At 38.8% G+C, this 72,089-nt stretch overlaps 1 protein-coding gene across 5 annotated transcripts; it reads left to right on the top strand.

Annotated features, from left to right (window-relative positions):
* The first annotated feature begins 38,294 nt into the window (after positions 1 to 38,294).
* LOC114269236 (protein GIGANTEA) lies at positions 38,295 to 64,214 on the top strand. 5 transcript variants are annotated; one of them, XM_082921460.1, is made up of 16 exons: positions 38,358 to 38,584; positions 39,267 to 39,586; positions 46,570 to 46,858; positions 49,221 to 49,292; positions 49,551 to 49,605; positions 49,721 to 49,863; positions 49,993 to 50,246; positions 52,225 to 52,280; positions 52,634 to 52,871; positions 52,952 to 53,102; positions 57,192 to 57,401; positions 57,562 to 59,091; positions 60,093 to 60,161; positions 62,781 to 62,999; positions 63,224 to 63,316; positions 63,552 to 64,214. In XM_082921460.1, exons 3-16 carry the CDS (start codon positions 46,847 to 46,849, stop codon positions 63,849 to 63,851), a joined length of 3,402 nt encoding a protein of 1,133 aa, XP_082777586.1. In that variant the 5' UTR covers positions 38,358 to 38,584; positions 39,267 to 39,586; positions 46,570 to 46,846; the 3' UTR covers positions 63,852 to 64,214. The 5 variants fall into 5 exon arrangements, with proteins under 5 accessions (XP_082777584.1, XP_082777587.1, XP_082777586.1 ...); XM_082921458.1 differs by lacking the exon at positions 46,570 to 46,858 and having other exon boundaries at positions 38,295 to 38,584; XM_082921459.1 differs by lacking the exon at positions 46,570 to 46,858 and having other exon boundaries at positions 39,278 to 39,586.
* The last annotated feature ends 7,875 nt before the right edge of the window (positions 64,215 to 72,089 follow it).

The following is a 72,089-nucleotide window of genomic DNA, read 5'->3' as shown; positions in this document are numbered from 1 at the left end:
AGGCTTCCGGCTGCGCGCCTTGTCCCTCGGACTTTTGTCTTTCATCCTTTTTGGTTTGTTTTTGGCACAAACCCTATTTTCCTTGCTTGGAGGGTGGAATAAGGGTGGGAGACCAGTTTCTCTCCCTGAAAACCACTTTTCTTCCCGCCAGCCAGTTTTCTGGTCGACCAACTGGTCTGCTTGGTCTTTGGACTATCAAAAATGGTCGGCCACCAAACCATTGGCTTGCTTTCATTGTGCAGACCACCTCCCCCCACCTGCCGACCACTTTCTTTCCTGGCAGACCACTTGTGGTGGTTGGCCGACCACTACAAGTAGCTGGGCGACCACTTTATGTGGTCGGCAGCTTTCCAGCACCTTTCTGAAGATCTTTTGGTGCCAGCTGTAACAGCTAGAGGGCACAAAAACCATCCTCCATACACGCTTGAAGACCTAAGCTTGTTCAACAAGCTTAAACTTTGGTTCTCTATAAAAGAGAACCTCCCTCCTCTTGCCTTCGGTTCAGAATTTTGTGCTTGAGCTATAGATACACACCTATCTCTATATTTGCTCATTCTCTCTTGTTTTGTGCTTAAAAGTGCATTTTCATCATATTATTGCACACAAACACACACTCAAACACCATACTCTTGTTGCTGAGGCGCTTTGAAGCTAGTTTTGGTGTTTTTGGACTGATTTTGATCCAAGAAAGCTGCTAGAGTTGTTGCTCTAAAGTGGTTCTACAAGGGTGAGCTTCTAACTTCTTAAACCCTTGTTTTTTATTAAGCTTTTGGACTTATTTGCATGCTTATTTTGGCTTGACTTTCTACTACAAAAAGTTCTGATTTTTCATGCTTGTAATGTTTGTTTAAGGTCTCTGTGGGAGCCGAATAATTGGAATAATCAGAAGCATACTCTAGAAGACATATATTACACGGCTCTGCTCTGCACGATAAGGATGCCGAATATAATAGATGGGCCGAACAGATACTGAACCATGGAGCCGAGTAAATAAGAGGACGATGAGCGACAAGTGGGCCTGGCCATGAGGCCCAGGAAACAGGTATAAATAAAGGAACAACAGACTAAGAAAGATATGTGAGAATTGTAGTGCTTAACTTAGAATATAAGTATTCCTGAGTGTGGTTACTTGTCCGTCGGAGTGCTAATTCCGACACCCTCGCCGGAGTATTTTATTCATTTTCAGGTGACCGGAAGAGGATCACGAGCATTCCCCAGGATCAGAAGAGTATTTCCAAACCACTTCTCCACAACTGGCACTGTCTGTGGGAATACACAAGCACATCCATGGAGAGCGTGACGGAAGATCCTCCGACAGTCACTGTCGACCCTATACCGCAAGAGGAAACCACTCCAACAAACTTGCTTGGAACAGAGACTATCGCCGCAAGACGTGCCTTGAATTTCGCCTCACCCTCGACTTGGGAGCACGAGACAATGCAGGCGATCATGGAACAAACAAAGCAAAATGAACAGAGGTTAGAAAACATGATCGTTGAGAACGAACATCTTCGTGAAGATTTGGCCTTGGAAATGGCGAAGTCCAAGCAAGCTGAGCACCCAACTCCAAAACAACCTCCGAAGGCAGGTGGTCGACAATCTCGAGCACAACAAGACACTGATAGTGACTCCGACTCATTATCCCCAGAGCCCAGGAAGAAGGGATGACACGAAACCACCAGTTCTTCCGAAGAAAGTCCCCGTGCAATGCACAAGCGAAGAAGGAACGGTTTGGACGAAGACCAACACAATCCCTTCGTACGACGGATTGCAAAGGCTGTGCTACCCAAGAAATTCAAAGCACCGTCGTTCACCTTGTGCGACGGCAAATCAGACCCCACCGACCACATCCACCACTACAAGTAGGCCATGACATTGCATGCAGACGACGAGGCCCTCATGTGCCGAATATTTCCCAGCAGTTTGGGACCATTGGCGGTCAGGTGGTATTATAAACTGGAGCCGGCTTCGATCAAAACCTTCCACCAACTACAAAAATCCTTCAGGGTCAGATTCATCACCAACAAAATCCAGCCGAAGCAAGCCGACTCTCTCTGGGCAATGCAAATCTTGCCAGGAGAAACACTAAGAGCATATTCGGCGCGATATTGGGATTGCTTTAATCTTGTTGACGATGCTTGTAACGACTCCATGGCCATCACCACCTTCAAAATGGGATTACACCCAGATAGCGCCATCCGCAGTTCCTTGACTAGAAGACCTCCCAAAACAGTCTGGGGGTTGATGAAGAAAGTAGAGGAATACTGCAAAATGAAAGATGACGCCTTGCAGGTTAAAGCCGGACATGTGGCCAACAAAACGGCCCCTCCCGAAATTGGTCAGCCAATGAGTTCCGCACCACCTCGGAGCCCTGAACCACGACAGCGGGCTAAATGAGACAGGAGACGGGACTCTCGCTGATCCAGCGATCAATGCTCGCACCAGGCAAATAAGCAACTGCAGGTCGATAGCAGGCACACAAAGCGCGCTGACAAGAAATATACGGAGTTGTCAGAGCCAATCAGCTCGATTATGATCAAAATCCAACATCTTCCGTTCTTTAAATGGCCATCCAAGATGGTGGGACCTCCTGATACGAGAAGACAGGACAGGCGTTGTGAATATCACAAAGATCATGGTCATGATACGGACAGTTGCTATGCCTTGAAAGACCACCTCGAGGAATTGGTGCAAGATGGTTGGCTCCAGCAACACGTCCGGAAGAGCACAATCAAAACTGTTACCCTTCGGCAGGAGTCACCTCCCCTCCGCCTTATACATATGATATACAGCCTTCCAACGCCATGTACCATACACTCAATTCATTCAGCCCCCCAGAAGGAACGCACACAAGCGAAACAGCCCCACGAAGCTCTGAGTATCATCTTCGACGATTCCGATCTTATCGACATAACACTCCCCCATATTGATCCATTGGTCATTGAACTACACGTGAATCGATTTACCGTTGAACGCGTCCTCATAGACCAGGGAAGCAATTCGGAGGTCATGTACTACAAGACCTTCCTCAAACTCGGCTTCAACGAATCAAACTTGTCTCCGGCTCCTCATCCATTATTCAGCTTCAACGCAAATCCAGAGTACCCGTTGGAAAAAATCACGTTACCCGTTCGGGCGGGCTCCCAAACAGTGGATGTGGAATTCATAGTCGTCAAGCTCCCTTCGCTGTATAACCTTATCATGGGGCAAACTTGGCTGCATACTATTTGGGTCGTGCGAAGCACCTATCATCAGCTGCTACGCTTCCCAACCGAACACGGCGTTGAGCAAATCCGTGGTTCCCGACAATCCGCACAAGCATGCTATCTCCTTTCTGGAAAGACACCAACGGTGACACAGGTCAACTCTACTGAAATGTTGAATCGAGACAATCTCGCTGATGTCGGACGGCTCCCTGACGATAAGCCACGGAAGCTTTAGGCGATACCAGATGATGGGGGGCCAGTTGATGGAAAGTTAGGCCCGCGGCTTTGCTCCTAACGCATTTGCGCAAATCCTATCATTAAACCCGACCTGTGGGGAATGATATTGGTTCTGAATTGCTCACCATGTACACTTTTCACTTTTGTAAGTAATGTAAAGATTCGTGTTTACTCACCGTGAAATCCAGCTCAAAAGTATTCCAAATAAAGTCTCTAGATTCGGAGCACCCTTCGTAGATATCACGATTGGCCGACAAAGCCTTCGGATTCGCAGCACCCTTCGTGGATGTCACGATTGGCCTAATAAAGTCTCCAGATTTGAAGCGCCCTTCATGGATATCATGATTGGCCCAATAAAGTCTCCGGATTCGAAGCGCCCTTCATGGATATCACAATTGGCCAATTAAAGTCTCCGGATTCGGAGCCCCATCGGCGCATGACATCTTTGGGCCAAATAAAGTCTCCGAATTCGGAGCGCCCTTCGTGGATATCACGATTGGCCGACAAAGCCTCCAGATTCAAAGCACCCTTCGTGGATATCATGATTGGCTGACAAAGCCTCCGGATTCGGAGCGCCCTTCGTGGATGTCACGATTGGCCCAATAAAGTCTCCGGATTCGAAGCGCCCTTCGTGGATATCACGATTGGCCGACAAAGCCTCTAGATTCGGTGTGCCCTTCGTGGATGTCACAATTGGCCCAATAAAGTCTCCGGATTCGGAGCGCCCATCGTGGATATCATGATTGGCCGATTAAAGTCTCCAGATTCGGAGCCCCATCACCGCATGACGTCTTTGGGCTAAATAAAGTCTCCGGATTCGGAGCGCCCTTCGTGGATATCACGATTGGCCGACATAGCCTCCAGATTCGGAGCGCCCTTCGTGGATATCACTATTGGCCGACAAAACCTCCGAATTCGGAGCGCCCGTCGTGGATGTCATGATTGGCCCAATAAAGTCTCCGGACTCGGAGCACCCTTCGTGGATATTGCAATCGGCCGACAAAGCCTCCGAATTCGGAGCCCCCTTCATGGATGTCACGATTGGCCTAATAAAGCCTCCGAATTCGGAGCGCCCTTCATGGATATCACGATTGGCCAATTAAAGCCTCCGGATTCGGTGCCCCATCGGCGCATGACGTCTTTGGGCCGACAAAGCCTCCGGATTCGGAGCGCCCATCGTGGAAGTCACGATTGACCAGTCTCCGAATTTGGAGCCCCATCGGCGCACGACGTCTTTTGGCCAATAAAGCCTCCAAATTCGGTTAACCAGTGTCATCGAGCGGCGCTCAAGGGCCGAGTAATATTTTGAATTTGGAGCACCCTCCAGAATGAAAACATTTACACATCGAAGCAGGGATATGTAGGTTGAACCAGCACAACCACGTGAACAAGACAAAACGTTCCAGCATTCAAAATAAGATGCTTAATTAAGCATACAAAAATTCAGAATGAGATAAACTTCTATAATGAAACATTTTATTCGATTAAACAGTAATTACAAAAAACGCAATCCGCGTTCGAAGCATTACAATATCTATTCTCATACGGCGTCGCGTTGGGACGAGCGGCAGCGCTGAATCAACGCCTGCTGATCAGAGAGCACCCGCAACTTGAAATGCCTTGATTTGGCCGCACTAGAATCCACGATTCACACCAACGAGATAATCACCCTTGAGGCTGGGACCTTTGACACCATAGACAACGTCAAGGCCAAGATCCAAGACAAGGAAGGAATTCCCCACGAAAACAATAATACCCAACGGTCGCGGCGCTACGTCAGCCTCATTTCTCTTTCGCGATTGCGAAGAACTTCGCCATTGTTGTTTGTCCCTTCGAGGTGATCTGCTTTGACGACTTAGCAGCTGACGTTTTTCTCATCTTTTGAACGCCCTACCTCCCGCGCGAGTGGGTTCTCTATTGCGATTCATTACAATGTCAAGCTCAGCCAGAGTCTGAGCTTCTCCTCTGCTGCTAAAGAAAAACTTCATTCGACGTTCACACTTATCTAACCCCACGTAAAAAAATCTTTTTAAATCAAGGCTGAGCACGTAAGCGAAGCCTCTAGAGCGAAATATCCGAGGCGATTTATTTCGAAACACCTTGCGGCGGCCCCGAGGCGATTTCATTAACATTGAACTCCAAAAGACGGACGCCGAGCGATATTAGCCATAGCCACTCCATGCGCCGACTGTCTCTAGATTCGGAGCCCCTGGCACATGCCGCCTTTGGGCCGGTTGAGCCTCCGAATTTGGAGCCTCATCGGCGCGATTAACCACGCGTAACATGCAAAATATATATTTAATGAAGAGTGCTCATGACAAGTCGGCATATAACCGTTCAGAATTAAAATGACTAGCTGACTCGGGCTGGTCAATGTTTATGAATGAATCACATGCAAACACGTGTGTGCCGAATGCAAATTACAATGAAACTTTAAAATAGGACATTTTATTCAATCAGGCAATAATTACATAGTTATGAATGCGATCCGCATTCGAACATTACATTGAGTGTTTTTACACAATGTCTCCCTCATCTTCACTCTACTCGTCTTCAAAGGCGGCAAACGGAAGATGGTTACGTTGGTACAGTGGCAATGCCGAGTCGACGCCCATTGCTCGGAGAGCTTCTTTGGCCTGAAGCGCCTTGATCCAACCGTGCTTAAATCCACGATTTTCGCATCGGCAAACTTCCTCGGTGAGTTTTCCTTGGTCTTCTGTATCCTGACTTTCCGGCCATCGTGGAAGCCTTTTTCATAGGCCCTCCCCTTCGCGGATTCCATCGCGAACATGCTCGCCGTATCTCGATCGGCAAGCGCGATACTGATAAGCCGTTGGGTGACCCTTTCTTCCATGATTGGGTTTGCCTGTCTGACGGGTTGTCCGTGAATGACCTTGACCTTCCGTAGCTCACGTTCAGCCTCTTCCGCTCAAGCCTCCAAGTTTCGGATGCGTTCATCCCTCTTCTCTATTTCTCGGCGAGCAGCGCGGAGACGCATACCGATTTCGTAGGCGGTGTAGAGCCCCTTCACCGCACCATGAATGCCTTCAAGAAACACTTCGAAGTCCTGCCGACCTACCATCGATTGCTGGACCTCGGGAGGAAAAATCTATCGAGCAAATTTGACTGCCACACTTGAATCTCGAACGATCGAGTCTGCATCTATCATGGGTCTATTCCCCATGAAGACTGCGAAGCTCAATGGGCGTGGGTTCGCACCAGGCTCCCTTCCAGAACGAGGTTGCGGGGATTTGCCCTGTGGCTCCTTGTCCCCCCTAGGCAACCTACTTCGACGACGAGGAGATCCACGTCTCTCCCGATCCCTCAAAGTCCTACCTCCTGCCCGCGAAGGTTCGCCACTTCGATCCATGTTTCCTCCCAGCTCCACTAGCGTCCTTGCTTCCCCTTTGCTATTAAAAAAGAGTCTATTCGACATTCGCGCTCATTTATTCTTCATCAAAGACCTGGAACTGATTTGCTCACTGCGCACGTAAATAGGACCTTCATTCATTTGTTCCCTACGAGGGCAGCGCCACCGAGGCAATCTCATTAATATCGAAACCTTAACAGCCCGACGCCGACCCAGTCGTGCCCCCATCACACACTGTTATTCGACATTTAATGTTTACGAACCAGCTGGGGCAAGGGCAGATTCATCAATCTATCCGGCTTGAATGCCGCAGCCGCTTCACGAATTGACTAATCAATATTGTATGATTCGGCGTTTAATGTTCGCGAACCAGCTGGGGCAAGGGCAGATTCATCAATCTATCCGGCTTGAGTGCCGCAGCTACTTCACGAATCGACTAATCAATATTGTATGATTCGGCATTTAATGTTTGCGAACTAGCTGGGACAAGGGCAGATTCATCAATCTATCTGGCTTGAGTGCCGCAGTTGTTTCACGAATCGACTAATCAATATTGTATGATTCGGCGTTTAATGTTCGTGAACCAGCTGGGGCAAGGGTAGATTCATCAATCTATCCGGCTTGAGTGCCGCAACCGCTTCACGAATCGACTAATCAATATTGTATGATTCAACGTTTCATGTTCGCGAACCAGCTGGGGCAAGGGCAGATTCATCAATCTATCCAGCTTGAATGCCGCAGCCGCAGCTGCTTCATGAATCGACTAATCAATATTATATGATTCGGCATTTAATGTTCGCGAACCAGCTGGAGCAAGGGCAGATTCATCAATCTATCCGGCTTGAGTGCCGCAGCCGCTTCACGAATCGACTAATCAATATTGTATGATTCGGTGTTTAATGTTCGCGAACTAGCTGGGGCAAGGGCAGATTCATCAATCTATCCGGCTTGAGTGCCGCAGCCGCTTCACGAATCAACTAATCAATATTGTATGATTCGGCGTTTAATGTTCGCGAACCAGCTGGGACAAGGGCAGATTCATCAATCTATCCGGCTTGAGTGCCGCAGCCGCTTCACGAATCGACTAATCAATATTGTATGATTCGGCGTTTCATGTTCGCGAACCAGCTCGGGCAAGGGCAGATTCATCAATCTATCCGGCTTGAATGCCGCAGCCACTTCACGAATCGACTAATCAATATTGTATGATTCGGCGTTTAATGTTCGCGAACCAGCTGGGGCAAGGGCAGATTCATCAATCTATCCAGCTTGAGTGCCGCAGCTACTTCATGAATCGACTAATCAATATTGTATGATTCGGCGTTTCATGTTTGCGAACTAGCTGTGGCAAGGGCAGATTCATCAATCTATCTGGCTCGAGTGCCGCAACCGCTTCACGAATCGATTTACTAGTCCTATTCGGCACCAAGAGTCCTTTTACTTGTTCGGATAAATTAAAGTTTAACTAATATAATTGCCAAGATTACACTGATTCCAATCGCTGGTTAGAAGGCACAACAGACAGTAATCATTTTCTCCAAAGTAGTGGAAGGCAAAACTCTTCATTAATATCAGAAACTTCGTACAAATAATAGTGAAATGGGAAGGAAATTTTCATTAATAAATTGAGCATAGATAGTAACTAATTTATACATGAAAACTACTTTGAACTAACAAGGATCCACTAAACAAAAACGTACATCGAAATTAAAGATACCTAATAAAACTAGAATGTCTCCCAGATCAATCCTCGGGATCAGACTCAAGTGGCTCAACGTCCACTTGCTCATATGGAATTGGCAAGGCCAATGTAACTCCAGTGGAAGCAAAGGCTTTGAGCCACCCATGTTTGAATCCTCGATTCTCGAATTTGAGGACCTTATCTACGTATTCCTTCAAGGCGGCGCTCTTCCCAGCTTCTAGCGCCGTAGAAGCTTCAGATTCATTTTTTCCTTGGCTGCCTTCAATTCTTCTAACTCGGCCTCTGCCTTGGAAAGCGCCTCCTGGGTTAACTTGAGCGACTCCTCGCTCGCGTTCGCGCTATCCTCGGCTTCGGATCTAAGCTGGTCAGCAGTCCGAGCCCTCTCCTTTTCAGCTTCAGCTCGAGCACTTTCCATTGCGGCTCTCATCACCTCGAACTCGGCCCTATTTCTTTCACCCTCAACTTCAACCTTTACGCGGCCAATTCTTTCAATGGCATCATGCTGCCGACGGCCTAGTTCGGCTATCTTTCCAACTGTCTGCAAAACAAGTTTGGATCGCCACATCAAGCAACGTCGTACGCAAACCAAACCAAACGAGCAAAAAGCAAAGTATCGTATACATACCAGAAGGGCCGACTGGGCAGCGAACGCTATAGCTACCAAATCCGGCTATTCTCGAAAGGTGGCCTTGTCAGCCGGTAGTGAAACTGAGGTGGCCAAGCTCAACGCCACGGCTGGATCCTTAATGGCAGATGCGTCAGCGGAGATTGGCGTGTCTTTGATCTTTGGTTGAACAACGAAGGGGATAACCACGTCGTACACTTCTAAGCAAGGCCGTTTGTCAGCAGGGCTATCCTTTAAGCCGGCCTCTCCCTCGGCGGAACATTTTTCGCCCCGCTTTTTTTAAACCAGTCGTTCTTCCGTAACCTGCCGTTCAGCTCCCTCCGTCTCGGCCACAACAACTTGAGTTGTTTCTTCTCCAGTAACCGATTGTATAGATTCAACCGGGACAGGCTCAGAACGAGCGGCCTCGGCTTTCTTTCGGGCGGCCATTCTCTCGGCATTTCTCTTTCTCGCCATCTGCATGAGATTTTCCCTAGCCATGCCTTCAAAAAAAGCGCCAGGTAGATCTCCCAAGTTTGCAAAAATGTATCCGAAGGAAAACTCCGCCCGACCCACAGTGGACAAAGAGTTAGGCTCGTTAAGATCGGCTGCTGCAAACGCTGATTTGAGGGCTTCGTCGACTTCTTCGGCCTCCGTAGCGAACACCTTCGTTGATTCGGCAACTACTTCGACCACCAGCTTTAAGTCTTGCTCCGAATCAGAAGCTTCAAGACCAATTTGCCTGAGGGTCTTGAAGCTGGGGAAGACAAGAGCCGTAAGGTGCTGTTCACCGGTTGGGATCGGAATATCGTCCGCGGTCGAGAATGTGGTATAAGTAGGCTCGTACCGTAGGGGAATATGGGCTGCTCTCCCTTGCTTCTGTTCGTTCGAACGGCCAAAGTACTTTAGTGCTGTCTTAATTTCCGCAAGGATTGCGTCGTCAGCTGAGGTCAAAATCCTCTTCAACTTATTGTCTGCAAGAATAAAGGGTAAGGCTTGGAGAAAACGCCGTATGAAAGAAAGATCAACAAACAAGGAGTTATACGGCAACCTGGTTCACCCCTCCGTCTGGGAATAGGGTCCAGGCGATCTTCGCCCTTGCCGAATTCCCAGTTACCTCAGATATTGACCATTACAACGTCAACTCGTTTGCCAGAGCTGGCAAGCATCGTCACCAAGTGATGGTCGGTGTCCTTGGCCCTGAGAAAGTAGCGCCCGAGCCGACCGGAGGATTTGGCTAAAGCATAGCAGTGCCGAATCGCCAGAATGCCGAGGTTGATCCTGAGACGCCGGTTCAACTCTACGATTCCCATTATGATTCGAAAAAAGTTTACATTGGGTTGCGAAGGAAACAAACTCCAATAGAGGAGGATGGCCCTAAAAAATGGGTGTAGAGAAAAGTGAACTCAGCCCTCCGCAATAGATAGGAGAGAGAAAATGATTGTATTTTGGTTGTCCCTCTCCATATCAAGGGTATTATCTATTACCAGAGCAAGATGGACATCCTCAGGAATAGAAAAATGTTTTCAAAATCCAGAAATTCGACCCTCGGAAAGGAGGTCTTTCAAATGCTAAGCCATTCTAGTAAGGACTCAAGGATATCCTAAATCAAAAATAAATACGAAAAATAGGATTGCAAGGAGAAGAGAAGAAAACTTACGAAAGGCAAAAGAGACAAGGAGAGAACGGATAAGAGTTACAGAAAACGCATCGGAGAAGAGATACCGACTAGCAGTCCAGGAAGTTCAAATATTCGAAAAAGCATGTTTTCGGAGGGACTTAAGTTTCAAATCGTAATAAATGCGAGAGAAGCACGAATGGGGCGGGAAAGCGTTACAATGACCAAAAAGCACGCACGCGTTCTGACACGCATTGGAAAAAGGATTAACCACCAAATTTTTTGACTTCAAGCCAAATACACCGACTAACTGATGCTAGCGAGGTGTTTGGGGTGCAATTATGGGAGCTGAATAATTGGAATAATCAGAAGCATACTCTAGAAGACATATATTACACGGCTCTACTCTGCACGATAAGAATGCCGAATATAATAGATGGGCCGAATAGATACTGAACCATGGAGCCGAGTAAAAAAGAGGACGATGAGCAGCAAGTGGGCCTGGCCATGAGGTCCAGGAAACAAGTATAAATAAAGGAACAACAGACTAAGAAAGATATGTGAGAATTGTAGTGCTTAACTTAGAATATAAGTATTCCTGAGTGTGGTTACTGACTTGTCCGTCGGAATGCTAATTCCGGCACCCCCGCCGGAGTATTTTATTCTTTTTTAGGTGACTGGAAGAGGATCACGAGCGTTCCCGAGGATCAGAAGAGTATTTTCAAACCACTTCTCCATAGTCTCTCTTGTGTTAGGGGTGGTCTACTCCCTCTTGTACCTTGTTTGGCTTTGTTTTACACCATCACTTTAGGCCCTTGAGATCACTTTCTCTTGGCCTTTTAACCACTGAAATCCAGTGGATTTTCAGTTATAAAACTTGTGTTTTGAGGTCTTAAATAGGGGAGGGTCATCCCCTCTCCTTATATCTTAGATGCTTGCTTCATTTGCCTCATGTTTGAGCATGTTTGTTAAGCTTATGTTGACTCCATCTTAGCATGTATTTGGGGTTATTTTGACATGGTGTACCACTATTTTGACTTGGTTTGGTCACCCCTTGCATGCTTTATACACTTGTAGTGTAAATTTTGCAAATTAGCTTTGTGTGCCTTATGAAGTAGCATGTCTTTCTAGCATGTTTTGGCTCCATCTCAGCTTGTTTTTGGTGTTGTTTTAGCATGCCATAACTCTATTTTGGGTTGGTTTGATAGCCCCTTGCATGCTCCATGCACTTGTAGTGCAATTCCATTCATTGGCCTAACATACATCATGCTTTTGACTATCATTCTAGCATGATTTTGGCTTAAATTTAGCAAGCTTTTGGTCATGTTTTAGCATGCTCTAGGTCTGATTTATGTTGTTTTGGTCATGCATGCCTTGCCTTGTATAACTATAATGCATTTTAGCTCATTAGCTTTGAGTTTCCAAGCCACTAGCATGCATTACTTGGGCTATTTGCATGATTTGGCATCATTTTTTTATGTGATTTCAGAGCATGTTTCATTGCCATGCATTCACATCTTTCACTCTTTCAATGCGTTGGAGAGTTGGTCCTTTATGCCTTAAACATGAGTCATTGTGTATGCCTTCATGCCTAAGCTTGCGAGCTATCATTTCAGTGTGTTTTTGGGGTTATTTTGCCATGATATAACTCTGATTTTTGTTGGCGAAGCCATCTCATGCTTGGTCTTAGTAGGTGTAGTGTAGTCCTCCCTTTTGGTCTTGCATATTTCATGTTTCATGCTCACCATGCTAGCTTATTTTGGCTTCCTTCCATACATGTTTTAGCATCATTTTGACATGCTCTAGGATTGTTTTAGGTTGTATTTGCCATATGCTTCATGTATTGCATAGCTGTAGTGCAATTGGCCTTGCTAGTCTTGAGATTTGAGCACCATAGCGTGCTTCATTTGTGACATGTACATGATTTGGCATCATTTAACATGTTTTTTCAGAGCATATAGTATTGCCATGTTTCCATTTTTTTCACCCTTTGAGTGCCTCTAAGGGTTGTGCACTGTTGTCTTGCTTATGGCCTAGTGTGCATGCATGCAGGCTTAGACCTTTGAGCCCCCCATCTCAGCATGTTTTGGTCTTTGCTTAGACCTATTTGAACTCTGTCCATGCTTGGTTCATGCATTTGTGCCATGTATTGCATGTCTCTAGAGTAGTTCTCCTTGGTAGCTTTGTTTCTTAGGGACTCTTGCATACCTTGCTTGTGTTGATTGAATGATTTGGCATCATTTCATACCTAATTTCAGTGCTTATAGTGTTGTTACACTTCCACATTTGTCACTCCTTGAGTACTTTTGAGAGTTGTGTTCTTATGCCTAATTGGTGAGCCAATACATATGCATGCATTTCTCTTGCTTTCATGCCTTTACTTCAGCATTATGGCCACTATTTTGGCATGACTGAGGTCCGTCCATATTCGGTTTAAGTCCATTGTGCATGTTGTTTGCATGCTTATGTTGCATTGCATTGTGTATGCATGTCATTAGCATTGATAGGTTGCTCATGTTGCATTGCATTGTGTATGCATGAATTACATTGTGTTGAGTATGCTTGAGTTGCATTGCATGTGTTTGGATTGGGGTGTTAGTCCAAACATGAGAAACGAGGGACATTTCATACTTAAAGTGATGAAACGTGCCTCATTTCTCAGTTGCCGACCCTCTTGATCAAGCATGATAGAGGTTAAGGCTTTATGTGTTATGTGTGCATTCATTTACATTGATTCGTGCAATCTTGCCTCTTTGGCCATCATGCATCGAGATGCACGATTGGTGGCCCACGAGTCAAGAACTGCACTCCCTTGAGATCATGAAATGATAGGGAGGGTAGTTGTGCACACATATCTTGCAAATACATTGTCATGCCCCTTCTTGTTCTCTGTTGCAGCAAACTGGAGAAGTGCAGCAAAAAGTGGTCAGCAGACCAGTAAAAGTGGCTGGCTGACCACTTTTTCTGGTCTGCAGCAAACATAGGTGGTCGGCAAGTGGTTGGCAACACCAACAAGTGGTCGGCAGCCTTCCTACAGGTTCCCATGGTGCAGTAAAAGTTATCTAGAGCTTTGTACAGTGTTCTGAGAACAATTGCAAACGGAGGCAAATTGGGGCATCGCGATGGATTTCCGAACGAGGCGATCGAGCATGCATGCGCTTCTCGCTCCGAGGCCCCTTTTATTTGCTTTACTTATCTTCTTTACTTAGCTAGCTAATGTATTGGTTTTGTACTTAAGTAGTTAATGCGCTTAACTATTCATTTGTGTTTGTAATAACTAGTTAGTTGACTTGATAGTTAATTAGCTTCATTTTGTAATATTTAATTAGCTAGAATTAGTTAATTAGTTTCGTTTTGTAATAATTAGTTTAATTAGCTTAGATTAGCTAGTTAGCTTATTATTCGAACCCTCCGTCGAGAGGGCGAATGTTGTAATAAGGGTGCATATGTGCGATGCATGTCTTCCAACCCCCATTTCTTTCTCCTTTTTACTTAACCGCTTTCGATGGTTAGTTTTAAGGCATATTTCAATTAGCATCCTTATGCTTGCATGCGTGTATCATTCATCTGTCTTGCATGCACCGGGCTCGACGCATCATACTAACTGCATTGTATTTCAACACCAATTTGAATACATGTTATCAAGTGGCATTCACATGACATCTTCGAATAGCCAAGCCTATCTTAGTTGCATTTTTGCATGTGTTGCATTAGCCATCTTAACATGAACTAGGATCATGCATGATTTCTAACTAGTTCTCCGTTTTGGCTCGGAGTACACTGTGAGTGTTTACGCTTTAGCATACTGCATGAGATGTGTATGTTGCCATGTATAGCATGCTTGCCATGAGGCTAACTGCTTAATTGCTCTAACTGCATGAATGCCCGTAGATGAAGGTTGGATTGCTTGAATTGGAACAATTCATCGAAATGCGAGTTTTAAGCCCACTTCGCGGAGTGGCAAAATCGTGTTGTTTTCTAAGCCCACTTGAGGGTGGCAAATCCGCAACTTATCCTACTTATGAGTAGCATTTTCAAACTATTTTCAAACAAACAAACATGAAATGTTTTGTTCTAACTTAGGCGATCTAGTCTATACTTGTATGCTATGCGCATCACATAGTAAGCTAGCTAATAAACCGGAATAAGAACACATGTGTTTTCAAAAACAACATATCATGCTTAGTAAAGGCTGATCTTTGATCGACCAAGCGAGGGTGCTCATTGCATGACCTTCCCCTTTCGTACCCAAGTTCCCGAGCTGAGGCAACTTTAGTGATGATGGACACGTGGCCTGAGGCACGAGTCAGGGTTTCCTAAATTTTCCAAAATAAAAGATTTAGGTGGCGACTCTGTATCTGGAAAAGCAGTCCATGTTTGACACTTCTTTATTAAAATCGATTTTCCAAAACGATTTGCCGGATTTGGACTCTTTGGTGATTTATCAATCTCGCATTGCACTTTGTGAGATTAGATTCAGAACCATGACACGAGTCCAAACTGTAGTAGCTAAGAACAAAACAATTCGCGCCCTTGCGCGCGAAGAGCGGAGTTCCGGGGCGGTCTACAGTTTCTGGTGACTCTGCTAGAGATTTAGAGAACTTGACTCGAACTCATGATATCTTGTTTTGACTACACTTATGTGTTTTTTTGCATTGCATTTGTATTGGTGCGCTTAGGACACTGTGTTTGCCGTATGCTATTCCTGAATAGTTTGCCGGAGGCTTGCTTTGAGAAGCATGCCATAAGGCTGACCGGTTGCAGGCTCTGCCATGACAGGAACACAAACCTCAGTTTTTACCGGGGCACCCTTTATGACCATTCGACCTGGTGCATATCAGAATCCATAGTGACTATTTCAAGCTAGGACAGGTTGCTTACCCAATTGTAGGTTGTTTGAAACCGCTGTGTGCGTAGTGAAACCCTAGCTCCTGACAAGATAGGACAGGGAAGCCCTATCCCTCCATAGGGGTGTTTTGGCTCTCACTTGCTTGCTATGTGCTTTTAGAGCATGCCTCTACAGGAATACATGTATCAGTTTGCAAGTCTGGGTACCAGGCCTGAGGGCGTCAGTATTTTTGGGAGAATCAGTTTTACTTGAGGGTATCAGTTTACAGGCAAAATTTTGGGCAGAATTCAGTAGAGAGCATAGTCATTCAGCTTTACTCATATCTGTTTTGGTGAAATCAGGCTAAGGTGCTGTCTGTTTTCTCTTTTGCTAGGTAATCTTGGAACCATAGCTTCAGAAGGCTCCGATATCCCCCAGGTTTATTGGACTTGTGCTGATAGACTTTGTTAGGTCAGAGATTCAGTTCAAGGGCAATCAGTGTTCCTTCGCCAGAGGCAGGGTAAAAAGGCCAGTTAGGCACAGATCACCAGTTCAATAGTCTCCAGATCAGCGGTCATTATCCACCTCACCTATACGCAGTTAGGTTGCAATATCTGCTTCCACCTCAGAGAGAAAATACACACCTGTTCAATCAGATCCGCAGTTTTCAGTTAATGTGGAGGACATGATGCGTCAGCCCCAAGAAACCATGCAGGCTATGCAGCGAGATGCTGCCCGCCAGGCAGAAGCTGCTGCACGTCAGGCAAAAGTGGTAGCTCAATAGGCAGAGTTGATTGCTAGGCTTCAGCAGCAGCATCCACCACAACAAGCCGAAGCATCTGCTTCGCATCTACCCCCGCCTCCACCCAGGGTTCCGACACTCGGGGATACTGCTCACGTCTAGGAAAATATAGACATCCCAACGGAGCCAGTTCCGCCCCCAATCCTACCTCAGCTGTACAAAGCACCGGCTAATCCAGTAGACACGCCATCTGACTTTGAGGTGGATCCAACAGCGCTGAAAGTGAGTAAGCTAGAAAAGCTGTTCAAAAGAGCTCAAGGCTTTAATTCCATTTCGGACATAGAGGATGGATACACCGACTCAGTTGTGACACTGTCGGACCGGTTCAAGATGCCACATATCGACCGCTTCGATGGCTCTAGAGACCTAATGGTGCACCTCTACCTGTTTTATGATATCCTAAGGCCAATGGATTTGACCACAGCCCAGAAGTTGTCACTATTCAGCCGAACCATGTCTGGGGTAGCCGCAATTGGGTATGCGAAGTTGGAGAACTCTGTGAAACAGAACTGGAAAGTGATGGCTGAGGCCTTCGTTGCTCAATACTCCTACAACACACAGATCGAGGTCACAACTCGTGATCTTGAAGTCACCCGCCAAGAGCCAAATGAGGGTTTTTCAGAGTTTATGATGAAATTGAGAGCAAAGTCCTTGATGGTGACTATAAGGCCTTCCGACAAAGACCAGATAAGGATGATCATGCGGAACCTGCATCCTAAGCTCATGCAAAAGATGATCATCTTACCCCTCCCTACCTTTGCGGACCTACACGAGATTGGGGTACAAATTGAAGACACAATGAAACAAGGTCTGATTGACCACAAAAGGGAGTCACCCAAGAAGGGTTATATACGCAGTTCGAATGCAACCACCAGTGGTGATGCAACTGCAAGATCTTCAGACGTGGGCATGGTCACCACCACCACACCAAAAACAACCACCCCATTCACCGGTGCGTCTGGAACCAGCTCACAAACAGCCAAATATCCACCCTGAAGCAAGAGGGTTTTTACCCCACTTTATATGCCTTTGTCAAAAGCTCTAGGGGTCCTACTCAGGAAAGGACATTTGATACCGTTGGAACAACGGCCTCTACCCGATCCTCTCCCTCCAAAGCATGACTCGGCTAAGTACTGTGTTTACCATCAACAAACCAATCATGACACTGACAGTTGCTTTCGTCTGCGCTATAATGTACAAGATCTGTTTGACAACAGGGTCATCGCCGTACCAGTCTTGCAAAGTCTATCGGCACTTGATCAGTGAACTTGTGGGGGATAATGTGACCATGTGATCGGGGGATGAACCACCTGTGGATGGCACTTAATTTACTCCAGATGTGATGGATGGTACGCACTGTTTTGAACATTTGCGAATGCTGTTCACTTTATTTTCTGACTTGGGTATTGGGTCAGTCTTGTTGTTTTGTATTGAGTCAGTCTTTTTGTACTGAGTCAGTTGAGTCTGTCTTGTTATATCGAGTCAATCCTGTTTTGTTAGAGTCGAGTGATTCCGGGGGTGTTACCTCAGACATCATTATCTTGTTTTGTGTTTGTCTTTTTGCTTTCTTTTGAGTCTGTTTCTTCCATGGGGCCAGTTGCACCAGAAGATTTAAATGAAACAGCAGTGATTTTCACACTCTTGTGTTTGCTTCTGCCTTGTGCCAGTTGTGCCAGAAGTTCTGAATAAGATGGCAGTATTTGACTATAAACTGTGTCTTTTCTGTGCCTTGAAATCATTGCATTGACCTAAGTTTTTTAAAACTTTTTCGAACATTGTGGTGAAAACAAAGAGGAAGGAATTCCTCAAGATTTGCAAAAATTTGGTCAATTGATGAGAAAGAGAGGCATGCTAAGCCCTTAATGAATGAGATCATGTGTGTTAATATGAGTACTGAGAAGGATCCTGGCTTGATCCAAATTGGTTCTACATTGTCTTCAGCACGAGCGACTAGTCGCTTTCTTAAAAGATTTCAAAAAATGTTTTGCGTAGTCCTGCGAAGACCTGTGTAGAATCGCTCTTGAGATTGTGCAGCATAGGATCGCTCTCAGCCTTGAGACTCAACCCCTTTTGCTTTCAAACCTTGAACTTGGATTTAGAATGTTCAACGGTCAACTACAATGTGAGGCTTGTATGGCCAGATTTGAAGTAACCCATGAACTAGGAGCAAGAAAGTCAGATCAAGAAGATTAGATTGATCAAAGGAAGCTTGCAAAGCTGGATGAGAAGTAGCCCTTGAACTAGGGGCAGAGAAAAAAAAATGTCAGATGTGCTCGAAGAGCCAAAGATGGATCATTCTGCAAACCAATGAAGATCGACAAGAATGCCAAATCCCAGAAGGGAGGAAAGAAGAAAGTATTACTGAAGGACAATCGAGTTCCTATCCGCAATACTAGGGGCAACGTCAGCCCCTATTGGATGGACTTCTACATCATCAGCAAACAACAGCCATTCTCCTAGATTCAGATGGCTTTGAGATCTCAAACTGATCAACATGGACAAAGCTACACTTTTACCCTTGAGAGGCTCACTGGGTTGAAAACCTGGAAGGGCGACCCAGGAAAAAGTTAGAGCAAGAAAAAGAAAAGCAAAAAGAACAAAAAAGAAATGAAGAAAAAGAAATGAAAAATTCTGAAAAGAAATAAGCAAAGAAAAGAAAGAAATGAAAAGAATTGAAAAGAAAAGAAGAACATAGCTCGCAAGGTTGAAAACTTGAAAGGGCGACTTTGGCAAAAGTTAGAGCACAAAATGAGAGATTAAATACCCAAGTGTACCTTAACTCGGAACTATGTTAGGTTTGATTCCCATGTTTAGGATACGTAGGCAACTTCATTCTGAAGTCCAGTCATAAACACTTCCAAATCGACTGTGTCCATGTAATGGTTCTGATCATCTTTGTCTTCTCTATATCCGAGAGTTCGGTTGTGATCGTCACTTCGAGGACTGATTACAGTGCGCTGTGATGCCATTCAGACAAAGGGCAACTTTCCGTTGCCGTGCAGTGCCATTTAGACAAGGGGCAATTTTTCATTGTTTTGAATCTGAAGTTGTGCATCTCAAGAGTAAATTCTGTGTTGATCGAGCAGTGGCCATTTGTAAAAATAGTTTTTGAGAATTTTTACTGAGGTTGACTAATTCTCTTGAAAATTATTCTTTTTTTTTTTTCCAAAACTAGAATAAACGTTAACAACTTTTCAATGGACAATGTTTAATGTTGGTATATATGCAAAATGTATAAAAACATATAAAAGTAAATCGATATGTGTGAAATGTATATTGAAATTTTAATTTTTTTGGTCACTATTTGGTCACAATAGTTGACCTAATTATGATTGGAAAAAGAAAAATAACAATTACAATTTAAGTCAGACAATTATATCCATAATGACATAAATGTTATATATTTTGATTTGTTACAAATCTAATCATGTCTTACTCTCTTAAATTGTAAATCTCTACTTTCGATCTCATTGTGATTAGTTTGTTTAGTTTTCATTTTTGTGATAATTTTTCCTAAAGTAAGAATAAGATAATTTGAATTTTTTTATGTAACCACTTAGAGGTTGGTGTGGTTAATTTTATTTTATTTTATTTTTGGGACAATTACAAAATAAATCTCAGGGTTTGAATCGTATAATAAAATAAATTCTGTATTTTTAATTTTCTCAATTTAAATCTAAATATTTTAATTTATTTTCAATTTAAATCATTTGTCTATTTTTGTTAAGTAAAACCAACGGATCGTTTAGGAACCATGGATTTTAACCAAGAAGTCACTATACGATTTCATATCACTCTTTCTATTTTTTTGCACATCTTTTCGTAAAAAATAACTAAAATAGTCACTTTGCAAACGAACCAATGTAGATATACATAAAATGTTTAAAATATACTTTTCATTGAGTTTAATGACTAAAACATCTATTTTTTCATCGATTCAAAAATATTTTACTCATTTTTTGTTATTTGGTTGAACAAAAAGTAAATAAAATATTTTTGCATCATTTTCTCAAAAATAATTTACCTTTAAAAATTATGTAAGTCAATTTTTACAAAGTTTGACTATCAGTCACTACCTTTTCAAAACATTTATCATTTTTAAATGAGTATCTTAGCTCGCTAAAAATTCATAAACGGTGCTTTATTGCATCAAAATTTCTCTTATAGACAATAAATATTTTTTGTTTCAAGTGTCAATCAAACGCCGAAAAACAAAAACAAAAATATTTTTTTTTTGTGTGTGTAATATTTTATGTTGAAACAAACGGAGTCTTAATGAAAATAGACAAATGATTAAAATTTAAATTGATAAAATTAAAAATTTAGGATTTGTTTTATTAAAAAATTCAAACGAAAAAAAATCAAAAAATTTAAATTTAAATTGATAGAATTAAAAATTTATAATTTATTTTAGGGGAATTTATCGGAAAGTCCTATATGGCTGAATTGTGTTCCGTTTGATCCTGCTGATTTTTTGTTTGATTGACAACTCCATGTGAGATGGGATTGATTACTGATAAGTTCTTTTTTGAATGTGCCTGGTGTATGCTGGACGGATATGCCCTCACCTATTATATGGAATGTTCTGTTTTTGTTTTGGGTATGTGAAATCCCAAGAATTCTGGGTGCTGATAGTAGTGAAGATCTCTTTACGAGGATTTATAATTAGGGTTTACATTCTAGGTTCATTTTGATCTGCATGACAAACAAAAAGTGCTCCACCTACATCAACGCCATCGTTGCACATAGGTATTTCTGGCATTTTATATTAAAAAGTTCTCCCTTACCATTCCCACACATGGACACCATTGCACAAATCCTCAATTCTGTGAACACACCGACAGGGGAATAAGTATAGATAAACATTCGTTGTCCAGTTACAACACCCAAATTCATGTGTTCCCGACTGCTATGCCTTTTTAACCGCACATTCACAACGATGCACAATCCGGATTTCAGTTGTATTTCTATCGTAATTATTTCATTTCGATTTGATGGATCATTTTCATATGCTTAATCGTGTGTATTTATGTACAAACACTTGTGTTATTTTGCAGATGGATGCCTTTATGATGTTGCTATGTTGTTACCGGTCCACAAATGTTGCATATAGTTTGCAGCCGTCACACACATTTGTTGAATTTGTCGATTATGTTTGTTCGAAGTTCGACGGGCTCCTACCAGGAAATTTTCTGTTGTTCTAGAAGATCCCCCGGCTATAATAACTTCTCCTTATAGAATGATGTAGACATGCAGAATATGATTTGCCTTGCCTGTTCGTTCCGTGTGTAGTTAGTTGACGTGGTCATTGAACAACATCTTCAAGGGGATAACAACACTCGTGGAAGTGATCCAATGACAACTCACGCCCACATCACAACGGGTGCTATAGTACTAAATGAGTTGGGAATGGACGATGAAGTCGACCTGCTGCAATCATTTTGTCCGCACTAGGAGAAAATCTTCATTTCCGCTTCATGGGCAAATGGATTTACCCACATCGGACAGCACTTTGAAGATGGGGCTTCTGAATTTCGTAATGTTTTACAGAAATACGCCGTCGAATGTGGGTTTCAGATCAAGTTTGTTAAGAATGACTCCATCCGGGTAACGACTATCTGTGCTATGAGCGAATCAAAGGCTTGCACGTGGGTTGTCCACAGATGAAAATTGGAGGCCAATGGATTTTTCTACCTAGGTAAATGGAACAGTGAACACATTTGTGGCGTCGCTGTCCGTACATCCACAAACCCACTTGTTGGTTCTGAGCTTGTCGTCGACATCATAGTTGAACGTGTGCGGGATAGGCCACTAACCCGTCCTACAGAAGTGATATTGGACTTGAAACAAAATTATGGCCTCAACATCACTTACCATGTGGCGTGGCTTGGTATCGAAAAAGCGAGGGGCGAACTGTTCGGTGCGTACTCCATTTCATTTGATCAGTTGCATTGGTATAGTAATGCGGTATTGGAACACAACCCCGGGACCTACATCAATATCGAATATAATGACCACACACACCGGTTCACACGATACTTCATTTCATTCAAAACATGTATCGACGGGTTCAACCATTGTCGTCCGTTGCTTTTCCTAGACGCCACGTTCCTCAAAGGGCGCTTCAAAGGGTTCTAACTTGCCGCCACCGCGAAAGACGGAAACCAAGGTCAGTTCATTCAGCTTATACAATGACACTACACCATTCACGATACAACCAAACATACCACGTTCATAATCTCTCTTGATGGCATTGACCCACCCTGCCTATGTTTTTGTCACAACCATTGAATACAGAATATAATGAGTCCTAAACATTTATTCGAATCCTTAGGTTTGTTCCCTTTATCTTACGCAGTTATGGACTCCGAGAACACCGCAAACTGGTCTTGGTTTCTTAAGTATCTCGCCCAGATGGTGCATGGGGACAGACCTCTAACCTTCGTATCAGATCGGAACCTCAGATTGCTTGAAGCGATGCCAACCGTATTCCCGAATGCAGAACATGCATTCTGTCTTCAACATTTGCAGAGGAATCTGACAGACAGGCTACGTTACTCAAACAGTATGCATCAGGTTGGTTTGGTAAGCAAATTACGACATTGCACATACGCACCAACTGTTATCACTTTTAACCACAAAGTTGAACAATTCCATAAATCGGGACGAACAGTTGCATCCGAATTCCTAGCAAATGCACATCCACAACATTGGGCAAATGCATTTTTCAGGTATGTCCCACATGTTCCTCCACAAATGCACATGTACAACACATATTGTCATAATGGTCATATTTATTTCCGGACATGTCCAACTCATTTTACAGGGGGCGATGTTCTGGTGAGATGTGTTCAAATGCTGCAGAATCATTCAACTCATGGGTCTGGGAAGCACACAACCTCCCAATCACAAGAATGGTTGACAGCATCTGAACCAAATTGATGTGGCAAATGGCGAAGCATAGAGATGCTTCCCAAACGTGGACTGGCACAATATGTCCCAAAATGAAATCCGGTTTTGAAAAAGCATTCAACGAAGGCAGATCATGGAAAGTGAGCCAATCAAACGCTGATGTGTACGAAGTGCACTTTTTTCCATTGGTCACCGTTGATATCGGTCAACGCACTTGTTCCTGTTTCAAGTGGCAGCTCAATAGGTTCCCTTGCGCGCATGCAATGGTTGCCATCCAGAAAAGTGGTCGGGATTTGAACACATTAGTCGAACCATACTTCCATGTGTCTAAATATCGTTCAACTTATGCAGCAAGCATTTTCCCAATTCCCACTGTCGAGCAACCGCCTTTCAACCCACATGATTACATCATCAAGCCCCCCCTCCCCCCCGCGTGAAACGTCCACCTAGTAGGCCAAAGAAGAAAAGGACACTGTCAGAGGGGGAACATGTTCAGCAAATCAGATGCGGCAGATGTGGGCGCATGGGGAACCATAACAGGAAGACATGCAACGAACCCATTTAACCACATCATGATAACCACCCACGTCATCAATAAAACCTTAGCAACTTACATGCTCGCCATATGTGATACATTGCTTTTTAACTACTTTCAAGTTGTTTCTTCTCTAGAATAATTATGTTTAATTGTTTTCCTTCCAATTGTGTGCGACAACACACGACTCTGTTATAGCCAATTTTATATCACTAGCACACTCAGTTATTAATATCAACTTTCCTTCAAGTAATTCAATAATTGTTTTCACCATAATGTACTTGGTATTACCATCGCATACTTGCCTTCCATGGTTGGTATCAAGACAACCAGGTTTTACCATCCCCACCATGCGAATGGCATTACGTGAATACTGTACTACAGTCTTTACAACTACAACACAATATTAACTCTGTTAGTAATTCAAACGATCTGACATGGGTCTATCTCGATAAATAAATTTCGTAATTACACTACAGCACGGTAGCATACCTGCTCACAACTTAACAGCACTAAGTTCACAATAGGTAACTTACGTATCACCTACGACATACCTCGTTTACAAAACGTGAATGCTATGTGAATAGCCATACACATCATGATACATGTAACAAGCTCACATTTAAGCTGCTAATAACAACTATACGGCCCTGTATACATCATAAATAAACATACATTCCCCCTTCTAACAAACATTTGAACCCTAATCTAAATACTAAACTTGCTACATTGCCAGCAAAACAAAGTAAACATCAACCTGTCAGTGACATATCAATCCCAGTGTAACAACACATTCACATCATCATATCCCATATGAACAGAAACAACAACTTCAAACACACAATCCCCCTTCCAGCAAACATTTGCACCCTAATCTAAATACTAAACTTGCTACATTGCCAACAAAACAAAGTGAACAACAACCTATCAGTGACATGTCAATCCTACTGTAATAACACATTCACATCATCATCTCCATATGAACAAAAATAACTTCACTTTCGGTAATGAATGCAAGTCAGGAACCCGTATGAACAAAACATTATGCCTAATACACGTATAAGCTTCAACGAGAGAAAACACTTTTCTGATTATGTATAATAAAAAACATCCATGACAAAACCCAACACCAAACACCAAATGCGAACGACAAAACATATAACCAACACAAAAACTATAAACAGTAGTACTCAAATAGCCAAAAAAAGGGACTTATTCAAACGTACTAATTAAGCATTACTATTTAAACTAGTCGTTATCCAAAGTAACAGAATATTAACTGAACTGCCATCACCCCACCATTCAGCCTATGTTGCTCACTACCCCACATACAGGATCACCTACGAAACTTTTCACCATGTTCACACGTAACACACTGCAGTTGCCACCTTCCAATGAACGCCTCACATCAACGTGATTCACATACTGTCTCATTATAGCGCAAACGATTATCGCACAGTCCATGCTGCAGCAAAAACACAAAAAAGTGGCGCCAACAACATACATCTCATATCTTGTGCACCTTCAACCTTGTTCAAAAAATAATTACGTTGCACTTACGTTTCTGGCCGTTGCTGGGGGCACTCAGAGACTAATTCTACTGGTATGTCAAAATCTTACATACCAACCAGCTTATCCAAGCCATGCACCGCCATCGGGTGCCGCTGCACAACCGTTATAATGTTTTTCTATGCAATCACAGGGAACCTAATGAGAAGAAATAACATGGAATTTCATTACCATTACAAAATGACCAATTTTACCATAATTCAAATCAACTCACCAGTTTGACGGGCTCAATATAATGCACACCACCGGTACTGGAGCTGCTTCGCATCGAATTATAGTGCTTCCAACTTCTGTTCTCGGTGTCGTAAACCACTAATGTCCAATGCCCAATGTGGCATAGGGGGAAATGCATGTAACATGCACCCCTATCAGCATGTAGATTGCTCGTCACATAATTGAATCTTGTCTCCACGTTTTCACCATTCATCACATCCTGCGCACATCAACCCATTAACACATAGCAAAAAAAAAAAAAAATTAAATTCCCTACACACCATTGACGAACTATGTCACACATGTGACACCCAACAAAACCATACCCAGCATATGCTGCTGAAGAAATAACCCCTACCAGCATGTAGATTGCTCGTCACATAATTGAATCTTGCCTCCACGTTTTCACCTTTCATCACATCCTGCGCACATCAACCCATTAACGCATAGCAAAAAAAAAAAATATATATATATATATATATATTAAATTCCCTATACACCATTGACGAACTATGTCACACATGTGACGCCCAACAAAACCATACCCAGCATATGCTGCAGAAGAAATAAGAGTTCTCCGGGAAATCTTTCCCCGTATTCAACCTGTTTTGCTCGTCTGATAACACCTCCGCAAAGGCATCAATAACCTACCACAAATAGTGCCACAAACCAAGTAAGACCAATATTCACACATTCACACAAGATTAAAAAACAGAAACTTTGGTGAACCAATTTCAACCTGAATACAATTCGTAACACTTACATTCCCCCTCACAATGATTGTCTCACTAGTGATATAACATCCGAAAAATATACTGCGTTTCCATCAACTCGTCCAACCCACATAACAACCCTACACACATGTGTTAACAGATAATATTTCAAGTACAACTACTACCAATGAAATGTGTATTATAGTACGAATATTACCAATGAAATGCATATTCTAGACCGATAACAAAATACAAACAAATAAACACGGTACTTACTTATCACCGTATCGATCATAGGCAGTGCTTATCACATCTTTCTCTCGCTCGGTCATCATCTTCCACACTGTGCTACGATTTGTGATTCCAAACCTTGTGAATATTTTATTCCCATCACCAACATTGTCCACATCAATCACATCTTCACGTTGCAACACGTCCACACTACACCCAACCCCTCCGGACATAGAAACACTTATTTTGTTGTTCACTTTTTGTGCCCTACCCTTCAACTCTGGGTACTCAAACCCTGACAACTTCATATTTTTCCTTACTTTACCTTTGATCTTACGTACGAAGGAGTTCATACCATTCACATCATTACCACCTTCCCCCAACAAAGGACTGACAACAACGACATTACTATCATCTGCTTGGATGACACTATGCATTTCGTTGTTGTTTACCATGGGGACATAGCGACGGGAGAGGCGTCCATCACGATCCCACCATGAACTGTCTGGCAGTTGTCCCATCCATCTTCGACACCTACCATATTGCCAACAATATGTTCATCCACACACGTGGTTGTGACGTTGACACCACAGAAACTTTGCATTACACTATGCACTGCTTGCTCAGCAACTTACTCCTTAAGCGCTACAACAGTGTGCCGTAACTCTGCATTCTCAGTTACAAGTTTCTTGCATTCTTCATATTTCACCCTAAAAATGCTCTCAAAACCTACCACCAGATTAACTGATTGCATCTCATTCTTCTGTTTCAATCTAGCAAATTTTTTCTTCAACTCCATTATAATTTGGCTGTCCCCTTCGTCCCCAATCCCAAAATCAGGACTAAATGGACCAACGTGTTCACACCCGTTCTGCCTTATCGGACTATTACATTGGGGTAAAAACTGACCATCTCATCTAGCCAACTCCTCACCGGATAGGCCTCCACGTTGTCGGCTTTGCATAATATACGATACTGTCCACGGTTCGTTTTATATGTTCTCACCATGATGCTTACCATAACTCCTACCCTCTAGTTCAACATTTGCAAACATGCTAACACCCACTCCTGCCACTTTATCACCCTCGTCTTCAACAAATCCCACATTTCCATCCCCCTATCACACCTTTCCCTTCTAAAATTGAGACTTTGTGCGCCTGTAGAACCAACTGTTCCGTGATCACCTACCCAAAACAGGAGCATTGTAAACCTATAATTACCGCCACCACACATAACAATAAGAGCTGTAACACAACGCTAAATGAGCTAAAAAATACCCCAACAAATCACAAATAGGTACCTGAAAGTTGTTTGGATCAGATAGTTTCAAACCATGCGAACTAGATATAACCTCACCAACATCCCATCTGAGGAATCTAGGAAACCCGTGCCCATATTTGGCTTTCACAATGGTTGTGTGTTCACACAACCAAAACTGCACCACAATCCACCATAAAACACAAATCCATGTAACAACCAACCAAGGTCTTACCAAACAACATTAAATTAGGTTAACAAAAAAAAACCAACAACCCAAATACAAATAGTGCACTTACCGTTAAAGCAACTACGCATCCGGCAACTTTCTCCGGTGTCCAATGGAAGTCCCTCACCGAACACATCAGCGTGTTACGTACAACGGCACTCCAATCATACAATTTCATCGCGTCAATGTTGTCCACGTACCGGATCAACGTTTAACTAATTGTCTCACCGGACATTGAAAAAAACAGTTTCCCACACACGTACAAACAAAGGAATTTGGCAATGTCCTCATGATCGTGTGGCGTGTTCCCTACCGTCACCTCCGTCAGAAAATCCCTCACAAGTTTCGCTGTAATCCTACTTGTTCCGGGGCACCTACGCTGGACAGAATCAGGCGCAGGTCTCGACCGTGGCGTCAAATCAAGAAATGCATTGCCACCTTTCAACCCAAACAATAGTTTCACATCCTCATCCGTTACGTCAATACCACATCTCCCAACTACAAACATCCCTTCTCGTACGCTATACGACCTTATGATATGCACAATCAAATCGTCGCACTTTCAGAACTCGATGTGATCAAGCTGATTGATTAATATAGCTTCAATCATAAGCCAGAATGGTGTCTGCCTTAAGTGTGCGAGGTGCACTGCCCTCAAATTTACTACGTAAACCATTTTAATGATCCCAGCAACGTTAGACCGAAAATTCAGCCACAGTTTGATATGCTTCCTAGCACCACCGAAACAGGACACAATGTTAGGCCGCTTGAACAAGACTTGTCTAGGCATGTTCACCCCAACTTTACTTTTTGATGACAAGACCATTGCCTCTTGCTGTATATGCTCACATGAACATGTCCACTGACTTCCCCCCGTGTTAACCCTGGCAGTTCCACAAGTCACATAAGCAAAATGGACAACTTCACTAAAGGAACAAATTTCAGTATTTAGAAAAAAAGAAAAAAAAAACGCTACCCAACCCACTCACAGTACCAACACAATCAACTACAATACAATAACAATATTTGTTCCATGACAACGATAACTTGCCAACAACACGATCAAAAAAATCAGCACGTAATTGAACGACATTAATTACAAATCCAAAACAAAAATGTTGACACCAATCATTACATCAGCAAATTACATTTTAAACTTACAAACATGTGCCATGTTCAACCCAAAAACATATAACATGCTAGATCAACTACGACTTTCCCACACATAATCATTACAAAATCATTTGACCCTCCGCACACACACGTGCCTACAGTCCCCCCACACCACGCCCCATTCGCACAAATAAAACCCCCACACCCAATTAATCCTTTTCACAATAATCATGCCACATATACCCCATAACATGAAAGGGTACCATCTCAATAACCCCAACTTCAGGAATTCATATCCCCAGCAAAAGCACCCAACATCCTAACAAAAATGGCCCTACACCTAGAATATTCCCCACGTTCTAAAACCAAAACACATAGAAAACCAATCAAAACAGTTCACAAACAACACAATACACACATAGTGGGAAACACGCCATGAAGTAACAAACTAAAAAAAAAAATCATACATCCACATTTGGTTGTGCGGAAGAACACATACCACGAGCCACCAATAACTAAAAACCACATCAAAATAGTGGAATAAAGGTAAAATAATAACCCAATCCATGAACAACTTACATGTCACAAACATTTGAATAATACTTTGTATCCACTGCCAATGAGACTTCACTCTGATCTGGAAGGTTCACAGAGCAACAGCCTTTTTCCACGGAAGATATTAGGGTTCTTCACCACCAAGAAATAAACGAATTTGAACCCTACAGCTTCTCTTATGCCCAAATAAATGCATAAAATATTCCATAAATCTATAACGTGGGTTTCGCAATCACTGAAATTTGAAATTCAAATCACAAAAGGGGATAATCATAACAAATTCTAGAGTTCATGTCGACAAACACTACCGATTCGTATTACCCAAACCAACAATGCTCAACCATTTTTATGAACGTTTCACAGGACCCAGAATCTTGTTTGACCGGGTGGGTGGGTTTGATCACGCGACAACATAACTCCCCAATATCACACAAACACCACTCACTCCACCTACATTACGACCCACAGCCACCAGCCTGCAATACACACCACCTAAAAACAGTACTAGTACCTTTTTTGATTGAGACGTAAAGCACAAACACACCCATTCCCATAAACACACGCACGCCAAACAACCACAAATTAATACCTCAATGGCAAAATAGTAGACAAATACTCACAAGGACTAAACGGTTTTAAAGAAAACAATTAGGACCACATGATCTATAAGATGGAAAAATGGGATTTACCGGTCAATGCCCCTTTATTCTATCACAAAACTCAAACGATTTTTTTTTTTTTTTGGGGGTAATTGTCTCTTCATTTTATTATTATTATTTTTTATTTATTTATTTATGGAAAGCTCCTTTTTGTGGTTGGTGGAAGTAAAGGGGTTGTTTAGAATAATTTAAATAAGTGTATTTTTAATTTTTTATAAAAAAAATATACAAATTTTTTTAAAATAATATAATTAAAAAATATAAAAAAATATTCTAATATCCAACTAACCAAACAACCTTTAAATTAGATGAAAAAAGATGAGGAACTCTAAATATAGAGCTTGAGAGGAGTTTTAATAAGCCGGCTCTATTCATGATGTGATATTTGTGTCTTTTTTTTTATTTTTTTATTTCTTTGTCACATTATTAAAGTTCAATTTAGAGTTTTAAATTTAGAGTTCTGTATTATTTTCCAAATCAGATATTTATAAATTAGATATTTTAAAGGGATTTTTATTGATAAATCCTATTTAGAAGTGTTCTAACCCAAGAAGTGTATGAAGGAATTTTTAACACACTTAGTCCCATGTATTTATATTTTTATTCCATAAAGTCATTTTTCTTGATTTATATTATTTTCTTAGACTTTTATGCCCTTATATTTAATATTGATATTTAATTTGGAGAGAAAAAGGAAAGGACCAAGGCGTAGGAAGTTTCATATACAAATTAACATTGATGTTATTATTTTATATTATTATATAATGTGAATATATTTTTAATTGCCGACACATTAAAAATAATATGACCATTCTTTCTCATCTGATGTGAATATATTTTTAATTGACAACACATTAAAAATAATATAAACATTCTCTCTCATCTGTGTGAACATTCACAACACATTTTCGAAAAATTCTCCCTCATCTAATATAGTGATGGGAATATTCATAACATGCAAACCTTCTTATTTTTAATTGATAACACATTAAAAATAATGTGAACATTCTCTCTCATCTAATGTGAATGTTCACAATACCTTTTCGAAAAATTCTCTCATCTAATGTAGTGATGTGAATATTCATAACATGTTATATTTTTAATTGACAACACATTCTTATTCACAACATATAGTGATGTGAACATTTACATTCGTATGTTTTAGTATGAATATTCACATCATGTAATTGACAACACAATGAGAAAAATTCATTTCAAATTAATGTGAAGATAATTATGTAAATATTCACATCATATAATTGACAACCCAATAACAAAAATTCATTTCAAATTAGTATGAATATAATGACAGTTAACATCATGATGCATGGGAACTACCAAAACATAATAACAATCAACATTAGATATCAACATTAATAGGGGGCACGAGAGATTGAGAATGTTTTGGCCTTCTTACCTCAAATAGGATCTAATGGAATAATAAAAAAGAATATGAATGAGATAAAATAAAACTCCTAAAAAGAGAATTTATAAAAAACGCTCCCTATTTTAAATTTGGAATTATGTATTATTTTCCAAATCAGATAGGCATCCATCAGTAGGCTCACTACGAGTTGGCCCCACACAACTTGTCATTTTTTACACGATAGTGATTAGGAGTGTAATTTTGGCCCGAGCCGGGCCCATGTCGAGCTTTGCGGGCTCCCGCCAAAAAATTGGTCTGGGCCTGGGCTCGGGCTTTGGGCGGGCTTAGGTGGGCCTAAATAATTTTTTTTATTTTTTTTATTTTTTCTACCAAAATTTTATTATTTTCTATTAAAAATAACACTGGGCATCGGGTGGGCCGGACATATGGCCGGACTTTTGGGCAAGCCTTGAACGGGCCAATGAGCCGGGTCGGGCTTCAAAATAATGACCCAGGCCCTAGCCCAAGGCCTCGGGCTGGGCTTGGACTCGGGCCTAAACGGGCCTTAACGGACCCGGTCCACCTCCGGCTGTGGGCGGGCTTCGGGCCACCCGCAGGCCACGGACCAAAATTACACCCCTAATAGTGATCAGGACTTGTTTGTTTAGTGAGAAAGTTATGACCACGTTGATTGGAGCATAAATAATAAAAAGAGTGATGATATAGAGTGGTGTTTTGAAAAGTAACTAAAAATTTGATTTTTTTGACTTTTAAATTTTGTTGTGTAAAAAAATTAAAAAATTAAAAAGTTAACTTTTTATCAAATTTTCAAATTGTCCCAATATTTTGATGTAGCAAGGAAAAAAAAAAATATATATATATATATATATATATAGACATACATCACATCATATATGAATTTCATTTTTTACCACATTATTAAAAATTTCAAAATTAAAACTCTCAATTTTTATTAAAAAAATTAACACAAAACATCACTTCACATATCACAATTAAAGTTTCTTAAAACTGTTTTTTAGCGTTTTCAATCATTTTTTATAATAAAAAAATCAGGAGAATCAACGGGTTTGGTGGATTGCTCCGACGCGTGGCTTGTTGTTTTCTAGTTTTGTCATTCTAGATTGTTCTATTTGAGATCTTTCCAAATGTCACTACCAAACTTCCTGTTTGTCATTCTAGATTGTTCAATTTGAGATCTTTCCAAATATCATTACCAAACTTCCAACCAATTACCACCGGGTGGTGCTAACTTGGATAATTGACCTATTTTTTTACACGGAACAGCAGGGTTTGACATTTGGGAGAAGGATTGTGTAAAATATTATTTAACTTGTTAAAATTGTATTAATTTGTATTAATTTATATTGTTCTATCCATTAATTACAAGTTAAATTTTAAAATTTATAATTCGTCTTTTAAATTGGTCCGTTCCGTTATAGTTAATACATGTATATTTTTTAACCTCTAATGAAATATCAAAATAAAAATGAGTGTGAAAGATATTTAAGATGTAAAATTTATTACAAATTAGTAATTATATATATAAAACATATTATGTAAAATTACTGTATGTTATATATATATATATATATATGTATATAATATCATGCAAATTAGTATTATATATTATATAAATATTTGATAATTTGTTAGAATATCTTTCAATTCGTCAATCAGCCTAAAACCGTCCAAATAACGATTTGCCAATCTGCTAATTCGTCAATCTGTCATTCGATTTGTAATTTTACTCTCAAACCGTCCGAATTACACTGCGCATATTCCTATTTGGAGGTGCGCTATTTAGAATTGACATTGTTTCCCTATTTTTAGACTCTATCTCTTGTTGTGGGGGTGGGTGTAGATACGAGTGAGATCCATTTTTATTCCAATAGTAGGGATATAAGAAAAAGAAGAAAAAAAAACTGTTCAAATTGAACCAAACCGTCCGTATTCGGTCCATTTTTTTAACAAGAATTAGTCTATCTAATTTTTTTATTTGATTTTTTTCAATTTTTGATTCGGTATCGATTTAAGCACGTTATGCACTGAACTAAACCGAAACTGACCGCTTCAACATATATTGTATTTATATTACATATATATATATATATATATATATATATATATTAATCTCAATTAATTAACCTCAATTAATCTCAATTAATTTCATAATATAATGATATAATAAGAATAATAAATTATTAATCTCAATTAATTAACCCTATTATCCCTATATAACCTAAGTTAATGTATCCTTATTATATATAATCTTAATTCTAACTCAGTATTCTTGAAACCTTAATATTTATTATTATTTTTTGTTTGTATTTTTTGTTAATCTAGAAATTGTAAAATATTTATTAAATGGATGGATAAGATATGTTTGAAATAGTTAACGAATGGCTAATTCAATATTTTTACATAAATGAATGACTACTAAATAATGGCTTAAATTGGGAAGATGCTAAACCGATTGAACCGCACTAAACTGAACCGCTTCAATCGATGCGATTTGATAGGAAAAACGATATATATCAATACTCAAAATAATAAAATCGACACTATCGGTTCAGTAAAAAAATTTACCTAAATATTGATCGTACTGAACCGATTATATCCCTACCCGGTAATGAGTATCTTCCTATAGGTTGGGTTAAATCTGGCTGTCAATCAGCTATCCTAGGACCTGAGCTGACGGATGCTATGATATTTCCACGGAGCGTCTTTTTTTTTTGGTTAAAAAAAAAAAAAAAATTTCCAACTAATTATTATACTGAAAAAAATATTAAGTAATAAATTAGTTGATGATCTCTCTTTCTTTATTTTTATTTTTTTTAACCATGCATAATATATGAATTTGAGGCTCATGATTACTTTTTAGTAATTTTTTTCCGTATAAAAAGTAGAAAAAATAGTTAATTTTTTATTAATAATTTTTAAACTTTTTGACTAAAATTCGGACTTTCCAAAATAGGTCTATAATTAAAGTTCAATTAATTAACTAAAAAACATATTTTTATGAAAAAAACCTCAGTTCAATTCTTGAATTTATTTCTCGACAAAAAATTTAAGCTAATTTTAATTATGTTAAAAGTTATTAGAAAATATATATATAAATCTACAAGCAACATCTCTTTTTTTTTTTTTTTGCATTAACCTTTTTTCCTTATAGTTTTTTAATTAATAAATTAATTTTGTAACAACTTTCAAATGAAGACTGCCAGTATCATTTCTCTTATTTCCGTTGTAAATATATATTGATTGTTCTTTACTCTTTTTTTTTTCTTTCTTTTCGGTACTAATTAGGCAATGAAATTACCTCAAAAATGTCATTGGCAAATATATATATATATATATATACCTAAAAGTGGATCCATTATTGTAAATTTACATAACAAAAATGAAGTATGTGCTTTTTTCTTTATTTTTAATTCGATTAAATTATTCAATATTTTATAATGATTCTGGAACCACCTCCTATGCAAATTCATTGAAAATGATTGAGCATTGCTACAATCATCAAAATCGATCACAAAATCAATCATCAATTATTCAAGGTTGGTTTGTGAATTGATCCTTTTAATAATTCTTTGACTTTTTATAAAAATATTTGCAAAAAATTTTTAAAAAAATAAATGGACTTTTTATATTAACTTTTTAACTTTTTTGCTATTTTAATCAATTGTCAAATATGACCTCATAACCTATGAATCTCATTGAATACTTATACATGTGAAACATATTAAATAAACTAACAAATTTTACAATATTTTTATTAATTAATTTGTCATTCAACAATTAAATGTTATAATTTAGAATATGACTCACTCTAATTATATAATAAATATCACATCAATAAATAAATACATATATACATACATACATATATTAAAATTTTTATTGAAACTTTCAATTTCTTATGTAACTTTTAATGTTACATGATGTATTCTATCATTTTAAAATTATGATAGACCATATATGCATAATATTTATTAGACAGATACATATAATAACAATAAAATAAGTAAGCAATAAATAAATAAATAGAATTTTCTCTAACAATACACTGTTTAGGGGTGGTTTGTGTCTAATTTATTTTTTTAATTTATTATAAAAATAAAAAAAATAATATAACACAAATAAGTGAATAAATTATTTATTTGACTCGTTTCCGAACACACCTTAGACACACATTTGGATCTCAACTGGGACTAACACACACGTGGCTAAATCCTGTGCTAGGAATATATCTTCTCGTAGTGAAGTGCCCCTGATCTCCTGCCCAGATGCTGGACTCCCATTGCGGACCCACGTTTTTGTTTATTGAAGGATGCGCATACGATAGGCATGTGTATTATTGATGACCATACATGCAGGGAGCTTCTATTTGTGCACATTTATTTTCCTTTTTACATATTTTTTTAATAAATAATTGGTTCGGAAGTAGATTTCTGAAAATAAATAATTGATTCGGAAGTAGCTTTTCGAAAATAAACAATTAGTTCGGAAGTAGACTTCCGAATTTTTATTATTTTTTCGACATTCAACTTCCGAATGTGTTTATTTGATGTTTATAATAATAATTTCACTTGAAAAAAAAAAATTATAATAAAAATAATTTTTATGAAGTGTGTGCAAAGAGGGGAAGGTGGATGTGTAAATAGAAGCTCCCTACATGCAGGTGAAGGCATCTTGGGTTTTTTTTAAAAGGTCAAAAATGCCCCTTATGTGTGTCTATACAAAATTAAAAATAAATCCATTTAACCATCACTATTTTTAATGAGTGAAAAATACTAACTGTTCTTATAATTTAAGCTTGGTATTATTTTAATTCTTAACTTTTTAATTGTGATATATTTGATCTAAATTTTAAATTTTATTTCAAATAAAGATAATTAAAGATACCATTGCTCAATTTCAAAGGTAAAGTTGCCAATTTAATAAAATATAAACTAATTAAACAAAAATAAATATCAAAAAAATATTTTTGAATTTTTAAAAATTATTTCTACTAACCAAAAATAAAATTATAGAAAATTGATAAATCTTTTATGCATTTATTTATTTTATCAAATTAATTTTTATTATGTGTTTGGATGATAATCATATAAATGTGTGATTGTCAGGCTTTTAATGTGTATATAAAATGTTTTTAGTTTTGAATTTTTGTGATTTAATGGATTGATTTAATAATGATATCAAAGTTGTCGCCATATTTGAGTTTTGAAAAAATAGAAACTAATTTAATGAAAATAAAAATAGCCATCCATTACATGATTATCATCCAAACACATAATAAAAATTAATTTGGTAATAAATAAATAAATAAATAAATATGTAAAAAATTTATCAATTTTACATAATTTTATATTTGGTGGGTAGAAATCATTTTTAAAATTCAAAAATATTTTTTTGACAATTTTTTTTGCCAAATTAGTTTATATTTTATCAAATTGAGGAATTTGAGCTTGAAATTGAGTAATTGTATTTTCAATTGTCTTTATTTGAAATAAAATTTAAAATTTAAGGTCAAATATGCTACAATTGAAAAGTTAAAGACCAAAGTGACATAAGTCTCAAACTATAGGGACCGTTAATGTAATTTGCCTTTTTTTTTTTTTTTTTTGGTCTTCCATTACCACTAGATCTTCATCTTGTTTTGCTTCTATTTTGGCGAGGGCATCTGTACATCTAGTTGTTTCATGTAACACATGTTTGAGGGTGCATCTTGTGCGACCAAGCAAGAATTTTGAGTCTTCCATGAGTGCTTTGAAGGTGCACGTCTGTGGATTTTCATTTTGAATTAGCTCTATAATTTCAATACAGTCCACTTCAATCGCCATGTCTTTCCAATTCTTCTCAAAGATGATTGTGAGGCCTTCGTAGATGGTCCAAACTTCTACTTCCAGGCCTTGGTATATAATTTTTTTGATCATCAAAACTTTTAACCATTCGGGCTAGACAATGTAACGTCAAAAACACTTGAGTTTATATCTTATCTTTTGAATTATGTGAGTGCTTAAAGTAATTTTTCTTCTTATTGAATCCCTTTATTAATAAATCAAGAATTGCTTTCAAGTTAGGTTTCATACAAACGCAAATCCTCTGCAAAATCTCATTACTTTATAGGGAGCTTGAGCTTCTACTGAGTCGGCATTAACTAGGTCTTTTGAACATGATTACTATGACATCCCTTTATAATCTTGAATGATAATGCTCATGCAAAGATAGACTTGTCAAAGTTGATTTTAAACCAACTACTACAGAGTGACATCGATAAACAATTATCGTGCTAGTTCACTAAAGTATCAACTTTTTGATCAATATTAGTAAATTCTTGAACATGTAAATTTTGCAACATCTCTTTGCTCATGCTTCTTGTCTCTAAAAATCCATGAATTTTAAAAAGGCCACACTTAATCCCTAGAGATTCTAAATCGAGTAAATCCAAATTATTTGTATGTTTTTTTTAAATAATATTTTTTTTGTTGTTATTTAAAATTGCGTCCACATACATGCATATTATATACATGTATGTATGTAACGGGCATACATTTTTTTTTTTTGGTTTGACATACATCCAAGGTTTTTAAGCGTGGAAAATATCATTGCCACGCATGAAGCGTCCGGATCTGAGGAAGACAGAGAGAGCTGCTAAAGATCTCCTCTTTTTCTCTCTCTCTAGACTATCTCCACCCAACCAAAATCTGCTACTTCTGCTAGGAGAGAAAAAAAGAAGAGAAAAATACAAAGCTCAAATTTGAAGTCGCAACTCAAAACCTAAAATCACTCGCACCAATTCGCAACAAATACGAAGGAAAAATCTTCTAGACATAATTCGCAGGCAAGTAAAACAGATATATATATATATATATATATATTTGTTTTCTTTCTATTTTTTGATATGATGGTTTTATGGTGAAATTTCGTACTCGGTTCTGTTTGGTTGTTGTGGAAAATGCTAGAAACGAAAATAAATCGTTTTGTTGTTGTAGTTTTCAGACAGACTAAACTGATCCATTTTAAACCGTTTTGGATTAGCGTAATTTTTTTTTTTTTTTTTAGAAATAGTAGTAGTAGTGGTAGTAGTGTGTGTGTGTGTTTTTTTTTTTTTTTTTTTTGGGTATTTTCTCAGCAACCAAACAGAGGTTATAGAAATTCAATTCATGATTTTCTAAGTTTATCGACAAATTTCTTCAATAAACCTGGTGAATATTCGTTTTTGTGTTATTTGAATAGTCGCCAAATAACGATTCCTTTGTTGAGTTTTGTCGTTTTGATTAATCAAAGCACTAACAAGGCTTATTTACTCTCATTTCAAATGATTTTCGATTAAAGTAGCTAGAAATTTTAGTTTACCAAAAAAAGTTGCTTATATATCTACAGAGAATTTGGGCTTAGCTTATAGTTTGTTTGTTTGTTTTTTAATTCCTGAATTGGATAGTTTTTTCCCAATCTTTTTATTTTTTAGTTTGCTTAAGTGAATATTGATGATATTTTATTTTGCATCTTTGATTATGTTTCAGTGACTTTGCAGAGCCGGCAATTATTGAGTTCATACTGCTTGCGAGTGATAGATGCAATTTGTAATTTTCTAGGCGGATGAACTTGGAAGCTTCTCCGTTATTGATTGATTAAAAGATCTGGGTTGGTGCTCTGTTTGGCCTTGAGAATGTTGAATTACAATCTTCTGATCCTTGATTGGTAGTGGTTGAAGTGAGAGTACCTATTGCCTCTATTCTTACCGAAAAAATATTATATGGCTAGTTCATGTGAAAGGTGGATCGATAGTCTTCAATTCTCCTCGTTGTTCTGGTCTCCACCACAAGATGCACAGCAACGAAAGGTGTGATTCATTTATTAACAAACATTTGACAGTAAAATATTACAATATTTCTTTTATTGTTTACTGGATGTAAGTTGCTTTTTATTTATTTTATGTGTGTGTGTTTCTGTTTCGTTTCTATTGGTTATGTGTCTAAACAAATTAGTTGTGTCATGCTCTTTACAAGGTGCATTCATGAACTGACTCACAACACCAATTGTAAATATCTAGTTAGGTCTAGTGTTGGTCAATTAAATGAGATGTCTAACAAAACGTTGAGACATGCCTAGGTCATCCAGCAACTTACCAGACGTTGATATGAGTTTTGACATTAGGATCCATAGGAATTGAAGTGAGTTTACGCCCTAACATACCCATATCATGAAGCAAGTCAAGAGTGTACTTTTTTTTAAGACAAGGAGATCCTTTCCCTTGAGCGAGCCACCTCAATTTCCTGAAAATATTTGAGACATCCCAAATCTTTAATGGCCTTGTTTGGGAAGTTGGCTATTTTAGTTTTTGGCTATTTTAGTAGGCAAAAAATTTTGTGTTTGGGAAGATGGTTGTATTTTTTTGTAGTTAGATGTGATGTTTGTGAGAGAAAAAGTGAAATGATTATGGGTTTGATGTGACATTTTGTCTTATTGATTATTTTAGCCTAAAAAGCCAATTAATAGCCTTTCCCAAACAAGGCCAATATCAAAACTTTGGCCCAAGTCCTCCTTTCCTTGACCAATGTCGACAGAGTCATCACCTGTGAGAATAATATCATCCACATAAACTAATAAGACTACACACTGACTTGTAGAATTTTGACGAATGAAACAAGTGTGATCGGAGTGACACTGAACAAAGCCCATAGATATAATAACAGAACTGAAGCGATCAAACCATGCTCGTGGAGATTGTTTCATAGGTTGTATTCTTTAGGTATCATAAAGAAGTATAGAAATGGAACTTTTATTAGTTGGAGCTGGTGTGGTTGTATCCCGTAGCTGTACGAAGCAGGAGTGTGGGAGTGCCTAGGTATAGTTATATTGTAAGAAACGTATGGCTCTGATTACCCAACCGATAAGGGTGTGAGAACAATGCAATGCAATGGTAGAGGATTTTTTTCAATGTACTGAGAAAACACTCAAAAGAAAAATCTCTCACGTGTATGAAAAACGTATCTTAGAATTTTTGAGTTTAATGAAAACAGTTGTGTTAAATCTCAGTTAGGTTACCCTAAAAATGGATCAAGGATGAGGGTAACCAAACTTGTTTAGGAAAAGATTACACGAAAATCATTATTGGCTATTGATCCCTACAAAGGAGCAATAGATCACTCCATAAAAACATTGCTAATGCCTGTTTTGGCAATTGATTGCTCTCTACTAGGTTGAAAACCAAAATTAAGCCTTGGCACAAGAATTGACTTATTCGTGTCAGCAATTGATTGATGCACCAGAGGGATTGATGGTGAAGATTAGAGATCGATCACCTTCGTCTGCTTTAGAGATCGATTACTTGCACGAGGGAATCAATCACTAAGTTTGTTTTTCTTGGAAAAAGTTAATTTATATGAAAATGACTTTTGCAAAAAACCTTTCTAGGATCTAGTCAGTTTAATAAATACCCAATGCATGGACCTATAATGCAATCTCTTGTGAACACGAGAGTTTACCTGTGCTTGTAATGGAACAAAGCTTGATAACAATGAAGTGAGTGAATAGAAGGTAACACCCTAACCAACTACCCATACAAAAGCAAAAACCTATACTCCATTACCTCATGGTTTGCCACACAGAAATAGCTAAGATACCATTGTTACATGGCCTGGGATAGAACTTAACCCCAAAAGCTAGCTCTTAAGGTGAGGGTGCCCTTACACTTATATGCTTAATATTACCTTAGCACTTAGGCGATGTGGGGCTTCGCTTAAAAGAATGGAAAAAATTATTTGACTTACCAATCAATGAGGTGGAGACCATCTATATATAAATATATTCATGATACAATTTAGGAAATAATATGCACAAGGTAAGATTCCTACAATCAAAATAATTTCTATTCTAATTTCCATATTCAAACATATAATATTTTGATTCTTATATTCAGCACTCCCCCTTAAGTTGGCGTGAAGATATTCAACAAACGCAGCTTGTCAATGAAAGACTGGAGCAAAGTTGGTTTCACAGATTTTATGAATATATCTGTCAACTGCTGAGAAGAAGAGATGAAGGATGGACACACAATACCAGTCTGAACCTTTTCTCAAATGAAATGTATGTTAACCTCGATATGCTTGGTACGCTCATGAAGCACAAAATCAAGGGATAACATAATGGCAGATTTGTTGTCACAAATTAAAGATGAATGAATAGTCTCCTCAAAACCCAATTCAGCCAGAATAGAGCAAATTCAAAGAATCTCACATGTCCTATATGCAATAGCCCAATACTCAGCCTCTGCAGAAGACCAAGAAACAATAGCCTGCTCCTAACTTTTCCATGAGATAAGATGATCATCATAGAAAGTACAGAAGCTAGAAGTGGAGCACCGATCAATCTTAAATCTTGCATAGTCGGCATCGGTGAAACAAGAGAGCCCAGATTGGAGCCCAGCGGTAAAGAACAATTTCAAGCTAGGAGAAGTTTTTAAATACCTCGAAATATGATGAACTGTGTCAAGGTGCTCTTTACGAGGTGTATGCATGAACTGACTTACAACACTAACAGCAAATGTCAAGTTAGGTCTAATGTTGGTCAAATAAATGAGGCGTCTAACAAGACGCTAATACATGCCTGGGTCATTTAGCAACTCACCAGACTCTGATGTGAGTTTGACATTAGGATCCATAGGAGTAGAAGCAGGTTTACACCCTAACATACCCATATCATGAAACAAGTCAAGGGTGTAATTTCTTTAAGACAAGGAGATCCCCTTCCTTGAGCAAGCCACCTTAATTCCCAGAATATATTTGAGATATTCCAGATCCTTAATATCAAAAGTTTGGCCCAAGTCCTTCTTTACTTGACCAATGCCGACATAGTTATCACCTATGAGAATAATATCATCCACATAAACTAACAAGACTATACACTGACCTGTAGAATTTCGATGAATGAAGCAAGTGTGATTGGAGTGGCACTGAACAAAGCCCATAGATATAATAACAGAACTAAAGCGACCAAACCATGCTCGTGGAGACTGTTTCAGACCATACAAGGATTTACGTAAACGGCACACTTTTTTCGAATACTCCTCATCAGCTCATCTCAAGAAGATCCCTCATGGAGAAATGTTTTCTTAACATCAAGCTGATGAAAAGGCCAAGAATGAGATACTACAACAGAGATAAGGAGACGTACATAAGTAAGCTTGGCGACGGGGCAAAAGTGGCACCAAAATTCTTGCCAGGAATCTGTGTGAAACCTTTGGCTACTAAGCGGGCTGTAACAGTCAACTAAGCCATCAGTGAGGTATTTTATGGTGAACACCCATTTGCAATCAATTGTGCTTTCCTTAGTAGGTAAAGTTACAAGATTCCAAGTGTGATTCTATTCTAAGGCCGCCATCTCAGTCTGCATAGCCGCTACTTATTTGGGATTTTGAAAGGCCTCAGACACAGAATGAGAAATGGACTCCGACTCAAGTTTGCCAAGAAAAGAACAGTAAGAAGGGGAAACCCTGTCATAGGAAAGATACTAGGAAAGAGGATGATTAGTACTACTCAAATAACTCAAACGATTTGGAGGATGCCGATCCCGATGTGGGTTACGACGAGGAGGTGGAGGAGGAGCTAAAGGAAAAGAGTTACTTGACCCAAAGATCGGCAAAAGCGACAGGAGGGGCTGAGTGCGTGGGCGACGGGAGTATACTTGCAATGGGGAAGGAGGCGAAGGTTGAGAAGGAGAAAGGAGGACATCCTTATTTTTAACTTTGTCCAAAATGGTCACCAGGCGAACAATGAAAGTAATAGGAGGAGAAGCCTACAAAGAAGGGTTAGTACCAAAGAAAGGAAAATCCTCACAAAATTTAACATCCAAAGTGTGGTGAAAGTGACAAGATATAGGGTCATAACACCTATACCCTTTGGACATGAAAGAGTACCCTAAGCAGATATAACAAATAAATTTGTCATCTAACTTTGTGCAAGTGAGATTTCAATTTTGAACAAAACAAGTACACCCAAAGATACAAGGTAAGAGTGGAAATAGAGTGGTAGTGGGCATAAGGATATGAAACGAAGTGAGACCATGCAACACACGACTAGGGGTCCTATTAATGAGGTAAACAGCAGTAAGGACAACCATATGCCAATAAGACTTGGGAACACTCATACCTCGAAGAAGACATCAGACAACAAACATAATATGACGATTTTTGTGTTCAGCAACATCATTTTGTTCAGGGATCCGAGGACAAGGAAGTTGTTGAAGAATACCGGTTTGATTGAGATGGACACAAAATGCATTAGAAATATATTCCCCATCATTATCAGAATGGATAGTCCCAACAATTGTATGAAACTGAGTTTTAACCATCTGTAAAAATTGGACAAAAATGGAAAATACGTCAGATATACGACGAAGTAGATAAACCAAGTGCACCTACTATGATCATCAATAAAAGTCACATAATATCTATGATCAGAAAAAGCGGTGACAGGGGAAAGGCCCCAGACATCAGAATGTATAAGATCAAAAGCACTAGGAGCATGAGTCATATGAGGGATATAGCTAGTACTAGTATGCTTAGACAACTCACAAACCACATAATGAAATTTAAAATCATTGCAAGCTTTATTAAATGAAGGAAAAAGTTGACATAAATATTGAAAATTAACATGACTCATACGAGCGTGCCATAATTATAAAGTCTGAATATTAAAAACACTAGACATAGAAGCAGGCAAAACGGAAGTCTGAAAACTAGCTAAGGAAGAAGAGGAATGCTTGTCTGATGGATTCCTAAAGTAGTATAACCCATCATGCTCATAGCTCTTGCCAAAAATCTTCTTCGAACTCGGGTCTTATAAAAGGCAAAAAGAAGGTAAGAAGATGACAACACAATTAAATTGTTTGGCAAGACGACTAACGTATTAGAGATTATATGCAAAATTTAGAACATGTAAAATAGATGATAAAGTAATGATAGGAGATAAAAGACACTACACCCTTATGACGAATAGATGATAACGAACCATCAGCAAGACACACAGATTGGGCAATAATAGTAGGGACTGGCGAAGAAAGAAAGAAAAATTCACCCGTCATATGATCGTTAACCCCAGAATCTAGAGTCCATGAGGGACTAGCAGACTGAACATGGAAAGCAGCAGAATACTTGTTGCAAGGGTAGCAGCAGTGGTAGATGATGGGCCATGAGAACTGGCAATAAAAGATCTAAGCTGAGCTTGAAGCTGACCAATATGAGTATTATTCCTGTAAATTAGGGAGATGAGAAGACCCAGGAGCAGGAGTAATGGAATCCACTAGAGTTGCAATGCGAAGGGTTCCAGCACCACAAGGGCGAAGTTTGAAGCAACGAGCCTTAACATGACTAGAAGCACCACAATGATGACAAGTAACTGGACCAGTAGAACCCCGGGAACCAGACTTTGTAGCAAGAGCCATCTGATTGTTGAATATGAAAATTAGAGTACATAGAATCTTTTTATTTTTAGTATTATGTATATAATCTGTGATTGTATCAATTACTGATTTAGTATTGTTTTCTTATTTATATCTGTTCCTAAATTGTATCATGAATCTATTATATATACATGGCCTCTACCTCATTCATTGATAAACCAAATAATTCTTTTCATTCTTTTCGGTATCAGAGCTAAGTTAAGTACCTAATAATTTTGCTTCATCGGCGGGCGGCAGCCTTGCCTTAGACGCCCATCGGACCTCAATCCATTCTACTGTCACATTTTCTTTCAGTATCACTTTGTGGTGATCTCTTCCTCTATTTGCTAGTTTATTCCTATCACAAATATTTCTATCATATTTTTTTTACTTGCAATCCATTTTTTCGTGTGTTTCTTTTCCACTTTGTCTTTCCCTCTATTGCAACCTCAAATAGATTTCTATTTTCAAACCTATTTGAGTTTGAGGGAGGGGGGGTATTATTCCTATATCATGGTGAGCATGGTGATATACCATGTGAATCACCTAAGCCGCCCCATCTGGCACACAACCTAAGTTGCCCCTTTTGGCGCACAACCCAAGTCGCCTCCTTGGCGCACCACCTAAGCTGCCCCCCTGGCGCACTTTCTAATAAGCTGTCCCTTGGCGCACTCAGTCATCTATTGTCATTATCGTTCAGCACCACATCATAAGTTATGTGTGTGCCACGCTTGCTGATTCAATATCCATTCTCTACATCGGTCTGGCATGTCTCGACATTGATTCCGGTTAGTCTCTATAACGGTCTGACATGACCATTTAAACTGTTCCGACATTAGTTTCAACTAGTTTTTACAACAGTCCAGCACGACCATAAACTATCTACCGTCATTAGCTCTGGCCTCTGATGCTGACCAGGGTCTTGTTGGCTGCCGACCAGGGTGTTTCCTAGCCATAGATGCTTTGGCAGCTCTTCTAGGGCAGTTCAGTCTTTGCTTTTTTCCCTTTTCTAGGGTGTGGTGTTGATGTATTAAACACTTTTTAGCCTTTTTTTATTTAGTGGACTGCTAGATTTGTTCGGTAGCATTTACTTGAACTAGCCGTTTAGTTTTTTCCGACTTCTTCTAGTCATCCATTAACAAGCTGCGATTGTTGAATATCTTCACACTAGCTTGAGGGGGAGTGTTGAATATAGAAATTAGATTACATAGAATCTTTTTATTTTTAGTATTATGTATATAATATGCGATTGTGTCAATCGCTGATTTAGTATTTTTTCCTTATATGTATCGTTTCCTAAATTGTATCACGAATCTAATATATATACATGGCCTCTACCTCACTCATGGATAAGTCAAATAATTCTTTTCATTCTTTTCTAATCAGATGAAACTGGAGACAGAAGAGAAGGATTCGGTTGAACGAGACGCTTATGATGATCATCACTATCAATGATGGCAAATGCCTTATAGAGAGAGGGCATGGGTGATGTGTGTAAAATCTGAGTTCGAAGGGATTCAAACTCAGAATTTAAACCCATCAAAAACTGTAAGTGTGTTGGTGAGCAAGGCATTTGGACACAAGAGAGGCAGCATTTGGACACAAGAGAGGCAGCATTTGTTGGTAACTCAGTCAAGGGCTCATACTGAGCCAATTCTTCCTAATGGGCTTGAAGGTATCTAAAGAATTCTGACATAGAAAAACCCAACGCAGACTAGGAAGCACAAGCAATATCTTGATAAAGTTTAAAGATGCGAGCATCGTTATGAGCGTGAGCATACATCTGTGACAAAGCATGCCATAGACCAGGAACAATGTTGTAATAGAGAAACATGTGATAAATACGATCTTCCATAGAGTTGAACATCCGTGTCAAAATAGTACAATTATCAATATCCCCCTGTGCACATGTACGATCTGTTGTAGTAGGCTGGGTAGTGGAAGATAAATGCCAATGAGCTTTTTCCTTGCCCCCAAAATAGAGTTTGAGGGAGCAGCAAAATTTTTCCTATTCAACACCACACTCGTAATATGATGAACAAGAGTTTGGTGAGAAGAGAGAAAAATCAGAACTAATTGGGACAGGCTTAGTGGGTATATCAGCAAAGGATGGATCAGTCATGGTGGGAGAAGAGGGGCTGAAAAACATACAAAGATAGCAACACAGTCCAAGAAAAAATAAGAAATCAGAAAAAACTCAACGGCTTATCCAAATAGATGCTACCGAATAAACCTGGTAGCCTAAAAGAATAAAAGGGCAGACAAAGGGGCTTAATATATCAGTCCACTCACCCCAAGAAGGGAAAAAAATAGCCATAGACCGCCTAAAGAGACAGCCGAAAGACATAAGACTAGAACCAAGTCTGGTCGGCAACAACCAGAGCCTCGATAGGGATAAAGAAGGCCTGCCAAGGTGAAGATAAGGAAGGAGAGGGGCTGGGTGAAGGCTAGGTTGAGGCTGTCGGAAGGAGAAAAGGAGTTGGAAAGGGTTGTTGGAGGCTAGGTGAAGGCTAGGAAAGGCTGAAAAAAGGTTGGGCTGAGGCTGTCAGAGGGAGAAAAAGAGCTGGAAAGGGCTGTCGGAGGCTAGAGAGAAGAAAGAAGGGGTGGTGGGTGGTTGAGAGAGAGATAACTAGAGAGGCTCTGATTCCAAAAAGAATGGAAAGAATTATTTGACTTACCAATCAACGAGGTAAAGGCCATGTATATATAATATATTCATGATATAATTTAGGGAACAATATATACAAGGCAAGATTCCTACAATCAAAAAAATTCCTATTCTAATTTCCATATTCAAACATAATAGTTTGATTCCTATATTCAACACGCTTCACACCCTCCCTCACGCCTAAAGTGCTCACTCGGCAGCACTTGCGGTCTGTAGGCCAGAACACACGCCTTACCCATCCCTAAGCACTCCAGTTCTGATATCATGTTACACAGTCTTGGGTAGAACTCAACTCCAAACGTTAGCTCTTAAGGTGAGGGTTTCCTCACGCTTATGTACTTAATATTACTTTAGTACTCAGGTGGTGTGGGAAATCACTTCACAACCATATCCTATTATAGACATGATACCGTGGTGGTTGATGAAAGTTACTTGAGGACCACATGGCATTGAAGAGTATGGTGGTTGATGGAAGTTTTTTGAACAGAGTATTGTTTTTTTTGGTACATCCAAGGCCATAGACTAGGGGAGGGGGAGTTTTACATATGGCAAGAATCAAACCCTTGACTCCTAGTGAGATGCCATGGTATTGACCAACTAATTCCACCGAGGAAATGATTTGTTCCACATTTATAGGTATAGCTAGAAATATACTTAATTATTTCAGAAGTCGGCCTTTCACACAAACTTTAAGAGCAACTTTCAGAGAAATTTGAGGATGTCCTAGTGATTATAAATTTGCAAATTTTTGCTGTTTGGTTTGTTTGTCCATATAGGAGTTGATACCCTCTATTGATTATTTGCATAAGCAATGTGGTTTTTAGTGTTCACTTATTAATTTCAATCTTCTCAAACTCATTTCTGGACACCTGTAAGGAGACTCCCTTCTCAAAAGGAGACTATCATAGGTGACTATCATAGGTGACTAAGTAAAAAATGACGTCACCATTTACCCTATTTACTTCTTCAAATACCACTATATAGGGTTAGGAAAAAATGGGTTTGTGACGTAGAGATTAATGTAATTTTCAAGAAAGGACAGGATGCAACTATCTGTCTTGATGCTTCTTTAATTTATGCGATGGAAATATACTCCTAGCCTTAACCACTATGCTTCACATTTATGAAGCTTTTCTTTATGATAAGGTTGACACTGATAAGTTGTTTTATATAGATTGAGTGACACCTTGATGGTAATTATAAATGGTCAAGTCTTTGCTTTGCATGATTTTGTAATATTATCTTAAGTTTTCTTGTTGATCTTTGTTCTTATATTATATGGTTTTATACCTTCTATTAGTTTCAATTATTACTGATAATAGGCAATGTTCCTTTTATTTTTTTCTCCCTTTCCGAATCTTATTTCTAGGATCAAATTACTGCCTATGTTGAGTACTTTGGTCAGTTCACATCAGAACAGTTTCCCGAAGATATAGCTGAGGTACTATTTTTCCCCCATCTTATCTGAGTGTGTTTTTCCTCCTTTTATTTTTTTTGGTTAAAAGTTTTTGATTGTTATTTTCTTTCGTATATAGCATTTATTATCATCATTTCGTTTTTAAACTGCCTTTTCTTGTTGACATTTTTAAAACTAGAATACTTGATTAATTCTATCTCCAATAGTTATTAAATGTAAATGTTGTTTGCTGATTAAACCAATAAGAAATGTTGCTAATTGATGCCATCTTATTTTTGACAGCTGATCCGTAACTGTTATCCATCTAAGGAATTATGCCTTTTTGACGATGTTTTAGGTATCGGTTCTCACCCATGTTGATCTTTACAGCAATTGATTGTCAAAGGTGTTTTTCCTTTAATGTTTTGGCAGCATACTAACTTTTTTTTTTTTTGTAATTGTACAATTACCAGCAATTTTTGTCCTTCATCACCCGGAGCATGGACACGCTGTCATTCTTCCTATTATTTCGTGTATCATTGATGGTACACTGGAGTATGATCGAAGTATTCCCCCATTTGCTTCTTTCATTTCCTTAGTCTGCCCAAGTAGTGAGGTATGGAAACACCAGCACAAATTTGTTTAGGCTATTTTTTATTTGTTACAATACCTGGGTGATGATTTTTCTTTCTTTCTAAACTGAATTTGGTAATTAAGAGTTGATTCTACTTTGTTAATTTTCCAGAATGAGTACTCTGAACAGTGGGCTCTGGCATGTGGAGAGATTTTAAGAATTTTGACTCATTACAATCGTCCAATTTACAAGGTTGATCATCAACACAGTGAAGCCGACAGAAGTGACAGTGGCAGCCTTGCTACGAGTAACTCTGCAAATGGGAATGTACAACAGGAAAGGAAACCCTTTAGGCCTTTATCTCCATGGATTACTGATATATTGCTGGCTGCACCTCTGGGTATTAGAAGTGACTACTTCCGTTGGTAAGTGAGTGAGTTGGCTCTTTTGTGGCTTGAAGTTTCCATTCAGGTCAGAAAAATTCTGCATTATGGCATTGATAGTTTGTCAACCTCATGCTTTTGAATTTAGAGATGGAAGCTTCAGTTGGATCAAGTTACAATCTTATTGAATTCCATGCAATATTCATGTTTGTATCACAGGATGAAAATTCTGTGAAGAATCTAATGGCTCTGTCATACTGCACAGAGGAAGAGAAGCTCACTTGGAATAGACAATGCAAATGTATCACTGTGTATATCAATGCACTTGTTTTTGCTACTTGTTAACACATTAGTATCTACTTTATCGTTCTGAGTATGTGCAGTTACACATTATTCAGGGCTTCATATGTCATTTTGTTGGCTATGGTAGATTTTGAAGAAATGATAGTTACACTCCTGATTATGATGCTATTTGCAAGTTTGGAACGAGCGATTAACATCTTACTAGCTTGATGGAAATCATTGGTGATGTCTTTATTTTCTTATAGTTTAGGCTCTTCATAATTATTATTATTGTTACATAATAATGTTGCATTTATTATAGGTTTCCTTTGTGGGGGTGATGGTAAGTGACGTTGTTGGTCGTGGACTGTCCAGGAATCATGGTACACACTAAGATGGTGTGAAAGCACCAGAGGTGGAGAGGGAGAGAGCGAAGTAGTGTTAGAGTAGAGATAGGGTGACAGTGAGGGAGGAGAGCCTCTAAGGTAGTGGAGCTCTCTGCACATGGAATAGCTTGCTTATAATGTTGTTGTGTATGGAGGGGGAGACCCCTTTTTATAGGAGAGTTGGGTTATGGAGGCCAACTCACTCTTGTAGGCTGTGCTGAGTAGGTGCGATACATCTTACAAGATTGCAGTGGGTAGTGTGATACACTTCTTGAGGGGCTACTCTGAGGGAGTGAGTCAAGCAGCTTTGATCATCCCTCAACTTTAACCACCAATCCACGAGTCCCTCCCTGATGATCCCCTGGAGGGTCATGGGTTGCTTGGGCACCCCCATAGTTGAGGCACCCACTCCCGAGGGGTGTCCCTAGGCCCTACTCTCGGCCTGGGCAAGCTATAATGTGTAGGTGTGCCAAGTGGAGGTGGAGCCTTGGCGGTGAAGTGACTGCCAAGTGGGTGAGGTGTGGCACATGGCGCCGAGTGGGTAGTCGCCAAGTGATGGTAGCGAGGCAAGTAGATGTTCACGGAGTGAGGGATATGCTCGTTGAGCAGTGGTATAGAGGAGAGCAGATGGTTGTAAAGTGGGGGATTTGCTCGCGGAGTTGGGGGTATTGAGGTGAGCAAATGGTTGCTGAGCTGGGTATTTGGTCCTGTAGTGGGGTCGCCTTGGGTGAGCAGTTGTCTAGGCAAAGCTTATGCCTTGAGGTTGTGGGGTCCACTCCTTGGTGGTCATATGGCCAATCAAAGGTATTTAGATACCTACACCCTTCAGAAGTTTAGCTCACTCACACATAATCAGGTATAAGGTATCACTCTGCCACTCTGATTACATGAACATACTTGATTGAACTTCTTCTCTTCTCTTTTTGAAAATCATAGATATTGATTCTTTATATGGTCTAAGTTTTCCTACCTCGTGTACATTTTCTTTCAAGGATTTTCATGTTGTCTCCAATCCTTCACTCACCCTTTTTGTGCTTGCATGGGCTGCACATGAAGTGATGGGTTTTCATTTCGTGGTATATCATTAGGAGAAGCATGAATCTCTAGGAGGTTACTTATGGTCCCTTGTTTTCTTTTAGCAGCATTTCATTAGGTTTGGCACTATAATGGTTTTAGATTTGTAGACAACTGTAGACGACAGTCTTAGATAATGAATCCAATATGGTATAAACAATTCATCACATAATTAATGTAAAAGCACATATTTTGATAATTATTTTAATTCTTTATGAACTATTTTAACTAGTTGGTGCTATGCTCCCTTACATCATTGACTTTTCGTGCATTAACAGGTGTGGAGGGGTGATGGGAAAATATGCAGCTGGAGAACTCAAGCCACCTTCAACTAGTAAGTGGAGTTCCTCTTCTGGAATTTGCACTATGATTGTACGTATTGTGGTTCTATGTGTATGTTCCAAACCCATCTAGTTTACTAACCCTAGTCTAGAGTCCTTCTACATCTCAAAACCCTAAACCTACTGTCTTTCCATAACCAAAACGCACCAAAAATTCAATTATAAGTGGCTCTGTCATAAGGTTCTCTATACCTGTCTTAGATCTCATAATTTGTTTGTATACTCCGTAACCTTCAAACTTCATATAAACCATATATTAAGTTATGTCTTGTTATGTTATTAATACGAAAATGTTAATGATATTTATCACTGAGAAACAAAGGTATTGATTTGGCATTTCTTTTAGCTTCTCGAGGATCAGGGAAGCACCCCCAGCTCATGCCATCAACTCCAAGATGGGCTGTTGCCAATGGCGCTGGTGTTATATTAAGTGTTTGCGATGAGGAAGTTGCTTGCTATGAGACTGCTACTTTAACTGCAGCTGCTGTTCCTGCACTTCTGCTTCCTCCTCCAACAACAGCTATGGATGAGCACCTTGTAGCAGGGCTACCTCCTCTTGAGCCATATGCTCGTTTATTTCATCGGTACATTTCTGGGCCTTTCACTACAGTCCACTGAAACTACTTGAAAAGTGTTTCTGAACTTTGTTTTTGTTCTGGCTTAGCTATTATGCAATTGCTAGTCCAAGTGCCACACAAAGACTTCTTCTTGGACTTCTAGAAGCGCCTCCATCCTGGGCACCTGATGCACTTGATGCTGCTGTACAACTTGTGGAACTGCTTAGAGCAGCTGAAGATCATGCATCTGGCATGAGGGTGAGTTGTGAGTTAACCCTTCTTGATTTAACCCATTTAAATACACTATATGCCATACTATCAAATGGCAATCGATATCATAAAGAAATTAATATCTCCATATTCTTTATTTACTTTGAATTGAGTTATTTTGGGAACTATGTAAATCATAGGCTGAGACCGTTCCATAGGATCGAATTGAACGAAATTAACTGTGCATGTTACATTATTCAGGTTGGCTTGGAATTTCATTTTTAGTAGGGAATTGCTGTCTATATTGTCATTTTACTTGTCCATACCTTTTAGTGGATTTCCATAGTAGGTAGATGTTGATTAGGCCAAAGTCTTGTAATGGGCGTCAGCATTGATGATATGCACTAAAGCAACCATATGAAAAGCCCTGGTTGGAAATGCATTTTTTTTTTTTTTTTTTTTTTTTTTTTTTCGGTTGGTAAAAAATTTGCTTGACCTTAGAATGAGTGCATTTGGGTTTAGGGTTATCGTTTTTAGATTAATGGCCCAATTGATAAATTTATAGAGGCTTCCTAAAAACTGGTACCTATCTTAGGCTTTTTGTGACCAAAATTAAGCAGCTTCTTAAAAGGGTGGATCTAGAATTGCAGTATTGGAGAATCTATAGGTGGGACCCCATTGACATAGTTTTTTTTCCCCATCTGTACAGAACTTCAATGTTGTAGAGGCTCCAATCCGTATTTGTTTGTTTGTTCAAATCATCTCTTGAATGTTAATTTCTTCACGAGCCTCAATAATCAGTATGGCTTTTACATTCAAAAGAACGTGAGATTATAGGTGTCTTTCTGATGAATTAGCAAAGGACATACATAATCAATCAAAAAGAAAAAATAAAAAATAGAAGAAATAACAGAGGATATTTGGAACTTAAAAATTGCTTAGATTCATTCTAATGAAAGGTTAGCTCTTACTTCATACAATAGAGACATGTTAATGTTTATTATGGAAAGCACTAATGCATGACACATATTTTGGATTTTTATAGTTAAAGTACTAAATATAAGAGGTGGGCTATACAGGAGGCACGACTAGGGCTTACACTAATCATTCCAAAGAATCTAAGGGTTCATCTTCCCCAAAATATCATACATGAGAACTGATCTGGTCAGGATTATAATACATCAAGAACCTTCATCTAGCATTCTTATGGAAAGCCTTGGAGAGGTGTCCTCATAAAAATTATGCAAACATAGAAACATTGTGTACAACATTATGATATAAAATATGCAGTCCATGATGGAGTTATTTACTACAGCATGCAATGCTCGATTACTAGTTTGAGGTCATATCTTGTCAGCGAAGTAGATCAAAATAGGCTTAGATACTGACCAGATTGAAGCTTGGGTAACCAGCTTAGGGAATGATAGAATATCACCCCCTATTTATAAATGAAGATTTAGGGTTTACAAGAAAGGCAATTACAAGATGATCCCTGAGTGCTATCCCTGAGTGCATAAAATGATTACAGATAGACCCTAGTGTACCTTTCGGCTAATATAATATGCTAATACTTAATATAATATGCTAACACTCTCCTTCAAGCTGGTGCGAAGATATCTCTCATGCCCAGCTTGCCTAATATGTCATGAAATGGTTTATTCCCAATCCCCTTGGTGAGAATGTCAGCAAGTTGTTCACCAGACTGGACAAAGGGAGTACAAATGGTACCACTAGTGAGTTTCTCCTTAATGAAGTGGCGATCAATCTCAACATGTTTTGTCCTGTCATGTTGAACTGGATTGTGAGCGATGTTGATGGCGGCCTTATTATCACAGTATAACCGCATGGAGTCCGTCTGATCAATACCTAGATCACGCAACAATAATTTGATCCATAAAAGTTCACACACACCTTGTGCCATAGCTCTAAACTCAGCTTCTGCGCTTGACCTGGCAACCACATTCTGTTTCTTACTCCTCCAAGTAACTAGGTTGCCGCCAACAAATGTGCAATACCCTGAAGTTGATCTCCTATCGGTTACTGACCCAGCCCAGTCAGCATCTGTATAGGCTTCTACACGAAGATGATCATACTTTGAAAAATACAGACCCTTTCCAGGAGCAGACTTCAAATACCTCAAGATTCTCATGACAGCCTCAAGGTGAATCTGATGAGGAGCATGCATAAACTGACTAACTATACTGACAGCAACAGCAATATCAGGACGGGAGTGAGATAGGTAAATGAGCTTACCCACTAATCGTTGATAGCTCCCCCTATCCACAACTTCTCCTCCTTCATCATCCCCTAATTTCTGATTGGGTTCCAGGGGGGTGGCACATGCCTTGCAGCCAAGCATCCCAGTTTCCTTCAACAGGTCAAGCACATATTTTCTCTGTGAGATAAATATCTCATCCTTAGAGCGAGCAACTTCAATTCCCAGAAAATACTTCAAGCTGCCCAAGTCTTTGATTTCAAACTCTTTAGCTAAATATTTCTTCAACAGAGGTATTTCCCCACTATCATTGCCTGTAAGAACTATGTCATCTACATAAACAATAAGTGCTGTAGTCTTACCGTGTGAGGAATGTTTCACAAACAATGTGTGATCTGCCTGACTTTGTTTGAAGCCATATTTAAACATAGCCTGAGTGAATCTCTCAAACCAAGCCCTTGGAGACTGTTTGAGACCATATAATGACTTCCGAAGTTTGCATACTTTGCCTTCTGTTTGATGATCCTCAAAACCCGGAGGAATGTCCATATATACTTCTTCTTCGAGGTCACCATGGAGAAAAGCATTCTTGACATCAAACTGATAAAGCGGCCAATCTAGATTAGCTGCTAGAGAGAGAAGTACTCTGACTGAATTCATTTTAGCCACGGGTGCGAAGGTCTCCTGATAATCAATGCCATATGTCTGAGTAAACCCTTTTGCCACAAGTCTTGCCTTGTAACGCTCAATAGACCCATCTGCTTTGTGTTTTACAGTATATACCCATTTACATCCCACAGGTCGTTTGCTCGTAGGTAACTCAGTCAATTCCCAAGTGCCATTCTTCCTAAGTGCTTTCATTTCCTCAATCATGGCTAGTTTCCATCCAGAGGTAGCAAGAGCATCCTGAAAATGGTTAGGAATGCTAACAGAGGAAATATTGGACACAAACACTCTATATGAGGATGACAAATGAGAGTATGATACAAACTGTGAGATAGGATGTTGAGTACAAGATCTCACACCCTTCCTCTTGGCAATAGGAACATCAAGATCAGTGGACTCGAGAGATTCAAAGTTACCTCGACTCTCATCAGAAGCAGGAGATGGCAGTGGGGTAGCAGAAACGGTCCCGTGTATCCAGTTAACTTGTTTTCTGTCTATGTCCCGGACATAAACATGCCCATCCGTATTCTTGGTGACAGTGGGTTCTATAGTCCCAGTAGAAGAGGGGGGTGCAAGAACAACTGATTCCACCATAGGAAGCACAGTAGTAGAGGGTGGTGCAAGAACAACTGGTTCCACCATAGGAGGCACAGGACTCACTTCACACCAAGGCTCCCCCGGAAATGAGGACGGTGAGGGCGATGACGGCTGGAGGAGATGAGACGAAGACGAAGACGAAGACGAGCTGAGGAAGACGACCGAGAGATGAGGACGACTAGGGCGATGAACGACGAGGGCGATGACGGCTGGAGGAGATGAGACGAAGGCGAAGACGAGCTGAGGAGTCGAAGACGAAGCAGACGAGCTGAGCGACGAAGACGAAGACGACAGAGGACGACTGGAGGAGATCAACCCAGTAGATGATCCAACTAGGTACGTTTTGAACCCTAACCCTAGATGTGTAGCTCTGATACCATGAAGCTTGGGTAACCAGCTTGGGGAATGATAGAATATCACCCCCTATTTATAAATGAAGATTTAGGGTTTACAAGAAAGGCAATTACAAGATGATCCCTGAGTGCTATCCCTGAGTGCATAAAATGATTACAGACAGACCCTAGTGTACCTTTCGGCTAATATAATATGCTAATACTTAATATAATATGCTAACACAGATTTTCTTATGGAGGGAATTGATCAGCTTGTTGAGTTATTTCTACCAAATGCATGACTCAATCATTTTATTGCTGATGTAGCTTCCAAGGAACTGGATGCATTTGCATTTCCTGCGTGCAATTGGGACTGCAATGTCAATGAGAGCAGGGATTGCTGCAGATGCTGCGGCTGCATTGCTTTTTCGCATACTTTCACAACCTGCATTGCTTTTTCCTCCACTGGGGCAAGTTGAAGGAGTTGAACTTCAGCATGAACCTCAGGGTGGTTATATTTCATCCTACAGGAAGCAGGTAGTGGGCAGGAATTGTTGTTTCAGTTTTATTTTTACGATTTCCAGTTATGAAAGAGCATGGTCTCTGGTGATGCCTTTGAATTTGGGTTCCTTTGTATGAAGATTTGCTTCCTGAATTTAACTACCTTCTGTACAATTTTTTTTTTTTTTTTAATTAGATAGAAGTGCCTGGAGCTGAAGCAACCATTGAAGCCACTGCCCAAGGGATTGCATCAATGCTATGTGCCCATGGGCCTGAGGTTGAATGGAGAATATGTACCATATGGGAAGCTGCTTATGGTCTGATTCCATTAAGTTCCTCAGCTGTTGACCTTCCTGAAATTATCGTTGCAACCCCCTTGCAACCTCCCATTCTATCATGGAATTTGTACATACCTCTCCTTAAAGTCCTGGAGTATCTTCCTCGTGGAAGTCCATCCGAAGCATGTCTCATGAAAATTTTTGTAGCTACCGTTGAAGCGATTCTTCAAAGAACATTTCCACCTAAGTCCTCCAGAGAAGAAATCAGGAAAGCGAGGTATCTTTTTGGTGTTGGGTCTGCCTCAAAAAATCATGCTGTTGCAGAGCTTCGCACAATGGTCCACTCACTATTTTTGGAATCGTGCGCCTCTGTAGAGCTTGCTTCACGCTTACTTTTTGTTGCGTTAACAGTGTGTGTTAGTCATGAAGCTCAGCAACCCAATGGGAGCAAAAGGCCAAGTGGTGAAGATAATCATCCTCCTGATGAAATCAGCAAGGACTTGCAAGTGACACCTGAGAACCAGAGAGAAATGAGAACTAGGAAAACAAAGAAACAGGGCCCTGTAGCTGCATTTGATTCTTTTGTTCTAGCAGCTGTCTGTGCTCTTGCCTGTGAACTTCAGTTGTTCCCTTTGATTTCAGGAGGGAATAATCGTTCAGATGTATCGAAGCCTGCAATTATAAATGGTTCTCCTAATGAGCTCGGGAATAGTATTGACTCTGCAGTTTGTCATACTCACAGACTATTGGCAATTTTAGAGGCACTTTTTTCGCTGAAACCATCTTCAGTCGGCACCTCATGGAGTTACAGTTCCAATGAGATAGTCGCTGCTGCAATGGTTGCTGCTCATATATCTGAATTATTCAGACGATCAAAGGCTTGCATGCATGCTCTATCTGTCTTGATGCGGTGCAAGTGGGATAATGAAATTCACTCCAGGGCATCTTCACTATACAATCTCATAGATATTCATAGCAAGGCTGTTGCATCTATAGTTAACAAGGCAGAACCACTCGAAGCACATTTGATGCAAGGACCAGTTTGGAAAGATAGCCCAATGGGTCATGCTAGCAGAAAACAAAATAAATGTGCAAATTCTAGCTGCACTGAATCAGTGCAGCCATCTTCCCTGCAGTGTGATAATTTGGCAGATTCAAGAACTTCACCTAAGAGTGAGAAAGCTTCTCATTCAACTGCAGGCACGGGAAATCTCACAGGAAAAGGAATTGCAAGCTTTCCATTAGATGCATCGGATTTGGCCAACTTTCTCACAATGGATAGGCATATAGGATTTAATTGCAGTGCACAAGTTATTCTGAGATCAGTACTGGTAGAGAAGCAAGAACTGTGTTTCTCAGTTGTTTCATTGCTCTGGCATAAATTGATTGCAGCCCCTGAAACACAACCCAGTGCAGAAGGCACTTCTGCTCAGCAAGGATGGAGGCAGGTAATATGTGATATTTCAAATCTCATGCAATATCTCTTTTTAGATCATTTCACATTCAAATCACTAAATTTTTTCAAACATTTATCTAGAAAAGATCATATTTGTCTGAAAAAGCACATTACAAATTTGGAAATTCAAGGGCAATACTGCTTTCTTAATTCTATCTTTAATAAGAAGCTTTATTTCTTGCATTTTCATTGTTGTTTGTACACCTCAAAATCTATTTCTGGGCGTACCCTGTGCACGAAGCTCCCGCTTAAGTGGGGTCTGAGGAAGGGTTGATGTCCCCAGCCTTACCCCCGCAAGCGGAGAGGCTGTTTCTGCAACTCGAACCCCTGACCACTAGGTCACCAAGGGGTAGCTTTACCGCTACGCCAGGCCTGCCCTTCACCTTAAAATCTATTTCTGAAGCTTCAAAATGTCGGGCCGGTACATATATATGTGATTTTTTTAATATTTTCTTATGTGATTATTTATTTTCTCTTTTTTGATTTATTAGCGCTATCTAAGAGTAGTTCATTTTTTCATACCTATGCTTTATGTTCAAATCATCAAGCAATGGTTTCTTTGGCATGTATATTGGTAGTACCATCCCATGGAAGATTAAAAAAACATAGAAAATTATTGAATTGTTGGAACTTTTGTATTTTTTTAACTTCAAGGGAAAACCAAGCTGATTAGGCACACTTCTTTATATGGTTGTCAGTGACCCATCGGTTACGTGGGTTGAATACTACAACTGCTTCAATGCATGCATGTTTTATGACAGAGTTGAATTTTCATGATTGATAACTAGTTTAAGATTTCTTATCCTGCAATATTTCTTTTTAGATTTCTTATCCTGCAATATTTCTTTGATTATGTTCTCACTTCTCTTTTACAAGTCATTGCATTTATCTGTGTGGCATTTGCATGTGGGTAATGGAGTAAATTTTTTGTTAAATCCGTATGTTCTTTACATAAAATGTGCTCAGAGTTGACTATCTAATGTAAATGTACAGGTGGTTGATGCACTATGCAATGTCGTATCAGCATCACCAACAAAAGCTGCAACAGCTGTTGTTCTTCAGGTCCAAATTTTGTTCGTCTTACAACTTATATACTTGAATAATGGTGACACCTATTTTTGATTTTGGTGGACACAGAAAGGCATTAAATAGTTTAATCTACCTTTATTTTATTTTTATTTTTTGATAAATAAGAACAATATTATTAAAAAAGCATCAACAAATATCCAATAATTACAATCGATGAGGAAACAAAGACTCAATGAATCCAAAAAGGCAAATACATCCGGATCCATAGTTCCTAACACCCATCTATGTAAAACAACCAACAACTTGTTTTTCAGACAAGGAACCGAAACCGCTAAACCCTCAAACGTCCAACGATTCCATTCCAACCACACCAACCGCATTAACCATAAATGAGCCAACAACTAAGCCTTCTGACATCTCTTCCCAACCCTACCCCCTCTTCAACTCGCCAACACCTCCCTCACCGTCCCTCGCTGCACCCAAACCAAATTGAAAACACAAAAATCAACCTCCATAACGGAGACGTCATTGGACAATGAAGAAGGCGGCGTGGCATAGACTTTGCATCCTGACAATACAAACAACAACAATTGGCCAAAACATGCCCACGATACATCAAATTATCCAATGTCAAAATCCGACCATCCACGGCCGACCAAACAAAAAAAGAAAGCCACTTTAGATAGCAACCCAGAAACCCAAACCCCCCCACCAAGGGAAAGAAACATCCCTGGCCATCAACTATATCGATAAAACGAAGATACAAAAAACACCCCTTTAGCCCCCTTGCACCTCAACCTCAACCTCAAACCATACAACTCTGCCAACAGGTCTACCAACTGGTCAACCTCCCAATCAAACATTGATTGACGAAGCTTTACATCCCATACCATCCTACCATCCACAATGGACAAGTAAGAAGCAACTTCCACATCCTGACGATCTGCAATCTGGAACACCAATGGAAACCAGCCAACCAACCAAACTCTACTCACCACACCACCAATCCAAAACCTCACCCGAGGCCCACAGCCAACATTGAAACTAATCCACCTCCAAAACTCCCCCCTCCCAAGCCAAATACCCTTCCACAAACCGCTCCCATGAGAACTCAACTTCCCAGAACACCAATCCCCCCACTCGATGCCACATTTAGCCACCACCAACCTTCGTCAAAACCGATCCATTATATTACCTTTATTATATTACAAAAAGGGCTAAAAATCAACTGTTGCTTTTCATGGCCTAATTTTGGCGGAGGTACCACCTAGCAACTGTTCTATTAGCAACCTCAAATATTTGTATAATTTAATTTTAGGGTTAAATTTACTTTACTCCCTTGTGGTTTAGACTTGGAACACTTTACCCCCTAAGGTTCAAATATATGCTGAGAATCCCCTTGTGGTTTTGGACTAAATTGCAATTCTAACTCTGTTAACAGTAAAAATGAAATGACCTTAATACCCTTCTATTCTTTTGGCTTGTTTTTTTAGTTTTGTTATTTTCTTTGGCTCTTTTCTATTATACAAATTTCTTTCCTATATTTAACTAACATTAACTAAATTAAATATCTACTTATCCCTAAATCTATAGTTGTTTATTATAAATCACATTATAAACATAATTTCTAATTTAAATAACATTAATTTAATTAAATCACAAATTATCGCTAAATCTCTAATTATTTATTATAAATCACATTATATACATAATTTCTAATTTAAATAGCATTAATTTAATTAAATCACAAATTATGCCTAAATTTCTAATTTAGTAAATCACACTATATCTTCCAAAGGAACTGACCGTTTATGTATCATATATATGTATATTTCAGAGGAAGTGTATACTATACATATACATACGTATATCAATTGCTTTTGCTGCGATGAATTGAAAGTCTTGCAATGGAAATTATGATTGATTTCTGTGTCTGTGAGAATGACGAACGTGCTTTGAAATAGAAAAAGCAACAGCGGTGACCGTGGTATGATGGTCAGAATTTACAGAAGAGACTGGTGATGCTGGTATGTTGGTGACGCTGGTAGGCGACTGAAGAAGGCAGTGGCAATGATGGTCCAGGACTGAAAGGAGGCGGCAACGGTGGTCCAAGAAGGAAGAGATGGTGACGATGCTGGTCGGAATTTACAGAAGAGGCAGCGGCGGTATCAGAGATGCTGGTCATGGATGGGAGATTCAGCGACGGCGACAGTTGAGGATGGGAGAGGAGGCGACGGCGCTGGTTTGGGAGGGGGAGGGAAAAAGGGTGGCTGGTCAAGGTGAGGGAAGAGGATGGTTGGGTAGAGTTTTACAGATTTGGAAATTGATGATGAAGATGAGGGTAGACTTTGGAAATTGATGATGACGATGATGATGATGATGAGGGTAGAAAAGTCTATTTTAATTTTAATTTTACATTAATTAAAAAAAGGCCACTCTCAAAATCAGCGTGTGTATAACATTTTCCGTTAGTTTGGACAGAAATTGTAATAGTTGCAATTTAGTCAAAAACCACATGGAGGTTGTCTGCCTATTTTTAAACCATAGTGGCGTAAAGTGCTCCAAGCCTAAACAAGGGGTAAAGTGAATTTTGTCCTTAATTTTAATAATTTCATTTGTTTAGTTACTTTATTTCTCTCATGTGCTCGTCAGGCGGATAGGGAATTGCAGTCTTGGATTGCTAAAGACAACGATCAAGGTCAAAAGATGTGGAGAATCAACCAGCGAATTGTGAAACTGATTGTGGAGCTAATGAGAAACCATGACAGCCCAGAGTCATTAGTAATTTTGGCTAGTGCTTCAGATCTTCTTCTGCGTGCCACGGATGGGATGCTCATCGATGGAGAAGCATGCACTTTACCACAGCTGGAGGTAACATCTCGCAATTTATTAGTCAAATACACTATCCTCTTTCAAATCCTCTAACCTTCGATTTTAAAATTTGTTTTAGACCATCACACTGTTTTCAAGTGTTCACTGGCATTTTGAGTTCTTTTATGTCCATCTCTTGAAAATGGTTAGCACGATATGAAACTATGTATCATCCCATGCCTTGACGATGTATTAACTAATACTGTAAAACAATAAATGTGTAGCTCCTTGAAGCAACAGCTAGAGCAATTCAACCAGCTCTTGAGTGGGGCAAATCAGGATTGGCAGTTGCAGATTGCCTTTCAAACCTGTTAAAGGTAATTACTTAAACCCCCCTAGTGGAGATGTTGAATCTCATGTAATGTCAAGGAAGGCATAAAAGAGATCATACGAGCACTTGATTGTGTTGAAATTTGCGCTCTCATGTCGTTTAATAGTGGCATATAGGCATAAAAAGATTCCAAATACAAAGATTTTCTATTTTTGCCTAGTTTAATTCCTTTGAAGTATGCATACCTTACTGATATGAATTACCTTCACAAATGCATGCAGTGTCGCGTACCGGCTACAATACAATGCCTTTCTCATCCGAGTGCTCATGTCCGTGCTCTTAGCACATCAGTTCTTCGTGATATTTGGCATACTGGTTCAATAAAATCTAGTACTAAACAAGTGGACATAAACCACTTACATGATGCCACTTATCAATATCTAGATGTAGGCACCATTGATTGGCAAGCGGATATTGAGAAGTGTCTAACATGGGAAGCTCATGGAAGACTTGCAACTGGAATGCCTATTCATTTTCTAGATATTGCTGCTAAGGAATTAGGATGTTCTATATCAATTTGAGATTTCTAGCACTTGTCAGCTGCTTTAGATTCATTGGTATTCATTACAAGTGAGGATTTGCAAAAACAAGAAAACCAATTTTCATGAAGGATACTGAAAGGAAGGAGAAGTTCTTCGATGGTGAGTGGTAAAATGTCATTATCGTCCTTTACACAATAATGGCTGGTGTACAGTGAGATTGTAGACATGGCTGATGATGTTCAATGTGATGTTGTTCAACTTTATTTGCACAACTTCATTTCGTATTGGGTCAGAAACCGACATTTTACTTTATTGAGTAGATTATCATGGATTTCTTTTGGCATAAGAATACTGAATATCAGGCTGTCTCGGTTATATAATATTTGGTTTTTTCCCCTCCAACATTATTATCTTGGTGGAAATTGCACTGTTTTTGTTACCTCATCATTCTTGCTCTTAAACTGTGGCCTTTCTACCTTAATATGGCTGACATGGAGTTCTGAATTTCCTGCCTTCATTGATTCATGACATGTGAGTCGATCCATCATGGTATTGAGTGGAAATTCTCAAATTCAATTGGCAAGAATTACCTTTGAATTCATGGGATTGGATGACTCTATAACTTGCATATTACTGATTCATGTGCTGAGTTGTGGATGGTTAAAACTTGCATGGTTATTCTTTAGTATTGATCTTGCTAGTCTATGCGCAATAGTAGGAATCTGAAATTGAAACTATATGTAAAACAGAAGGGCAGTTTTGTTTAGTAAATGTCTAAAATTACAGAAAAGAAAAATAGCTCATTGATCACATATGAAAAATCAGAGCTTACCGGTTACATCTCAATAAAGCCAACGGACCTTCACTAGCGAGATGAAATAGAATGAAAAACTAGCAGCTAATATTATTCATGAGACAGTTAAAAGACAATTAAAAGACAATCTAGGGAACATTGAATCTTAGTTATAAAAAAAAAAGCATCATATTACAAAATCTGACCTGAAACTTCGAATACTACCAAACCAAAACACAAATGGAAGCTAAACTTGAGTAATATTAAACATAGAATTCAAATACTAATCCATAAGAAAACTGCCACAATTCTGGGTTTAAGTGAGGTGACGGCCCTAATTTTGATTATTTTTGTTTCTTGATGACCTTCCAAATGGGGTACCCCTTATCCTGCCATTGGATCTCCATGTCAATGTCAAGTTTGTGGTACCAACACGACCACCGATAAGAGGTAAAGGATCAGGCAAAGCACATTGGACATAGGGAAATAAATCCTAGTAAGAGCCTGGTGGAGACGCCCACAGTATTGGAGTAGTTGAATCTTTCGAGTCTCCAAATTATAAGAGATCATATGCCCCAATCAAAGGTACACAACCTGTGAGTCCTGAGGATGAAAAGCTGTCAAAAATGGGAGCTTTGGGAAGCCCCAAGTTATAGGATTGTCTCCGATATTGGCCAGGTTCATGGTTTAGGGATAGTTGACAGACAAATCTTTGTATTCCACATTGTGCCTCAAGATCCATTCACTAGATGGAATGGTTTTGGAGAAACTGTAATGAGTTATCTTCTTTCTGAGAACCCAAATAGTAAACTCCTTCATGATGGCACAGGCCACACTGAAGCAAGCCATGGAGTGACTGTCCTATAGCTCTTGTGACTCCAGGCCATATATCATTCAACAATCTTATCAATTACTTGTGAATATTATTCCCCGTGTTAAAGGATCAGAAGCAGCAATAAAATCGACGTATTTCCTGAGAGCTTTCCAATAAAGAATGCCGCATACTTCGTCACACAATGAGTATGGTTGCAGTAGAATTTTGCAGGCACAAGCGAGCAGTGATTCTGTCCATTGGTCAATCTGGATGAGAAGGTTTCAATTTGAAGCGTGTTGCCAAAGTCTAAGCATACTCGAATGACTTTAAGTGGATCACCCCAACATCACTAATTTCTTCTTCACAGGAGAGAGCAACGGCGCATCCCTGATCGTCCAAGCTCAGTTTAGGAAGGGATGAAATTGAAAAGCCCAGTTCATACTTCTTCTTAAAACTTAGGTATTAAAGAGACGAAAATTGGGGCTGTGTTTGGAGCAGCTTTCGAAACATGATTCCAGAGCTGTTTTCAATGCTTTGCTTGGTTAAAGTTCTTAAAAATTAATTCCCATATAACATTTCAAAACTCATTTCTGCTTCTGCTTGGAGAAGCGAGTTTTTTTTGAATTTTGAATTTTGAAAAGCGCGACTTGGGTTTGCCCGGTCATCCTCCCAGATGTTTAGTCGGTTGACCGAAACAGTGTTTTTTTTTTTTGCAATTGACTCTTGTTATTTTAAATTTAATTAAATAAAAAAAATGCTCAAAAAATAGTAGATTGTAAGAGAGAGAGAGAGAGAGTGAGTTTGATGTCGTCGACTTTAGAGCCAGCTCGGGAGATGGTGGCTATCTGCTTCTTCCGCTACTTGGACATTGTCAGCACCGTCGGCTTCATCATCGGCTGCTCCGATCTTGGCGTAGCATCACCGTTGCATCTATTGTGATTGTTCGCCATTAGAGAGAGAGACAGAGTTTAAGCAGTTATAATAGAGAAGATTCAATAATACTAAAAAAACAATAATTGCAATTTATAATAAAAAATATTTAAAAATAATAATTCAAACCAAATATACAATTAAAAGTTATTTTAAAGCAGTAATTGAATATTTATTTTGAAAAAAAAAATTATTTTGTTTGTAATATTTTCAATTTAGAAAATTTTATTTTATTTTTTTTAATAATTATTTTTTTGAATTGAATTTTAAAAAGAGTTTGGTTATGAGTTTTGAGCAGAATTTTTAATAGAGTTTTGAGTTGTGTGTGTGGTTATGAGTTATAACTTTTTAAATTAAGTTTTAAAAACTCTTTTCAAAACTTATAACCAAACAAATTTTCTTATTTCACATGTCACATCAAACATTCAAAACTCAATTCAACACTCAACTCAAAACCCAATTCAAAACTCTTTTCAAAACTCATAACTAAACAAATTTTGTACACTCAAATCATAATTCCAACACTCACAAACTCAAAATATAACTCTATTCTCAAATCATATTTTTAAAACTCTACCAAACGCTACCTAGAGCTTTATAACCAGTACAAATGGGGGCAACTCCAGGCAGGCAATGTGGGGCACATTCCAACACATCTTTCTGGACCACAATATACAGTAGCTGGAGAAACTATACACCAATCACAGGACCAACTAAGTTCTAATATCAAATTGAAAAGCTCAGTCCACACTTCTCCTTAAAACCAAGGTATTAAGGAGAGAAAAACTGGAGCCTTATAACCAGCACAGATGAGGTAACTCTAGGCGATGTGAAACACACTCCAACAGATGACCATGGATTTGTAATGGGGTTGCAGACGTAGTAAGTCACAGTGTGGTAGCCACAAAGAATGAGGCCCTGAGAAAACCGACTTTTCTGATGAAGTTATGGGACCTTATGCACTTGCCTTGTTCTTCTCGAAAATTAGCGGAGAGGAATGGAAGTGGAGGAGCGTGTTCATCTATAGGGATATTGCTTTGTAAAGTGGTGGTGCCATGGAAGAATTCCAATAGAGGAAGAGAAGAAACTGCTTTGATATCAGATATGTGTCGGTGTCGAAAAAAAAAGGATCACATATTAGAGAATTCCACCCCGTTGAAGCACACTTCCATAAAACTGATTTTTGAGGCAGCTTAAGCACGATTTCGGTGAGAACTATTTCACTGCAAAACAGTAACTTGTGCTGCCGCAGCCGCACTACTTGTGGTGGTGTTGTTGTCCTAATTCATCCTGAATGAACAAATCAAATACACAAAAAAGATTAATAGATTAGAATGTTTTAATTATATATTTTAATTAGTTGAAAAAGTAATACTACTGCTAGTTGGTTTGGTATATATATATATATATATATCCTAACAACATGGCGGACTTGCAAGGTGTTTCATCACATTTATAATCAAACCAGTCACTCCAAAAACAAAATAAACAAACAATAGAGAAGAAAATACAAAAAATGAAATAAAATATGATCAGTTAAATTGATAGAAGCAATAGTAGCTATCCCCCCTTGATGAATTCTTCAAATTCTAATGTTATGTTTTAGGAGTAACTTCTTTGCCACAAACCGAACTAATAATTGATGGTTTTTGTTGAAGAAAATACTATAAAAATAATATTTCATTTATAAAACATATGAAAAAAGAGATACAAATAGATTAGGTTGAGATATGGATATCTCGTTTTCTTTAAGGAGATTAAATTCACTACGGTAGGAAAAATCCAAACACTGGTGCAGCAGTCGCCAAACTCTAACTTGTCCCTTCCAGGATACAATAGCTTGACCACATATTGTATGATTTAAGTCAACTCTGCACAAGATGGTGAATCTAAAACTCTACCTTTCTTTGACTAGTAATCTCTCAAGTGTAGAAATGTTGGTGTAGGATGAAAAGATGGAGAAAGGGAGTATTTAGGCTACATGAGTCTATGTAAAATAAACCAATAATAATAATAATAATAATGATCCACTAAACTACAGTAATGGGGGATTCCCCATAATCTACAAATACGTACTCATCACCATGGTCCACCTTCCAAAACTCCTTGTTCATGGATCAAACAAAAGGTCACAAAATAAAGAAATAATTATTTAACCAATAATATTAAAATAGTCTAACAATCCTCACTTATTTTCATATTAACAAGGAAGAGAGATTACTAAATAAAGATAGACCAGTATACATCATGAAGGTGTGTTTTGCATTGAACTTTCATTAGTGAAACAGTAACCTCTACTTTAGAGCTAGTAGTGGTTTCAGACTTGAACTATGACTTTTTAGGGAAAATAAAGTATCACTGCTCACACATAATAATATAGGTCTTGACATGAGCTTTAAACAACCAGCATATTACGGCCTTGTGCTAATCCCAGTTTTCATGAGCATATTTGAAAATAAGCCTAATTCTCATAGGAAGTGGCCCTATTTTCATGCTCACATAGGTGAAATCTATCAAGGATATTCTTGCAATTTACACACCCATTCAACAAGAACTACAGAATTTCATAAAAAGTACAAAGACTCAATCCTCCAACATTATAGGACAAATGCACTTGTATCATAGGGATGGAGAACAATATATTAAAGAGTGCATTTCTTACAATCACCATATGATTCGTTCTTCTCATTGAACTTGGTTATAGGATCTCTAGTCCCTAGGTTAGGTGTCCTCATACATGGTTTATAATTTTATAGGATTCAATCTCATTTCTCTCGATGTATTATAGGCCTTATCTCTCGCCAAGGCCTTGATTAACGAATCCACAAGATTATCACAAGATTTTACATAATTCACATTTATGATGCCATTACTCAAATAAGATCTTACATTGCTGTGTTTCCGTCTGATAGGTTTGGATTTATCATTATAAAAATGGTTGTTCACTCTATCAATAGTAGCAATGTTATCACAACGAATAAGCACAAGAGGAATTGATTTTTCCCCAGAAGGGATTCTATGTAATAAGTCTCTCAACCAATTCGATTCCCCACATATTGAAGCTAACGCTATAAGCTCAGCTTTCATTGTAAAATTAGCAATTAAAGTATGCTTTTAAGAGTTTCAACATATAGCACCACCACACAAGGTAAAAATAAAACCCAAGGTAGAGAGAGAATCATCTGACAAAGTATTCCAATTGGCATCACTATATCCCTCAAGTACCGCATAATACTTATTATAAAACAAGCCATAATTTTTTATACTAGATAAATATCTCATAATTCTTCCTATGGCTAGCCAATAATCTCAATTTGACTTGCTAGTACAATCAATAGCATATCCCAAACTACCAATTAGGCTAGCATATTCTTTTTGATAAATCACTTCTTTTTCATTTGTTATAGGAAATAAATGTATGCTTGCATCAAAAGAAGTAGCAATATGTTTATAGTCTAGAAAATTATGTTTCTTTAATTTTTTTTTCAACATAATGTGATTGATCAAGAGAAATGCCATCATTAGTCTTGGTAAATTTTATTTCCAAAATAAAATTGGTTTCACCATGATCTTTCATGTCAAAATGGCTACTAAGCATATTTTTAGTCTCATTTATAATATGCAAATTAGAACAAAAAATAAGTAAATCATATAGGCTAATCACATATACATTCTCACAAGATTAATGATATATGCCCTTAATCACATTCATTAGTTTTATAGTCATCATCAAGCATGTAAGAATCAAATTTCTCATACCACTGTTTAAAAGCTTGTTTTTAAACCATAAAATGATTTAGTTATCTTACACACCGTACTTTCTTGGTCAGGCTTCACAAAGCCCTGAGGTTAGTCCATGTAAATCTCCTCATCTAGATCTTCATTTAAAAATGTTGTTTTTACATCTATTTGATGAATTTTTAAATCAAGAATTGCAACCACTACTATTAGCAGTCTAATAGATGTAATTCTAGTAACCGGAGAAAACGTATTAAAGAAATCAATATCAAATTGTTACTTAAAATCTTTAGCGACAAGTCTCGTTTTATATTTATCTATGGTTCCATCTGGTCTAAGTTTTTTACGGAGGACCCATTTACACCCAATAGTCTTACAACCTGGAAGTGAATCCACTAACTTCTATATTTTATTTGAAAGTAGCGAATCTATCTCATCATTTACAAACTCTCTCCAGAAAATAATATCAGGTGATGATAAAGCTTCTTGCAATGTAAGAGGAATTTCTTCCACATTGTAAAGATTATAATCAGGGCCAAATTCTTTTTCAACTCTAGCTCTTTTACTCCTTCTTGGTTAGATTTGAAGATTTTATTATTCTTGAAAAACTTGAGATGGAGTAAAAGAGCTAGACATGAATAAAATACATTTAGAAAATATTTGACCTCCACTATTTCTAGATTTAAAAGGAAATTTTATAATCATGAAAAATAGTATCACCTAATTCAAAAATAATATTTTTTTTTTCATATCAAAAAATCTATAAGTTGTACTATGCAACGTATACTTAAGAAAATCACAAGTGGTAGCTCGTTTACTCAATTTAGGTCTGCAAGCCTCATAAAAGCTAAACAATCTCGTCAAAATAGCTTTGCCCTAAAAATTTGAGGGAGTACCTGAATCAATAAATATAGCATTTGTCAAATCAATTAACGTTCTATTCTTTCTTTTAGTTACGCCATTAGATGAAGGTGAATATGATAGAGTAGTTTCATAAATAATAAGCAATGATAATAAATGCCTAAGCCTATATAGTGCACAGTAATATAGGTGGATGTGTAGAAATTTTCTAGGTATATGTGTACATGTAAATATATGATTCTGGACATATATCCACATGATCACATGATCACATGATCATGGTCACATCACTATCCATCCATAAAGTCATGACATGTATAGGGTTTGAGTTATATCTATATGTATAAATATAGATATATAGAAATGTAAGTGTACCAGTTCTTTGGCCAATTTCCCTGACTATGGCTTTCTCAAAATTTTAGTCCAACTCTAGGGTGTGTTTCTTACTTTATTCCCATTATAGGGTAAACCAGTCTTCCTAAAGCCGTTTGCTGTAAAATGATTTTGCCAATACCGTTTTTCAAGAATAAAAAAATAATAAAATTTTTGTTCACCAAAACGGTTTTTTAAAAACCGTTTTTACTTAAAGTTTAATTAATTTTGAGTTCATGGAAAACGGTTTTAGAAAAACCATTTTTTGAGTAATTTTATTTCTCAATATTTCCAACATAAATATAAATTTCCATAAATAATGTAATTCAGAAAACGAGTTTTGTAAAACCATTTTCATAATACGGCTTTAGAAAAGCCGTTTTCATAATACGGCTTTAGTAAAGACGTTTTATTAATCTTTTATTTTTTTTCCTTTTTTGGTTTTTGATTGAGTTAGAAGGTGATATTTATAAATCCTCCATAGTCCGAAGGACACCCAGCTCTTCGAAAAACAACGACGAAGGGTGAGATGCAAAGAGCACCGCAGAGAAGGCCAAGAAGCCGAAGGCCACCGCGAGAGCTGTAGCAAGAAGGAAGAAGAGAAAGACCTCAATACATCGTCTCACCTCCCATCATCAACATTGAGGTTTGTTTTGGATAAATTAGGTTTTACATTTTTGATTGGGGAATTTAAAGTTCAAAGCTAGTTATTTTATGAAACTCCAGACATCTTAGTCCAAGACAACCGTTGATTGGGGTTCAGGGGATG

Source organism: Camellia sinensis, chromosome 3 (assembly GCF_055761805.1).
Source record: "Camellia sinensis isolate YWXY chromosome 3, ASM5576180v1, whole genome shotgun sequence".
Lineage (NCBI taxonomy): Eukaryota > Viridiplantae > Streptophyta > Magnoliopsida > Ericales > Theaceae > Camellia > Camellia sinensis.
The sequence above is the reverse complement of the archived record's forward strand: the minus strand, read 5'-3'. Positions and strand labels throughout refer to the sequence as shown.

What these genes read in the sequence shown, in the direction of transcription:
- LOC114269236 (XM_082921458.1), top strand. Translation starts at nt 39,500, where the DNA reads ATGGCTAGTTCATGTGAAAGGTGGATCGATAGTCTTCAATTCTCCTCG. An exon ending in AGAAGTGACTACTTCCGTTG is followed by an intron (nt 50,247 to 52,224) that starts GTAAGTGAGTGA and finishes GTGCATTAACAG; the next exon opens with GTGTGGAGGGGTGATGGGAA. An exon ending in GCACTTTACCACAGCTGGAG is followed by an intron (nt 63,000 to 63,223) that starts GTAACATCTCGC and finishes ATAAATGTGTAG; the next exon opens with CTCCTTGAAGCAACAGCTAG.